Raw genomic sequence first — 72,089 nt, 5'->3', positions numbered from 1 at the left:
CCCCCCACTGATTTCCTCCCATCTTACTGCAGAGTAATGCAGTCTGGGAAAGCAAAACCGTGACAAAACCATCATGTGGTAATATCATACTGTAAAAGTTCTTGTGCTCGAGCCCAGCACAAAGTCTAATTGTCCAACTTTGAAGTAAAACCCCCCTTTTATTCACTTCTCAGGCATTTTCTTTCCCTTCAAAAAGGGATCCAGAGGGTTTAGAAATTCTAAGGAAAGTAATGTCCAAATGCACCCCAGGTACCTTCTATCAGGTACCAGAGATTCAACTCTTCCCTAGTTTGCTACTCTGTTCTTAACTAGGCAAAGAATAAGCCCTGGGTCTAATAATATGAAAGTCTGTCTTGTCTAAAGCATATCCTGTCATTCACCAGTTAATTAACTGAAACTACAAAGTGCTATATAAATTGACTCTGATGAAGCAAGTGTCATAGAGCCTCTAATGACTGAGCAGCAAGGAATTAGTGCTGTGTCTGTTTCAGTGAGAAAAATAGAGCAGGATGTATAGGACAAGTCTAAGATCCTCTTCAGTCTCAGAAAATGTCATTGCACAACAAGCTTCTAAAATCACTCTCAGCTTTCTCATCAAGCAATCCTGACCAGTCTAGAAGTGTATTACTGATTTATCTTGCTGTTGTACCAGTGCTAAGGCTTTAATTCCTCTACTCTTGTAGCCACCTAAGATGTGGAGAACAGGGAAATATTGAAATAGGACTTTCTTCCAGTAGCCTTAAATTTGCTTTAACTATCATCTGCAGACACACATAGGTTGAAAGGTCCAAAATACCAACTATGCAGTGAGTAGGGATCCACAAGGAGTACCTGGTGTATAATGCCTATGTGGAACTTGCAAGGTAGTATGGATTTTATGCACTAAATCTGCTAGTGAGGACAATTATTCCCATCTCTACTGAGAGAACTTGAAGAAAATAGGAGTAAACAGCTTGCAGATGTAAAAAAGCTAAACAAGTAATGTAAAAAAACATTCTTCCTTTTCTGAATATTAAAACTGACCTTAGGAAAGGGACAGCTTTTTATATGCTCATGTTTTATGTGTTGTTTGAGCCATCTGGCTTAGAAGTCAGAGCAACTGAACTGTCATCCTCTTTACCTCCACAAGAGAGGAATATAACCTGATTTTCCTACCATAATGTGGTTTGATGGAACAAGGCATAAAAGCTTTTACCTGGAACAGAGCCTGGGAAGACCCCAGTGACAGCTTCTATGGCATTGCCACTCAGTTCCTGAGCGGGAGCAATTGGCCAGCCCAGGGCTGGCGACAGCTCTTTGCTGCTTGTCAGAGAAGAACCTGACAGAGGAGGGCAGATGAGCAGGCTCAGCTACAATGTCTTTTACTGAACCTAAGCCAAGAATTCTGACCTGCAACATGATGGTTCATCCTGTCAGAACAGTAACTGGCACATTGGCAGCGGGTCAGTTGAAGGTTTAGAACTATACAACATTGCAGAACAAATATCGTGGTCAGCCTGCAACAGGGTTAGGCTCCCACACAGACACCTGGGAAAGGTTATCTTCCCCCTTAGACACTCCTGAAGTAGGCAACAGCTCCTAACATGCTCATTCCTTAAGACTGCACTTGTGTGTGACTAAGGAAAACAGTTACCTGGGGAATACTCAGCAGCATGCACTCTAGATGGTGGGGCCACAGATTTTGCCTCAGTTCTTCTGTGTTGCACAGGTCTCCAACCAAGACAATTAAACTTTTGAGAACATTGCTCAGAATTTTTCCCTGCCTGCAAATCCCAGTTACTGTTTGCAGGTGCTGGGTAGTGAAGTTTCATAGCGCTGAGCACCACAGGGTTTATCTCAACCTTTGGGTTATAATTCAGACAGATGTGTAAGAATGATCTCTCATAGCCTTCAACCACACAGAAGGGGATCTTGTCTCATAGAACTATGGATACAAGAGCTAGCTGTTGTGGAACTGTGTCTGCTAAGCCTCTTGAATGATCTAAATACAGCAATGGTCTTTCATTTTACTATGAAAGGGTTTAGCCTCTACACCTGACCAGCTTCAACACACACCCCTCTAGCACTGTTGTACCAACCATAGCCTGTTTGGCCCTGATGAATGGAGATTCATGATTAGTCAGCAGCCAAAGCTCTCTTCCCCCAATAAGAGCAGCAGATCACAGGTGTCTGCTTACAGCAGCTCCCATCACTGGCCTCCTTTTGTGGTTGTCTTAAGAAGGACAATTCCTTAATATTTCTGCCTTTCCATATATTTTCATCCTTTCAGAGGACTTTTTCAGAGAGAGGAATTGCACAGCTGTCCAAAGCACCTCACCAACAGTAGTGTCTTATTTTGACCATGCAGCAATGTAAAGAACACTTCATAGTAAATGCCTCATGCCACTAAGCAGTGTGTATTTTCAAGTTCATCCTCAAAACTAATCTCCATCCCAGCCCATCACATTGCACATTCTCACAGCAGAGGATCCTCTAGTCATTAGAATAGAATAAACCAGGTTGGAAGAGACCTTCAAGATCATCACATCCAACCTATCATCCAACACCACCTAATCAACTAACCCATGCAACCAAGCAACCCTGTCAAGTCTCCTCCTGAACACCCCCAGTGATGGTGATTCTACCACCCCCCTGGGCAGCACATTCCAATGGGCAATCACTCTCTCTGTGTAAAACTTCCTCTTGACCTCCAGCCTAAACCTCCCCTGGTGCAGCCTGAGACTGTGTCCTCTTGTTCTGGTCCTGGCTGCCTGGGAGAACAGACCAACCTCTGCCTTTCTACAACCTTCCTTCAGGTAGCTGTAGAGAGCAATAAGGTCACCCCTGAGTCTCCTCCTCTCCAGGCTAAGCAACCCCAGTTCCCTCAGTCTTTCCTCATAGGGCTGTGTTCCAAGCCCCTCACCAACTTAGTTGCCCTTCTCTGGACTCGTTCCAGCAAGTCAACCTCCTTCCTTGATTGAGGGGCCCAGAACTGGACACAGGACTCGAGTGTGGCCTAACCAGTACAGTGTACAGGGGCAGAATGACCGCCCTGTTCCTGCTGGCCACACTGTTCTTGATGCAGGCCAGGATGCCATTGGCCCTCCTGGCCACCTGGGCACACTGCAATTAGACCAACACATTAGACCAACATGCCCTGCCCTGGAAGGTTCTTTCTAGCTAAGCACTGTCTCAACATTTCTTTTCAAGTATAAATAAGAGGGTGGAAAATGCATCCTCTTTTATTTGAAGTTCTGTCATCTTACATACTGGTTATGCAAAGCCTGATTTGAAAGGCAGCACTGGGAACAGTTACAGCTTGTAGATGTGCAATCCAATATTTCAGACTGACGATCCAAGCACAGAGAATACCTGCACCACAGTGAATCTTGACTTCCTGCATACAGAAGTCATTTTTCCCCTCAATATAGAGTACTGGGTATTTGCAACCTCATTGCCAAGGGTTTCTGAAGGTCTTAGGGTAGCTTTAACTCAAGTAATCAGTCTAAAAACACAGCCTGCATAAGAAAGGAATCTTCCATCATTCACTCTTCTCTTCTTGTCTATTGTCTCTATCCTGCTAGCCCAGATCTTTACTTCTAAGTCCTCCTGTCCATTTCAGGCTCAGTTGCATCTCTGCACCCCAGTGAAACTAATTTCAAGCATGGTTTTTAATTCCCACATCAGTGGCTAAGCAACACTTATTTTAATTGTATATGAAACACAGTTAATTTGCATCCCAGTCTCCTCATCAATCAACATATGACAACAGAAAAACTGTCAAACCCAAACTCCAAATTACTTTCACCTAGATGCAATCTTATCCTCGAGCTAAATGGATTCATAGGTGAGTTACTTGTAAGTTCCTTGTGCTAAAGAAGTACCAAAGTGTAAGGATATTAGAAATTAAATGCACAAGATAATGAGAAAGCCCAAAGCATATGTAAATATGTGATCAGGACAACACTACAGAGCTTAAGGTAATCCAAAAGCCCATTACAAGAGGGATGTGGAGGTGCTGGAAGGTGTCCAGAGAAGGGCCACGAGGATGATCAGAGGGCTGGAGCACCTCTCCTATGAGGACAGATTGAAGGAGCTGGGGCTGTTCAGTCTGCAGAAGAGAAGGCTCCGAGGTGACCTAATTGTGGCCTTCCAGTATCTGAAGGGGGCCTACAGGAAGGCTGGGGAGGGACTTTTTTAGGGTGTCAGGGAACGATAGGACTAGGGGGAATGGAATGGAGCTGGAGGTGGGGAGACTCAGGCTAGATGTGAGGAGGAAGTTCTTTCCCCATGACAGTGGCGAAGCCCTGGAATGGGTTGTCCAGGGAGGTGGTTGAGGCTCCGTCCCTGGAGGTGTTTAAGCCCAGGCTGGATGAGGCTCTGTCCAGCCTGATCTAGTGTGGGGTGTCCCTGCCCATGGCAGGGGGGTTGGAACTAGATGATCCTTGTGGTCCCTTCCACCCCTGAATGATACTATGAGATTCTCTAATCAGCAAGTAAAAAAGTTGTTATTTCTGTCAGAAAAGAAAACAACCCACAAAAGAGCAAAGTTTGCAAGAAGTAAGGCATCTTTATGTCACATGTTAATATGGAGAAAATTGAATTAGGTAACCCATTAGCATTCTGTTGAACACCCAGATTTGGTTTGCATAGGTGCTTTTCTTGAATATTTGAAATGTAAATTGACAACACAGAGATAGCAAGATAAAAGGGTTACTACACGTTTCTGACTCCTCTTGGCACAGGCACATCCATCATAAAACCTGAGACTGGTCCAAGACTTCGTGCTGCGAGCGATGGGAGCACAACAAGTGTTAGCATCTCCATCCCTCTACTCAACCCTGGTGAGAGCCCACCTGGAGTACTGTGTCCAGTTCTGGAGCCCCTATTACAAGAGGGATGTGGAGGTGCTGGAACATGTCCAGAGAAGGGCCACAAGGATGATCAGAGGGCTGGAGCACCTCTCCTGTGAGGACAGACTGAAGGAGTTGGGGCTGTGCAGTCTGCAGAAGAGAAGGCTCCGAGGTGACCTCATTGTGGCCTTCCAGTATCTGAAGGGGGCCTATAAGAAGGCTGGGGAAGGACTTCTCAGGATCTCAGGTAGTGATAGGACTAGGGGGAATGGAATGAAGCTGGAGGTGGGGAGATTCAGGCTGGAGGTGAGGAGGAGGTTCTTCCCCATGAGAGTGGTGAGACCCTGGAATGGGTTGTCCAGGGAGGTGGTCGAGGCCCCGTCCTTGGAGGTGTTTAAGCCCAGGTTGGATGAGGCTCTGTCCAGCCTGATCTAGTGTGGGGTGTCCCTGCCCATGGCAGGGGGGTTGGAACTAGATGGTCCTTGTGGTCCCTTCCAACCCTGAATGATACTATGATACTATGATCCCAAGCCAGCTGCAGCCTTTGTCATTGTCCATTGACCCTCTCTCATCAGCAAGCTTCCTCCATCAAAGAAGCTCTCCACTCCTTCAGCATACTGAAGAGATCTATCAGGAGTATCTTTCAGTAACAATCAGCAGTAATCACACCTGAAACAGTTCTTACTACCTGAACACACAGGCTCTTTGGGGTCCCTGATGCCCAGAACCCTGATTTCTAGACTGCCACCCTGTTATAGGTGGGAAAACTAACAGCAGCAATTTCTGTCTCCCAAATCACAAGAAATGCAACTGTATCCACAGATTCTGCTTCTCTATTTAATTAAATCTGACAGCTTACAGAGTATTTTCTTAATGATGTTTCTGAGTCAAGAGGATTCATTTATATTAAGGGTGCTGAGTATAATTTCCAAATGCTCTAAACTCTTTATTAACTATTTCCTCTCATAATGTGTACTATGTCTCCCAGGTAATTAATGGAAACTCTGTGTTTCACTACAAAATATATATGCAAGGCTACTGCAAACAGAAAGTTACATGCACAATTGCTGGAAGCAGAAAGAAGAAATTGTGCACAGCCCTCATGTGGCTTCATTACACCTTTTAACCTTCTCTTACTGGTAGGATTAGCTACTTCACTTTCAAAAAGGAAAGAGGCTTCTAACAGGCAGTTCTAAGACACTGGAATATTTCTTACAATCACATCACTTACCACAAAAAGAAAGACTGAGAAATCTTTTAAAGCCTTAGGAAAAAAAAGTTCATATCATCAAAAGTAGGACTGTATTAAATGGGTAAATTTACAGAGGCAATCTTAATCACTGAAAGCAAAGAGTGCTCCTAGGAGGACTTAAAAGACCTTAATTGGATCCTTCCCAGTACTGCCTACTGAAAAGAAAAATCAGAGCCTGTGGGACATGCTCACTGAGGAGAGGGTCTGAACCATTAGAGCTATAAAAAGGAGAAAATATATGTAAAAGAAAAAGGGAAAGAGTAAGTAGAGCAAAGGAAGTGAAAAGTGAACATAATAGCAGCTGCATGTGGCATGAGAAAGACAGTTCTACTCAGTGCTCAAAACACACCAAGATTTGATTCCATTTAAATTCAGGGGGAAAAATTCCCCAAGTTTCAAACTCTGCATGAAAGGAAGCAGAGCCACCAGGTCAGAGCCCCAAAGCCCGCAGCTTGGAGGCAGCTTGCCTATTTAGAAGATGACTCTAGAATTAGGGCCTTAAGCAAGCATTAGCAAGAAGCAGAAGGCATGTTCCTGAGGGAAAAGCAGATGTATCACAGGAAACCTGTCTGGGACTCACTGAACAGCTGAAACTGGAATCAGATCTTTCAATGGAAATGATTCAGATAACTATCATCCACTTTTTCCACTGCTATCTCAAGCCATCTTTTTGATGCTGCACTAATAAGGGAGAAATAGTATTAATTAAGTTTACAAGTTTCCAACAGGAAAAATACTAAGTCTGAGGACTACAATATCCCAAACACACCTGGTGATGCAAGGGAACATGCCCATGAACCTTGGGTTTGTTACCGTTGCACCACAGCCCATCTGGGAACTTACAATTAGCTCTGGCTTTCAGCCTGACTCCATTCATCATCTCATTCTCCTATTCCCTCCCACTCACTGTGTAAGGGTACTTGAGAGGAGTCACTGTGGTGGAGAGCAGCAGAGCATAAAGGCAAGGGAAGTGTTAGAGGGTATTCAGTGAGACACCTTTGTCTTTAGCATGAGTCTCATTGCATTCAAACTATTCTCCTAGACCTTCCTTACTGCTTGAACAAAGAAAAACTCCACATGATGCAGGAGCCACCATGTATACCTGTTAGTAGCTTTTAAGGAAGCAGAGGACAACTTTTACAGAGCTTTTTGATGGTGTGCATTTACTCTCTTGGAGAATTTTCCTACTGGTAACCTCTGATGCACTTCTTTACTCCACTTTTCTCCTTCACCAGGAGGCTGCACTGAGTGGGCAGCCCCACAGAACTGTTTTGGTTAGGAAACACCTTTAAGTCCATCAGGTCCAACCATTCTCCAACTTCACCAAGTTTGATGCTAAGCCACATCCCTCAGCACCATGTTTATCCATGTGCTTAATACCTTTTCTGAAGAAAAATGAAAGGCTTGGCTCACAGTGTGTAATTTCCTACAGCAGCTTTTCAGAATGTTACAGTTTACCTGATCAGCCTGAAGAGTATTCTCTAAAGAACTTGTGTGCTTCTTAATTTCAGTATTCAGTATTCCTAAGGTTGGAAGAGACCTCAAAGATCATCGAGTCCAACCTGTCACCACAGACCTCATGACTAGAGTAGGGAGGACACTACTGCCCACTGTAGGCTTGAACTCACAACCTTCCCATTAAGGGTCCAATGCGCTACCAAACCATTCCTGAAACCACAAACCTGTGGTTTATGTTTTACCCACCCTTTGAGGACAAGAACAGAACTTGCAATCAGATATCCAAACCAAATGCCTGCTTCATTCACAGTAAGCACAGGACTACAACACTCTCTGTACAGAAAGGGTTTCCATTCAGATACAATATTCAAGGTTCAGCCCATTACTCTGTTTTTACCCATTAGCTGCCCAAGTGAACTTCCCTCTTCTGCCCATAGTTGGCAATTAGCCCCCCCATTTCCCCTCATGGTACCTCAAAAGAACAGTGGTAGGTAGGATCAGAGGAAGAAATAAAGCAGACCGCTCAGTAAGGACAGATGGCCTCCAAGACAAAAACAATCTCCATGCCAGATTGTGACAATTGAGGGTTTTGCTGCAGTTTCCATGGCAGCTGCAGCAACCACTGGCCAGGGCAGGCAAGGAGGCCAAAGTGAGTGTAAACACAGCTCAGCAACAGCAACTGATGTGCCACAAGACTGCTTCCCAGCAGCAGTCTGGAGTGGGGATGAGCAATTGGCATAGCTTGGCAGCAGCTTGCAGAGAAGCACCCAGGGGTGCAGTTTCCTTTCTCATAGGGGAAATGAAAATGAGGCACCAGCCACGATCCATCATGATGCAGTTATCCTCCTTAATGTCAGAGGGAACTTATTCAAACCCCATATTTTTATCTCCTTCAACTGCCTTGTACCCACAAGCCATCTCTGTAACCCAAGTGGCTGAGTGCACCGTGGGGCAGTGGCCTGGCCACCAGCCAAGAGCAACCTCCTGCCCTGAGCTCAGTCAGCAGAGGGTGTCACTCAGGAAGAGCTGGCACCATGACTAGCAACCTTTCATTTTAGCCTTCTGTAGGAGTCATTTTGTTGCTCTTTTATCTGCATGTGGAGAGCAAAGAGACAAAGGGTAGGCATGAGGTGCCTTTTTTTGTTTTGGTTTTTTTTTTGGGGTAGGTGAAATAGTGTTTAAAAACAAAAAGGAGCTTGTGGCTTATCAGACACTAATTTCTATGCCTGTGGTAGATCCCACAGCATGCCAGTATTCCTCTCAGGATGAGGAATATAGCAGCTGAACTAAGCAAATAAAAACCATTCATTCAATAAAGCGTTTGGAAGCCAAATTACAAGAGTTACAGCACGGTTAAGAATAAAATGTCACCTTAAGTTGTCCTGAACAAAAGCTAAACAAACAAAGTCTGTCATTGCCAAGGTAAGACTTTGGTGCCTTGATTTATTTGCAAGCAGACTAGGCTGAAGCAGGAGCTGAGATGACAAACCCAAGTGAATAGCCAAGTGTACAGAAAGGCACAAGGACACAACCCTAAGACAAATGAGAAGCAAGATTCAGGACACTCTGTTTCATGCTTGAATTAGAATGGGGATGAAATCATGACACCTATGCACACAAAAACCCACAACTGAAAAACAGGCATTTGAGGATTTCTTACCCCTGACCCACTTACAGCTCCTGAGGCATTTACTTGTCAGCCTGAGATTTGCCTAGGCAGCCAACTTCAGTGCCTGAGCAGAAGCAAACATCTAGTTGTAAGGCATCAGCTGAAGCATGCCTGATGCACAAGATGAGACTTGTACCAAGTGCAGGCAGCTGGAGTCATTCAAGGTCTTCAAAAGATGCAGGAAGGCTGGGGAAGGACTTCTCAGGATCTCAGGTAGTGATAGGACTAGGGGGAATGGAATGAAGCTGGAGGTGGGGAGATTCAGGCTGGATGTGAGTAGGAGGTTCTTCACCATGAGAGTGGTGAGACCCTGGAATGGGTTGTCCAGGGAGGTGGTCAAGGCCCCGTCCCTGGAGGTGTTTAAGAGCAGGCTGGATGAGGCTCTGGCCAGCCTGATCTAGTGTAGGGTGTCCCTGCCCATGGCAGGGGGGTGGGAACTAGATGATCCTTGTGGTCCCTTCCAACCCTGAAAGAAACTATGAAACTATGGGGTGCTAAGGAACATGGTTTAGCACTAGAGTTAGAGAATGGTTGGACTTGATACTAATAAAGGTCTTTTGCAACCCAAATTAGTCTATGAAATGGTGCTGCTGCTTTCATTAAACCAGTCAGACACAGGATAGGACTGCTCTGGTCAGCTCTTGTCTTACCTTCAGGACATACAAAACACTTTTCCACTTCCAACCACCCCATGGTCTCTTTTCACCCTGGGTGCTGAATCTCAGCTGTTCTGCATAAGGAGAGGAGGAAAGGAGGGGTCCTGCACCTCTGCCAGGCAATATTTCGGTGAGAAAACTGGAAATTCAATTCCCTGGCCACCTAATATGAAATGATTCTAAACAAAAAAACCTTAAGTGACAATATTTGAACCTTCTCAGTGACAAGTACCTATTTTTAAGGAGTGCACCACTTGTGTGGGAGTGACCAAGAATTATTTACTCTTGAACATTTCTCTATACCACCTGAAGTATCAAACTAGAGAAGATACAGAAGAGAGCGTGTTTGGTTGTCTGGCCACTATCTATCCATCAGGTATGAAATGTCACCGGGGTAGAACAGCCTCTCAGTCAATCTTAAAGTGGAATCAAAATCTAGGCAGATAGACATCATGCCCACAAACCAAAATTAAACTAGAACTTGACAATCCTGATTGATTACATTTCAGGCATGAAGGAAGAGAAAGTAAGTTTCTCAGTAAACTTTTCAGAGAACATTAGCTGGCTGAGTATCTGCCAGAATAATGCCTTGACAGCTAGTTATGGAACTTTTCCTGAGTAGTACCAGCCAGAAGGTGATGGACTAGAAGTTTGAGTGTACATATTTACTCACTTGCACACAAACATTCTTGCCACTGTACCTGAATATTTATGCTCGAGTCCTCTTTGAAACAAACTCCTGCCTGAAATTCCCTGCCAGAAAGCTGGGTACAAACTTGCTTCCTTCAGATTCTTGCATGTGAGAGGCATCCCTGCCTATGGCAGGGGGGTTGGAACTACAGGACCCTCGAGGTCCCTTCCAACCCTGACAATTCTATGATTCTATGTGTACCATCAGTGATAATTTAACGAGGCTGTTTTACATACCTTACTACATGTATATGTACTGCATATCCAATGTACATTTCTCTGTGTGCAGATACTTATGGAAGTGGGCATCTGTCTCTATGAAGACACATACAGGACAGGGAACTGCTGAAAGAGTCCAGTGCAGAGCCACAAAGATGATTAAGGCAGTGGAACATCTCCCTTACGAGGAAAGGCTGCCGGAGCTGGGGCTCTCTAGCCTGGAAGAGACTGAGGGGTGACCTCATTCATGTTTATAAAGATGTGAAGGGCAAGTGTTGGGAGGATGGAGCCAGGCTCAGCTCAGTGATGGGGAAACAGATGCAAGATGGAGCAGAGGAGGTTCCACATGAACATGACAGGAAACATTTTCACTGTGAGAGTGACAAAGCATTGGAGCAGGCTGCCCAGAGAGGCGGTGGAATCTCCTTCACTGGAGGCTTTCAGATGTGTTTCTATGTGATCTGCTCTAGCAGTGGGGTTGGACTAGATGATATTTGGAGTTCCCTTCCAACCCCTAACATGCTGTGGTACTGCTATGACCATGCAGACAAACTGTGACTTCTCACTTATAAACAGAGCTATGAACAGGCCTATCAATTGCTGGGATTCTTTGACTGTTAATTGATTTAGTCACATAATGAAAATTAATAGCTGCAGCCTAGAGATTTTGCCATTTTATTATTACTTGTATTTTTAAACTTTATTTTACCTCATTTTGCCTGATTGAATTTCATTTCATTATTTTACTTTGCTTTATTTTACTTAATTCCACTTAATTTCATTATTTCATTGCATTGTATCTTATTTCCCATTAAGAGAATTAGCAAACTCCACTATACAGCAGGCAGTAAACCACTGTTATGATTTCCTATTTGCTTCTAAAGCACACACATGTGTGCATAAATCTGAACATAGTGAAGTGCAGCAATTGTTTAAGTTGAGGAGTTAAATGCAAGGAAGGCTCAAGTAGGATTATAGTTGTTTATACAGAGTAAATTCTAACTTGAAATGCAATCTTTAATAGCATGGCCACTCATTAGGACTTTTCCTTAAGGGATTCAGGAGATATTTAGTCTGAGGATGGACAGGGTTTGTTGATGAACAGATTTCACTGTGTGTTTTTCCCTCATTCGGTGTTGACTGTTCTGAGATTAAATAACATAGCTGGGAAGAATGCAGTGTTTGGAGACAGGGTGTGCAGGAGGGTAATTGGCAAGAGTACCAAACTAGATTACATCCATGTCCATCAAAATGGAAAGCAAAACAAAACAGGAAGAAAACCCAATTGTCCTGACAAAACATTGGCCAGGGATTGCTGCACTTATTATTAAGCATGCCAGCATAAAGTACAGAATGCCCTAATGCCATGCAGAGAATACATGGCCAGACTGATTAAACAGTTTAAGGGAAGTTATGGGGGGAAAATTGTTTAAAAGCAGCAGGCAGTTTGAGGATGTTTTTAAATGAAATTTTATCACAAAAAAAAAAAAACCAAACCAAACAAAAAACAACACAAACAAAACAAATTTAGGCAACAAAGCTGGTGAGGGGTTTGGAGCACAGCCCTGTGAAAAGAGGCTGAGAGAGTTGGGGTTGCTTAGCCTGGAGAGGAGGAGGCTCAGAGGAGACCTTATTGCTGTCTACAGCTACCTGAAGGGAGGTTGTAGCCAGGAGGGTTTTGGTCTCTTCCCCCAAGCAAGCAGCACCAGAACAAGAGGACACAGTCTCAAGCTGTGACAGGGGGAGGTACCTAATCAACTAACCCATGCCACCAAGCACCCCATCAAGTCTCCTCCTGAACACCTCCAATGATGGTGAGTCCACCACCTCCCCGGGCAACCCATTCCAATGGGCAATCACTCTCTCTGTATAGAACTTCTTCCTAACATCCAGCCTAAACCTTCCCTGGTGCAGCTTGAGACTGTGTCCTCTTGTTCTGGTGCTGGTTGTCTGGGAGAAGACACCAATATCCACCTGCCTACAACCCCCCTTCAGGTAGTTGTAGAGAGCAATAAGGTCACCCCTGAGTCTCCTCTTCTCCAGGCTAAGCAACCCCAGCTCCCTCAGCCTCTCCTCATAGAGCTTGTATTCCAAACCCCTCCCCAGCTTTGTTGTCCTTCTCTGGACACGTTCCAGCAGCTCAACATCCTTCCTAAACTGAGGGGCCCAGAACTGGACACATGACTCAAGGTATGGCCTAACCAGTGCAGCGTACAGGGGCAGAATGACCTCCCTGCTCCTGCTGGCCACACTGTTCCTGATGCCATTAACAGATCTAAATGAGAAATATGCTTAGTATTATGTTCATAATTATCAATACTGTGCTATTACTGTTGCACTGACACGGAATATGTCCCTGTTAAAGCCATCTCAGAAATTTGTGTAAAATACTCCTAGTCAGTGACGAAATTTGAGAGCAGTTCAGGATCAAAGTATGCTTAAGGACTAAATCTCGGCAAATGCTAATATAAAGGAGAAATTTATAAACCAGATTTGTCTTGTGAAGAACAAGCTTTCTCAAGCTCACAGAGATTTCAGGGTTCTTACTGGGAGATTAATGAAGATAGAGTAGCTGTCTTTCCTCATCGCTGGTTGTGGTAAAGAGCTTCTAAGTCATAAATTTAGGAAAGACTCTTTTAAGGATATTGAAGGAAGCTAAAAAGAAGAATCACAAGAGAGGAATCTAACTGTGCAAGACACTTCGTATTTTGTGGTTCATTCTGCTACCAGTGTTTGCACAGGCATGGTAATTCTTACTTTAGAATCACAGAGCCATAGAATGCACTGTGTTGGAAGGGCCCTCTAGAGGTCATTGAGTCCGACCTCCTGCAGTCAGCAGAGACGACCCAGATTAGAACAAACCTTTATTAGAATAAACCAAACCAGGTTGGAAGAGACCTTCAAGATCATCGTGTCCAACCCATCAACCAATCCAACCCACCCAAACAGCTAACCCATGGCACCAAGCACCCCATCAAGTCTCCTCCTGAACACCTTCAATGACGGCGACTCCACCACCTCCCTGGGCAGCCCATTCCCATGGGCAATCACTCTTTCTGTATAGAACTTCTTCCTAACATCCAACCTGAACCTCCCCTGGTGCAGCTGAGACTGTGTCCTCTTGTTCTGGTACTGGCTGCCTGGGAGAAGAGACCATCATCCGCCTGTCTACAACCTCCCTTCAGGTAGTTGTAGAGAGTGATAAGGTCACCCCTGAGCCTCCTCTTCTCCAGGCTGAGCAGCCCCAGCTCCCTCAGCCTCTCCTCATAGGGCTTGTGTTCCAAACCCCTCACCAACTTTGTTGCTCTTCTCTGGACTCATTCCAGCAAGTCAACCTCCTTCCTAAACTGAGGGGCCCAGAACTGGACACAGGACTCGAGGTGTGGCCTAACCAGTGCAGTGTACAGGGGCAGAATAACCTCCCTGCTCCTGCTGGCCACACTGTTCCTGATACAGGCCAGGATGCCATTGGCCCTCTTGGCTGCCTGGGCACACTGCAGGCTCATGTTCAGCCTACCATCGACCAGTACCCCCAGGTCCCTCTCCGCCTGGCTGCTCTCCAGCCACTCTGACCCCAGCCTGTAGCACTGCATGGGGTTGTTGTGGCCAATGTGCAGAACCCAGCACTTGGATGTGTTAAATCTCATGCCGTTGGATTCTGCCCATCTGTCCAGATTAGATGAGGTTGCTCAGAGCCCCATCAAGCCTGACCTAGAATGTCTCCAAGGATGAGGCTTCCACAACCTCCCATGGCAACCTGATCCAGTGTTCCACCACCCTCCTGGTAAAGGACTTCTTCCTAATGTCCCATCTAAATCCAGCCTTCTCTAGCTCACACAGGCAGTTTTCTACCTTTACTGGAAGTGCTCAAATACTGCATTAAGAATGCTCTGAGACAGTCTTATGTGCATTAGGTACATTAGATGTGGGTATAAATATTAGGTGCACACCTCAGTATTAGGCACCTTATTCCCCCACAGCATTACATGAATTATGTGTCACAGGAAATACACTTCTGCAGGCAATGTTTCACTGACGTGAATCAAATAAGACATTGCAGAGAAAGAAGCATTAGAGTCAAGTCTTCAGCTTGGAAATTAGATTGTCATGATGCCAGGACAATTTATTACTACATTGCTGGTAATGTTGTTTATGAGTAAGAAGGTTGTTATTCTAACACTATTGTTGACTCCTGTGAATTTTGTTGTGTTTTTTTTTTTTCAAGGAACAAATAAAACAGATTAAAAATGGGATAATAATCCTCATAAACCATGGGGGGTGTGTGTATATAAAAAAACCTAACTTTTGCTTTTGGATTTTCAGAAGGCCTTAAGAGGATGCAACTCCTCTTCTTTTCTAGGGAAAATTGAAACAGAAAGCAAATATCTTGGTGACTACCTGATGCTGTCTTTGGACCTTCATGGCAAATTTTGACAGCCATAAAACTTCAAGCATTAGAATGATCTCATGGAAAGCAGCAACAGAAGATGCTAATAATTCTGCAACAACAAAAATGGTTCTTTTCTATCCCTGATAACAACCATGCAACATGGGACAGTTCTTACTGCAGCTTTGATTGAAAGTTTCTAAGTACTCAATTTTTTTCTCACCAGGGAAATCTCCAATGAATATCAAAGATGGTTCAGAGCTACTATTTGAATTAATTCTAACACATAAAGCCTCACTCATGGCATATAATAAACTATTACTGATGCTGGTACTGTTACACCATACAGAACAAATGGCTAAATGACAGTTCTGGTGAAACACAGCCCTAGAGTGCCCTCTCGTCTCACCTACCCAAAACAATCTTGGAAAACACTTATCTTTATTGTTTCATTGTTTCATTCAGGGTTGGAAGGGACCACAAGGATCATCTAGTTCCAACCCCCCTGCCATGGGCAGGGACACCCTACACTGGATCAGCCTGGCCAGAGCCTCAGCCAGCCTGGGCTTAAACACCCCCAGGGACAGGGCCTTGACCACCTCCCTGGACAACCCATTCCAGGGTTTCACCACTCTCATGGGGAAGAACTTCCTCCTCACCTCCAGCCTGAATCTCCCCACCTCCAGCTTCATTCCATTCCCCCTAGTCCTATCACTACCTGAGATCCTGAGAAGTCCCTCCCCAGCCTTCCTGTAGGCCCCCTTCAGATACTGGAAGGCCACAATTAGGTCACCTGGGAGCCTTCTCTTCTCCAGACTGAACAGCCCCAACTCCTTCAGTCTGTCCTCATAGGAGAGGTGCTCCAGCCCTCTGATCATCCTTGTGGCCCTTCTCTGGACATGTTCCAGCACCTCCACATCCCTCTTGTAATAGGGGCTCCAGAACTGGACACAGTACTTCAGGTGGGGTCTCACCAGGGCTGAGTAGAGGGGGAGGATCACCTCCCTCGACCTGCTGGCCACACTTCTCCTGATGCAGCCCAGGATCTGATTGGCTTTGCGGGCTGCAAGTGCACACTGAGAGCTCATGTTGAGCTTTTTGTCCACCAGCACCCCCAAGTCTCTCTCCTCAGGGCTACTTTCCAGCCAGTCACTGCCCAGCCTGGATTTGTGCCTGGGATTGCCTCGACCCAGATGCAGGACCCTGCACTTGCTCTTATTGAACTTCATGAGGTTGGCTTGTGCCCACCTCTCCAGCCTGTCAAGATCCCACTGGATGGCCTCGCTTCCCTCCAGCGTGTCTGCTGCACCACACAGCTTGGTGTCATCAGAAAACTTGCTGAGGGTGCACTCAATGCCACTGTCCATGTCATCACCCACAAAAATGTTGAAGGCTTATTCAGCCCTTTAGTTGTCTTCCTGCTCTGATTCGTCAGTGCAGGGTGGTAGGTTCATCCAGAAGAAAACTCAAAAGAAGATTCCTGAGGTGACCCTGTAGAAGTGACCCTCCTTCCATTGATTTTGAAGGGAGTGAGGGAAAACTTGCCAGTGAACCTACGTGGCTAAGTTCAGTGCTTAGGATAGAATTAACCAGGGTGGAAAAGACCTTTGAGATCATCAAGTCCAACCTATCACCCAGCACCAGGGATATGGAAATAATCAAGTTTTAGCAGCAGTCATTCATTCTTGGAGCATGAATAGTTTTGCAGGTGGGGATATGTTGGGGATGACTTCCTACAGTCTCATGCACACATCTGTTAATCTGCTTGGTGCTGAAAGGATGAGTACCTCTTAAAAATCTCGGCCATATAAGGACCCTTACTGTTCTCATCAGAGGTAGCACTGTCAAATAATCTTAGTAAAATAAAGCTTTATATCTCATAAGATAAAACAACCTCTTTAAGAGAGGTGAAGTGGCTGGCAGCCTTCATAGGCCTTTGTACACACTACGGCACAACTCACATTTCTATCTTAGAACCATAAATCAGTATCTGAGCAGGCTTATTAACTCATCTAATATAATTACTGCACTCCTTCAATTTCAGCTTATTTTATAAAAATATTAAGAGCTCTTCTAGTCTGCTTCATCAAACAGCCAGACTGGGTACTGTAGCTGGGTTCATAGATCTGCCAGAAGAGAGAGATGATCATATTTTATGTCAAGCTGGATTCAGCTGTGGTCAGTGATGTTACATTGTTCCTGTTCATAGCTGACTACTGGGGGAGGGGAATAATAAAATGATACAAATTAAGGGCAATTTAAATCTAGGGAGAAACAGTAATTTGCCCTTTTTAGTTTTGTTTGGTTTTTTTAATAGATCTTTTTATAGGTCTACCAAGATCTGACATATTCTGCTGTGGTGAAGGAATAGAGTGTCTTTGACGCTCTCTGCACCTCACATTATCATTTCTAAACTGCCCAACACATCTTGGAATTGCTGAGCAATATTATCCTGAGCCATGCTGCCTTTTCATCACTGTTTGGACTCTGTTTGGTTGCTGTGTTCGCTGTCTGAGCATGACTCACTTTGCAAGCAGCGGTTTACCATTGCTGCCCTCTCACACAGCAACACGCACAGCGGTCACTGGAGCCAGGATTCAGATGTTCAAAGAAACACTTTCAGTCTGAAGAGATTAAGAAATGGATGCAAAATCTCTGCTGTAGTGTATAAGTAGGGTTTGGTCTGTTTTGAATTACATTAGATCTGGGAAAAGTTGGAAAAGGAAGATATCTAACCTAGTTGTGTCCTATTTCCACTGGGATTTTAAGCATTTCATAGTACATGCTGATGAGTATCTTTCAACCTGTGCTCATGTATTGATTCTATGTAGGTACAATTTAAGTGAGCATAAACCAGCACTAAAAGATCAAAAGACAAAATAGCCAAACTAGTCTCTCATGGTAAATACAGGTTAAAAAAAAGATAATTCTGAAGACCTGTACCTGATATGGAATTAAATTGTGTGAAGTTCCTGCTTAGAACAGGATTTTCACGTGTGTGGGAATGGTCATTTATGGACTGTTATTGTAAAACTGTGTTGTGTTCATGCATGCTGAAACTGCACTGGATTTGTAACGACCTGTAACATTTATCCTTCACAAAAGCTTTCAAAACCTACCTGGATGCATTCCTGTGCAGACCTAGATGATCCTTGTGGTCCCTTCCAACCCTGACTGATACTATGATACTGTCCTGCTCGGGCAGGGGGCTTGGACCTGAAGATCTCTGGAGGTCCCTTCCAACCTCTAATGCACTGTGACACTAAAAAATGATTATGTTTTAGATTAGAGCACTTAAGCACATCTTCATCTGAGTTTACATACGATACAGACAGATTTCTTAAGCTCCTCTGGCTAGGTATTTGTTTACCTTCTTTAGAAACAGTATGAACAAGTACACAGCCTGCTGAAATAAGTGAAATATCTTCCTAAAGTAAGTTATGCTGAGAGTTGCAGCGTGACTCCAAATTGCTCTGGTAAGAAGACAATCAAAACCATTCACTCATGCATATCTGAACAAGTGTATGTTTGTATAAACATACATCACATATCCATTACATTACATAAGGTCAAGACATAAGACATTTCACAGGATGTTAGGGGTTGGAAGGGACCTCCAAAGATCATCAAGTCCAACCCCTGCTAGAGCAGGACCATAGAATCTAGCACAGGAACATATACAGATGGGTCTAGAGAGTCTCCAGAGAAGGAGACTCCACAACCTCTCTGGGGAGCCTGTTCCAGTGTTCTGTGACCCTCACCTTACAGTACAGATGTTCCTCCTCATGTTGAGGTGGAATGTTCTGCGCTGTAGTTCATATCCATTGCCCCTTGTCCTATCACAGGGTGCAACTGAGCAGAGCCTGTCCCCTCCCTCCTGACCCCCAGCCCTCAGATACTTATAAACACTTATTAAATCCCCTCTCAGTTTTGTCCAGACTACAAAGCCCCAAGTCTCTCAGCCTCTCCTCACAGAGCCTTTGTCATGTCCATTGCTTCACAAGTGTGGTCTCAATGCAGACTAAAAAGAAACTCATTTAGGTTAACTATAATTTGACTGGGGTATGAACTTTTCTGTGATATTCCTAGAAAACGTTATTTCACGTTACAAAAACAGGGGAAAACAAACCCAGCATGTTTATTTTTGTTAGTTTAAAAGACAGTTTGGACTCTGACATTATTAGTACACTGAGTTTTTAACAGAACAGAATTGGTTTAGTTGGGAGACACATTTAAGATCATCACCAGCCCAACCTTTAACCCCACACTGCCAGGGCACCACTAAACCATGGCCCTCAGCACCACATCTGTGAAACCCCTCCAGGGATGGGGATTCCACCACTGCCCTAGGCAGCCTGTTCCAGAGCCTGGCAACTGTTCCTCATGTCCAGCTTAAACCTCCTCTGGCACAGCTTGAGGCCATTTCCTCTTATCCTATCTCTTGCTCCTTGAGAGAAGAGACCAACACCCACCTGGGAATTGTACAGACAGAAGATCATAGAATCAATAAGGTTGGAAGAGACCTCAAAGATCTGCCCTAGGTCTCCCCAGAGACAGCTTTAGCTGAAGATAACCAAGATGCTTCACATGTCTTAGAAGCTAATTGCAACTTCCTGTTCCTCAGTGCTACTCCCCATCCCTGGGCCTGTGAAGGATAACACTTGTGGAACCCACCCCCAGTGCACAGCCATACTAAAGCTGAGCTGATCACAAGCAAGCAAGCAAGTTGTCCTCACATATACACATATGTATTTTTGTTGTCTGTCAAGTGAGTAATCTGAGTTAGTACCAGGGTAAATTTACATGGAGATATAAACTGAGATTTACATGGGAGGGTTGCATTAAGTTGATTTTTAAGTCATTGATGTTCTGCTATAAAGACCTAATGTGAAACATTCAGTCAGTTCTATGGATGGAAGCACTCACACTTGGCACTTGATTCCTGCTATGAAATATTTACACTCATTTGCTACCTCAACATGTTTTAAGCTGCATCTTCTACGCATTTCCAATAATTATCTGTTTGATGGTACAGACTACACTCATCATCACGGGGTGTGAATGCTTAATGACTTTCTAATCTCCACAAATGAACTTCATAAAGGGCTAGAGAAGATCATTTTGTTAACTCAAAATGTAGTGATTGTATTGGACAAAATGCAAAGAGAGAAAATATGGAGCTTTATACACACTGCTTCAGCAACAGCAAAATATAAAGGGACACAGACAAATGACAACTCAAGCACAAATAAATATTCCATATATTGCTTGCAAGACCTCTCTTGAAGACTAAAGCTCCAGAGGGGGCAAATGTCCTTTAGCGCAACCATTTTGCCTCAGTCTTAGCTTATTGGCACTGATGTGTCAGACAACACAGCTAGCAATAAGGAGGCAGTGATGGCTAGCTCTGCACATAACTTCTGGCACCAGGAATGGAAAGTTTTAACTATAGGCATCAGGAATTGATTGATACCTCACCATGAACTAGCTGGCTTTTTTGTCAACACCATGGGAAGAATATTGTTACAGTGTCTGACGCTGTAGTGTCTAGAGCCTGAGACTGCAATGGCACCCTTGCAGAATTAGTTTTTTGTATGTAACATACACAGTTTCACAACTGGGTTAGTCAGGAAGGAGACAATTAAATCATATATAAGCTAGCTCATCACTGTCTCATCAAATAATCATATCTTTAATTTCTCAGAAGCACAGATCTTGAAGATCTGACAGACATCATTAACTCTTTTAAAATTGGTCAGGAAAGGTGGTCAGATGGGTAAGCAATAAAGGCCATTTGAAGAACTGATAAATGCTAGCAGTCACATAGAGAGAAAGACAGTTAAAAGAGGGCTGCAAGGCGGTGATCAGAAAGTCTCTTTGCTCTTCTGATCGATGGCTAAGTTAACAATGCCAGCTGACTACAGTGTGTGCACTCAGCAGGATTAATACCTCCATAAACCCAGCTTAAAGAAATGCTCTCAGAAGCAGCACTAATATGTAGTTAGTTTGCCTTTATGAGGTCATAAATACAAATCATGATGTTACTGAATATCAACACTGTCGCTTTCACAACAGTGCAAGGAAGCATCTTGCTAGACTCAGGGATCTACAAACAAAGCTTACAGGAAGGATTCCATTTAAGAAATAGCTTATGCTTAACTTATATTGGTTTATGTCTTATGGTTTTTTCTCTCTCTTAAATCAGATGACTTCAAGCAATGCAATTTATGCTCATGCTTGTCTCTCACTTGCAGAAGTCTATCTCCTTCCTCTCTTTCAGCTTAGGAAGCAAATGTTCCATGTGAACAACTACAGCTTTGACTTTGTCACAATTAAAACTTTTTATTTATACCCCCCCCCCCCCTAATTATTTAAGGGCTGAAAGCAACAACCTATTCCAACCCACAATATAATTTGCACTACAACTCTGAATCTAAACATTGTGGGTAACTTGCAATAGGGCTGAGAACGCAGATTTACATTTTATTAAGTGACCTTTTTGTTAAACCAGGCAGAATTAAAACCCCACATCAGCCTGCCAAGCTCTAGTCTTTGAGTTTCTGAAGCTTTCATCTAAATGTCATGGTTTGAGGCCATGTCTTATTTTCCTTTTTGTGATCTGATAGAGGGTAAATTTGATAACTCTAAATCATAACCCTTAGAGATAACCTTCAGACTGGCAATGCCTGTTTAAAACATATTAAAATCAAACTTCCACAGTGACCACACCAGTCAGATTAAATGGCAGCATAAACAGACATCTGAAAGAAAAGACTCAGTTACACTGACAGAAATGAATTCCAAACCCCAAAGATTTGTGTCCTCAGCTGTGTGCATTATGTAAAGTTATTTCAGAAAGCATTAATCACATTCATATCTGGTGCTCAAATAACTCAGCTCTGCCCTTGAAATAGTTTTATTGCTTTTTGTGGTGTTTGTTTAAACACAGTGTTTTCTGTGGCATTCAGGCATTGCTTTCCAAGATAGGTGATGATTTCTACAGTATTTAGGTTGCCAAAACATAGGTATGAGGAAAAAACCAGCAAATTCTCTGTGGAATTAGGCTCCCTCCACACCTCCTCCCCCCCCCCCCTTTTTTTAATGGGTCTAATTTGATACAGACTTTATTAATATAACACAAACCCCCCACATTGTTTCTCACTGACATGAAACCACAACTGTATTAATCTTTGGACTCAGAGGCCCTGACTCCTATAATGCTGAGCACAGAGCAGTAGTTTAACAAATGCATAATAAATGTTGCTTCCCACCAAGCATAAACAAGGTCACTTTGAAATTAGATGTCTGAGGTACATTTAACCACCTACATAAACTCCTTCTGAAAAATATTTGCCTTTCTGTGACAGAGGGAGAGTGCTGCATTAAAGAAATTAAATTTATGATTCAATTTTAATACTTGAGAAACCATATACTCAGGAGAATTAAGAGCACAAGGTAATTCAGGCTGCCCTTGAGGAGCATACACCAAGCACAACTGAATGCCTCAGTCTAATTGGGGCTGCAGTCAATCATTGTGAAGCTCAGAAATGGAGTGTCTCATCTTTAGGGATAGATTTGTATCTGTCATCAGCATACAGCTGATCAGGGTACAAAATTCACAGTCTGACTAAAACTACTGGAAAATCCTGTCCCTTACCATTGAAGTGGACGTGAAACGGCAGTTCTCAGTAGTCTGACACTGGGTTTAGGAAGGTGAATTCAGATGAGCAAAGTGAAGCGGATAAAGACATAGCCTGGAGAAGAGAAGGCTCCAGGGAGATCTTACAGATACATTTCAATATTTGAAGGGGACCTACAGGAAGGCTGGGGAAGGCCTGTCTAGAAGGACTTGGAGTGATAGGATGTGAGGCAATGGTTTGAAACTGGAGAAGGGGAGATTTGGGTTGAAACATGAGGAGCAATTTCATAGTATCATAGTATCAGTCAGGGTTGGAAGGGACCACAAGGATCAGCTAGTTCCAACCCCCCTGCCATCGGCAGGGACACCTTACAGTACATCAGCCTGGCCACAGCCTCATCCAGCCTGGGCTTAAACACCTCCAGGGAAGGGGCCTCAACCACCTCCCCGGACAACCCATTCCAGGGTTTCACCACTCTCATGGGGAAGAACTTCCTCCTCACCTCCAGCCTGAATCTCCCCCCCTCCAGCTTCAATCCATTCCCCCTAGTCCTATCACTACCTGATAGGACTATAGGAATTTTTTTATAGTAAGAGTGGTAAAATACAGGAACAGGATGCCCAGGGATGTGGTTGAGGCCCCATCCCTAGAGACATTCAAGGTTACACTTGAAGTGGCCCTGGGCAGCCTCATATAGTTGAAGGTGTCCCTGCTCACTGCAGGGCATTTGTACAAGATGAGCTTTCAGGGTCCAATCCAGCCCAACACAAACTGAACGCACACAGAAGAATGAATTTGGGTGTTAGGACCTCTGTGTTATTTGTATGTCCTGAGGACTATCCCAGCACGGTATCCCAACCTAACAACTTTACATCCACAGCACAGGCCACCCAGGTTCCCAGTACACATGCCCTGCCTACTACCAGCCTTGAACTTCTACTCTGATGTCACTGCACCAGTGGAAGTTGTGAACTCTGAGGTACAAGTAGGAGGATGAGCTTCTACGCATGCCTCAGGGAGCCTCCAGTAAAAACTTCATTGCCAGTGACAAGAGCAGGATGATATCGCCACAGGAAACTCAGCTCTGAAGAGGTGGCTCAGACAAATGCTGAAGAAGCAAACAGATCTCTTTCAGTCATCACTAGAATAAAAATCACGGCAAAGTGTGTGCTCAGGCTGCTACACTTGGTGAGCTTCCCTGAACAGTAGTAAGATTTATCACTGAAGTTTAAACACAACACTGTTCCAGAATCACAGAGTGTTAGAGGTGAGAAAGGACCTCAAAAGATCATCTAATCCAAGCCCCCTGCCAGTGCAGGATCACCTTGAGTAGATCACACAGGAACACATCCAGGTGAGTTTTGAGTATCTCCACAGAAGGAGACTCCACAACCTCTCTGGGCAGCCTGTTCCAGTGTTCTGCCACCCTGTTATAAGCTTCGTTCTCCCCCTGCCACCTTAGATGAAAGAAGAACTGGAACAATTCCTCCATTCCCCCCCCCCCCCCCCCCCCGTATATTAGCACAGCTGTACCTAAAGTTTTCTTCCTATACTTAGTCATTTCCACTGGTGTTAATATAACTGTTTCAGCATTTAATGCATCATATTGTATTTAGACACACAAAAACACATGAAAGAGAAGACAGAAGCTACTGAAAGGAGAATAAATTAACATTTATGATGATAGCAGTCCTCAAAATACTGGACACAGTGTTCACAGCCTTTGAAAGCTTTACTAAATAGTAAGATCAGTGGAAAAGTCTAATCTACTTCTTTCTCCAACTATGTTCTTCAAAGCCTTATTTACACAAGCAGACCCATCTGTTTTCTTAAGATGTTTATAATTTCTTAGCATCAGCTTTGATATTTAGATTCAACTGAAGAAAAAAAGAAGTAGTTTAATTTAATTACTTGTTTTTAACAAGGTCATTTCTTTGCAGACAGCAAGCAACTATAAATCATTGACTACATCAGTATTATTCCTACCTACCCATATGTGGGCTTTAGATGCAGACTTCTGAATAGATGAAAGAGTTTCCTGTGTCTCTAACATGCACTGACAAATGCCAGTACCACCACTGAACTTCTAAGATCACTGGATCTACTTGGCCTCTGTATTCTCTCAGAACATCATTAACTTCCATATTATGCTTTATTAAATACCTATAAATGGATAAATAAATTCATCAGCAGATTTAGTAACTTAAAGTAATTTTCCACCTTGGGTGTTTATTATTTCAATGGGAGGATGTTGTGATTTAATTTCTCCTGAATGCATGCAGACAAAACTATAGGATAGAACAGAACAGTTCAGTTGGAAGGGGACTTGTGATCATCTATTCCAAATGCCTGACCACTTCAGGGCTGTCCAAAAGTTAAAAGCATAGTATTAAAGGCATTGTCCAAATGCCTCTTTAACACTAACAGACTTGAAGCATTGACTGCTTCTCTATTCCAGTGTTTGACCATCCTCTTGGTAAACAAATGCTTCCTAATGTCCAATTTGAACCTTCCCTGCTGCAACTTCAAACTGCTCCCATACATCCTGTCACTGGATACCAGGGAGAAATGAACAGCACTGCCCTCCTCAGGAAGCTGTAGAGAGAAACAAGGTTGCCTCCCAAGATCATTCAAGCTGGAAAAGACCCTTGAGATATCAAAGATATTGTGGTGGTTTTGAAGCACTCTGTCATTTTCTCATCTCCAGTCACATTTACCTGTTTGCCTTCTCACATCAGTGACAGCCAGAATTTTAGTCTCAATACTGTTTGGTTTTGGGTGGGTTTTTTGTTTGTTTGTATTTTGCTTGAGAAGTTACTCAGTAACTTTCCACAACTGTGGAAAACAATTTTTTTCTTGCTTTGCTTTTGCTTCAAAAGTGACAGAATTGGGATAGCTCACTTAGCAGCCAGTGTTATACACTATAGCACCATGAGGACTGGGGCCCCCAAATTGTAGGCAGTTAAGATGCTTTGAAAGGTCACAGTAACTCTGACTTTCTTCAGTGATTGATTTCCTAGTTCACCACCTCAAAAATATTAAAGTGAAGCCAAGTCTCTCCCCAGGGCACATGTATGTACTTGAGCATCTGTGAGTTGAAAGCCTCAATTCAAGGAAGCAAGGATTCTTCATTTGAGTATTTGGTTAGCCTGATAATCCACTGGAATAAATCTGCCACATGCTTTAGATGATTTAGATCCCAAGCATTCTCTGATTACCAGCCACTAGGGTCTTAACAGACCACCAGAACTCTTGAGAATGTTTTAACTGACTCTAGTAGGCTATGCTAGGATGGAATGAGACTATAGGAGCTAGTAAAGCAAGGCACAGAAATAGATTATCCATAACATGTTAATTAGTTCAGTATTAACTGTATGCAAGAAATACCAAAGGTCCTTAAGAAATATTAAGTGCCTGAAACAAATTAAATGAAAATGTGAAGTCAGTGAAAAAATTACTCCAGAAGCCTCTTAACTGAGGCCACAGGCAAAACATTTTCTGCAGCTAAAGGTGACAAGCGCTTCATGTTTCACTAACTCAGAAAGGTTCACTTACAAGCACATTCTGCTTCAGGGGACTCCAGGTGGGGTCTCACCAGGGCTGAGCAGAGGGGGAGGATCACCTCCCTCGACCTGCTGGCCACACTTCTCCTGATGCAGCCCAGGATCTGATTGGCCTTGCGGGCTGCAAGTGCACACTGAGAGCTCATGTTGAGCTTTTTGTCCACCAGCACCCCCAAGTCTCTCTCCTCAGGGCTACTTTCCAGCCAGTCACTGCCCAGCCTGTATTTGTGCCTGGGATTGCCTCGACCCAGATGCAGGACCCTGCCCTTGCTCTTATTGAACTTCATGAGGTTGGCTTGAATCGTCATGACAAATGTAAATGAAACCTGAAAATGACCTAAGACCTCTCTAAGATCCTTCAGAGAAAGTCTTTCTTGAGTAAAATAACAAATATTTTTTTTAGCTAGAAAGTTCATTAAGTAAAATAATGCAATGACATGGCCTAGAAGGAAGTATGCATACAAAAATAGTAGAAGAGGAAATTAAAGATGAAAACTGCCTCAAATATCAATGATTAAATGCTTGAAACTGTAGAAAATTATAAGGGAAGCAAAAGGAGAAGGAGAAATAACTTGGCAGCTGATTACAAACTAATAAGTCTTTTTGATTATGAAGAATAGAAATAACCCTAAAAATAGGACTGGGATTTGGAGGTGAAATTATTAGAATATTAAACAATAACCAAGAGGTTATAAAAATACTTAATTTCCCAACAAGACAATATTGAAAGGAAGTATTTTCATAATACAGTGGCTTCCAAAGCCACTGCTTTCCATCTGAACAGGAAACAGTATGGGATTGAACAGAAATCTCTGAAGTACATCAGTGGATGTAGATCGTAAAAGTCTAGGAAATAAACTATCTGGGGGGGATTCTCCTATCAGTTTTGTTGCATTTCCATAAGTGTTGGGACACATGGAAAATTCATGGTATCATAGTATCAGTCAGGGTTGGAAGGGACCACAAGGATCATCTAGTTCCAACTCCCCTGCCATGGGCAGGGACACCCCACACTAGATCAGGCTGGACAGAGCCTCATCCAGCCTGGTCTTAAACACCTGTGAGATCTGTATTTTGCTAGTAGTTGAGATAAGCAATTTGCAAGAGAGAAGTTGAGAATCACAGAATTATTGCTTTTGTTTGGTTGCAAAAGATCTCCAAGATCTTTGAGCCCAACTCTCAGCCTAACACCACCATGCCCACTACACCATGTCCTAAAGTGCCACATCCACACATATTCTGAACACCTCCGGGGAGGGTGACTTCACTACCTCTTTGAGCAGCCTGTTCCAATGCTTGTCCTCTTTTAGGCATAAAGGAGCTTTTCCTAACATCCAAAATATGAAAAGGACTGTCAGAATGAAGCAAAAGCAACAATTCAGTTGCTGGTACAGAGTGATATTATTAGGGTTGATCCTACTTCTCTCAAAAAATAGATGCTGACAAACCAATTTGGTTTCTTTCTTATGAGCGTATTGATTTCATAACAGGTTTTCAATAACAGTTGTTCTAGAGTAAAATACCCCAAAGTTATATAGAGGCTTTTTCTGCACTTGAAAAACTGTTAAGAGAGAAAGGTTAAAAGAATTGGGAAGTGCTGAAGTAATTTCCAAGATATTCTGCAGGTCTGGGTTATTAAAGAGGAGGCAGAGCCAACAGCAAATGAGCACTGAAGGCTTTAATTAGATTAAAGCTGACAGACTGATAGGTTTCAAGACACAGCTATAAGTGGGAATCTTCTTAGGGAGGGATTATTCTACTGGGTTCTGCAAGGCTGAGTTCTTGGCTGTATTCTATGCAACATTTTTATCTGTGCTCTGGAAGGACACACACACACAAAATCATTATTAATGTTGTTTGTAGATGCCACAAAGACTGCAGAGATGGAAAAAAAAAAACCCTGAAAAGGATTAGAAGTGCATAATGGATAATCAGCTCCTATTTCAAAAGCAGCAATACATTCCTCTGCTGCATAAATACAATAAAATCTGACACTGGCTCAGAAATATCCTATTCCCTTTGTTCTTGGAAGTAATGCAAATGAATTGCATAGTGATGCAATTTATTCTGGTGTCCCCAATTCCCAAATAATGTTGATAAACTGAAGGATACGAAGATGATGCATGGATTGACTCAAGTGTTGTGAAATAACCCTAGTAGTAATTCTCTCCAGGAACTGGAGGCTGTTTAGCTTGATAAAAAGAAGACCAAGGGATATATCAGCAGCTGCATAAACCTCAGGAGAATGATACAAAGAAGGCTGTTTAGCCAGATTGACAGATGTCTAAGATCCAGAAAATAGCTACAGGTGGAAAAAAAATAAGCTAGACCTATTGCATAAAAAATTAGGATACTGCTAACAGGGAGGGTAATCAGGCCAGGTACTCATAGTTTCATAGTTTCATTCAGGGTTGGAAGGGACCACACGGATCATCTAGTTCCAACTCCCCTGCCATGAGCAGGGACACCCCACACTAGATCAGCCTGGCCAGAGCCTCAGCCAGCCTGGGCTTAAACACCTCCAGGGACGGGGCCTCGACCACCTCCCTGGACAACCCATTCCAGGGTCTCACCACTCTCATGGGGAAGAACTTCCTCCTCACATCTAGCCAGAATCTCCCCACCTCCAGCTTCATTCCATTCCCCCTAGTCCTATCACTACCTGAGATCCTGAGAAGTCCTTCCCCAGCCTTCCTGTAGGCCCCCTTCAGATACTGGAAGGCCACAATGAGGTCACCTCAGAGCCTTCTCTTCTGCAGACTGAACAGCCCCAACTCCTTCAGTCTGTCCTCATAGGAGAGGTGCTCCAGCCCTCTGATCATCCCTGTGGCCCTTCTCTGGACACGTTCCAGCACCTCCACATCCCTCTTGTAATAGGGATCACTGGAGACATCAAAAAAATTGTGACTGACTTTCTCTAACATGTCAAAAAACCCCAACCAACCACCCAAAGCAAACCCAAAGGCACTAATATTCTTGAAATCAGCTTGAAACTATTCAAAGAAATGAATAGAGTGACCCAGCTCACGGTTCAATTAGCAGAAGACTTCTGTGCAATGAAATGCCAGCTCTCTTGAAAATGTTTGCCCTTTGTTCTAAGCAATTTGTTGTTTTCTTTCTTATGAAGGTTACAGATAAAGTTGCCAACAATATAACTCAATTCAGTGAAGATGGTCTACATCACCCCTCTTTTTAAACCAGCTCCATCAGCATGACAACAGTGTGGACACACAAATCACCACACACCTATTCAAGGAGCTAATCGCTGATCTAGGAGAGGCTGATCCTAAAATCTAACCTCTGTCCTAAGGTCACCCAGGGGAGGTGATCGGGCCCTCATCCCTAGAGGTATTCAAGGCAAGGATCTGGGCAATTTCATCTGGTTGAGGATGCCCCTGCTTACTGCAGAGGGGGTAGCACCCTTGGAGTTCCCTTCAAACCCAGACCATTCTTTTCCATAGGGAAATACTCTTTTCACCACCCTCAGAATCCTACTGGAGTAAGATTTCTACTAAACCAAAATTTTGAGTCTGAAACCAAAATATTAAAAGGCAAAGGACTACTAAATATTTTTGAAGAAAGGTTTATGGTTTTGCCTGGAAAAATTGTTCTAGGATCAATAAAGAAATGTGCACCAGCTCAGGATTCATAATCACAACTTCTGGTTTTAATTCTGAAAATAAAAAGCCATGGCACCTCTCTACATTTCGTGCTGAGATAAATAGCGGGGAGCAGGGAGGGAATTCATTCACTACAGCTCCAGAAGTACCTAATATCCTAGTAATTCAACTTCCTGTTCAGCCCCAGGGTATTGTTTAGACCTTCAGTTGATAGTGAGGGTCAGTGTATAACTGGTAAGTGGTCATGCTTGCAGAGCTGAAAATTAGACCTTCAAAAAGATATTGTTCTTTGTTTTGTTTAATCTAAAAGACAATATGAGATTCAATACATCTCTAGAAAATGTGATAATAGCCATTAAAAAACTTACTGTCAGGCTAAACAGCTTTCTTGAAGTTCCTACTCAGAAAGGTCAAGCACATGTGTGCCTTAATGTGGCAAAGAAGTTTGAACATACCCCTCTGGGACCATTCTATTCCTTCAAAACTGTGTGTTTAGTACAGCTATAACTCCAGACTAGCCAAAGGGAAGTTTTCCCAACTGGGCCTTCACAGAATGCATATCATCATTAGTCAATATAATAAATCATTGAAACCAAGGCTTTTGTTTGGGGAATTTCAGTAATACTGTTTTGTGCAAAAAAACCAACCCCACCCAAACACATGAAGACTTAAGATATCTAAATACAAACAGTAAATATCTGTGCATGTGTCTAAGCTAATTATAACACCAACTCAAAAGGCCCATTTCAGCAAAACACTTAATCACCTACTTAACAACTGAAATCACAAGTATATCACCACCTTCCTTTACTATTTCTATTGCTGTCAAGTGTGTTTTATTACTTCCTTATCTGCCACAGAATCATTTTGATTGGAACAAACTTTTACGGTCATCAAGCCCACCACCAAACCGTGATCCCAAACACCACAACTACATACCTTTAAAGCACTTTCAGGGATGATGACTCCACCACTTCTCTGTGTAGCCTCTTCCAAGCTTAACAACAATTCCAGTGAAGAAATTTTTCCTCATATTCAATCTAAACCTCCCTGGTCAACATGCAACTGTTTCCTTTCATCCTGTTACTTGGAGGAAAAGTAGTTTTAGAGAGACAGAAAGTCTCCCCTCAGCCTCCTTTTCTGCTGACTAAACGACCCCACTTCTCTCAGCCTCTCCTCAGCTCACCTGTGAGCCTAGAACCTTCTCCAGCTTTGTTGCCCTTGGTAGATAATCATCCCATCATTTCCTACACCTGTGCCTTGGGCCCTGCAGCAGTGTGCTCGTTAGGCTAACAAGGAACACCGGAGAGCAATTTGCAGCATTTCAAGAGGCTCTGTAAAACCTTTATGAATGTGTGGCCCAAAAAAGTGATGTTTACCTTGTTGCTGCCGTGGGATCTCTTTTGTTATCTACCTAAATGAATGCTTTTTCTAGGAGGCACAATCCATCTGTATTTGCTATTTTGTCCCACTGTTAATTCCTCATACTCTGGGGTGCTTTACTTATACTTTATGAGGGAGTGATCTAAGTACACTTTGCCTGACACTCATGTTATTTGAAGTGTTACTTTTTTGTACCTTAGAACACAAAGAAACTTAGTTTAATGACAGTTTGACAGCTTTTCTTCCTAGTGACAAAGTGAAATGGATCAAACATGCAGTAGAGCTTTTAACTCTGAACCATGTGGTAGCCTGTAGGGAATGTAGCTGGAATAAGCCGTGATGCATGAAAAACACTGCATTCACCAAACTTCCAGTTGTCTGCTTAGCTGACTTCCCAAAGGTGCCCAGGACAAGCAGAACCACTGTAGATCAACATTCTTTAAGGTATTTGTCACAGTCCTACTGTGTAGCCAGAATCCAGGCACTGTGGGTCACATGTTGAAGTAGTGCTGCGTGGTCAGTACCACAAGACGTCAGGGAGAAGTTCAAACCCCAAATGGTATAGCACCCATTAAAATAATAACACCACCACCAACCAACCAAACCCAGAAAAGGACAGAGTGAGATTTATTATTTGCTTGTTTAACAATGTTGAACATCATACTAGTGTAGTGTCAGCCATGACATTTTAAAGTGGAAAGAAAAAGGTCCTTTACTCTTTACAGTTCAAACACCTGATTGATTCCTTGCTTAGGATGACATTGATTGTAACTCCACATATATTAAGCTGTGTTGAGCTATGTGGAAAGGGCATGAAAAAGTATTCAGCTGCAATTCTTTTCTGATGGCTTGTTGCAAGGATCTTTTCATGTCACAGCTGTTGGGATTTTCTGATGTACAGCAAATGTTTGCAGGCATCCTGAGCGTAGAGCAGTTTCTAACCACAACAGAGTATTAACAGCCACACATAGTTTTTCCTATGTAGACTCTTCCCCTGTAGTCTATCCAATTAAATTGTAAGATATTATATATCTATTCACTCTGGATGAATGCTTCTGTTCAGGAAATATTCTTGTTGAGTAAATCCAACACATGATCCCATCAAATATATTCTTCATAATGACTTTTATGGTATCTTGATTTACCATGGAACGGTAGAGTGGCTTAGGTTGGAAGGGACCTCAGAGACCACCTACTCCAAACTCCATGCCATGGGCAAGGATACCTCTCAATTAGATTTGGCTGCTCAAGGCCTCATCCAACCTGGCCTTAAACATTGCCCATGGATGAGGCATCCACAACCTCCTTGGGCAACATACTCCGAAGTCTCACCACCCTCATACTGAAGAGCTTCTTATCAAGATCCAGTGTAAACCTACTTTCCCTCAGCTTCAAACCATTCCCCCTTGTCCTATTGCTAGACACCTTATGAAAAGTCCCTCTGCAGCCTTCTCATAGGACCCCTTCAGGTACTGGGAGGCCATTTTCAAAGAGAGTACCTGTCTAGAAATTCAACACAGACGATCCTTATGCATCTCTTCATTCCTGTAGAACAATGTGCAGGTTGAGCTCAGGCTAATATTTTGCAGGTCAGTGTAGCTGAATTTTACTTTTCAGGCATTAGTATTGCAAGATCACATGACAAGATGCAGGCTAACAGGGGTTTAACCTGCCTTTGGATTTATCCTAGCTACTCAAATTCTTCATGTTACATTTAGAGCAATATGGTCCAGCTGCCTGGAAAAAAAATTATAAGGACAGTCAAAAGATTAATTAAAGAAGGTATTTCTGTGGTTTTTTAAATCTGCATATTCTCTTGCTGTGGTATACATTAAGAACTACAGGATGATCAATTCTGACTGCATATCAGGATTAAAAAACCTCGTGATATATGGCTTCTTCCTTGCAAAATAATAGACTGGCAGAGTTTTCCCAGCAGACAAAATTAAATGATGATGGGTGGTCTGTCAAGAAATGACATTACATTAGCAGAATGAGAAATGATTGCAAACACAGAAATGTAATAACCAGAGAGAGAAATTATCAGCCATTGGAACAAGCTTGACTCCCTGCCAAGTTTTGCATAACTTCAAACAAATTATCTTATGAGGGAGGTTGAATTTACAGTGACATCTGAATACCAGGAGGCAAGACATTTTTACCCTTATTTTAGCCTTACTGTTGGGGTTTTTTCCCTTCTCCCCTGGCACCTTCCTCCACATGTAGCTCTGGGAACACCTGGAGATAACCTGGTGGAATCAGCATGAGAAATTATGTTACAAAGAGACTATGACACTGAATTACTGAATACTGAATTACTGAACTAGCACTACTAGCAAGGTTTCCATTGTGTATCACCTGTGAATAGACTGCAGAGTGACTCCAACATGACCTCAAACAGCAACTGTAGAACATCCACGGTGCAAATATCTTTTACTTCATTTGGTTTAGGTGTGAAACTGAAAGACCTGATTATTATGTGAGTCACTTTTAGTAAAACACAGAGGAGAATCTTGGGGTTTTTTTTTCTGTTAAAATTGCAGGAAAAGGTGTAAGGTGTTCCAGCCAGAGCCCAGGTGACCTTCTGATTCCCTTCTGATCTGCAGAGCAGTCTTACACAGGGAAACAAATTCTGCCTTCACATCTAGGAACATTCTGACAAAACTCCTAATAAAGACAAAAATCACAATATAATCTGATACCAAAAGAGTAAAAGCTGTATTTTAAAGTTAAGAGCTTTAAAAGTTTGCAAAGCACAGAACCTGCATATGTAATTTAGGTCATTGTTCTATGCACTGTTCCACTCCCCCTCCCCCCCTTTAAGTCTCATGGTTAGAGTGACTGGGTTCATGTTCTGCATATACATTTCTATATATTTCACCAATCATCCACTAGAGTGCAAAAGAAGGGAAGAATTCTGAGTAGGTGGAACAGATATGGAACATCCCTGCATATAGTGATGCCTTATAAAGGGTAGTAGTAACCTCATTGGCATTATAGCATGTTGCTACTATACAGGTGGGCATTTTTGGAGACAGAAAAAAAACATCAGGAGTTGGTTGAAAGCAATTAGAATCAGAAATTACCATGAGAGAAGTTACCAGAAAGAAATGATGAAGTGTGGTGTGAAGTGTTTTGCCTGCGTCAAGAATAGTGTGGCCAGCAGGAGCAGGGAAGTCATTGTGCCCCTGTACTCTGCACTGGTTAGGCCACACCTCGAGTCCTGTGTCCAGTTCTGGGCTCCTCAGTTTAAGGAGGACATTGAGACACTTGAAGGTGTCCAGAGAAGGGCAATGACGCTGTGGAGAGGCCTTGAGCACAGCCCTGTGAGGAGAGGCTGAGGGAGCTGGGGTTGTTTAGCCTGGAGAAGAGGAGGCTCAGGGGAGAACTTCTTGCCCTCTACAACTACCTGAATGGTGGTTGTAGCCAGGAAGGGGTTGGTCTCTTCTCCCAGGCAACCAGCACCAGAACAAGAGGACACAGTATCAAGCTGTGCCAGGGGAAGTTTGGGCTGGAGGTGAGGAGAAAGTTCTTCACAAAGAGAGCTGTTAGCCATTGATATGTGCTGCCCAGGAAGGTGGTGGAGTCACCATCTCTGGAGGTGTTTGAGAGGTGCCATGGTCTAGTAGTCATGAAGTCTTGAATGACAGGTTGGACTTGATGATCTTTGAGGTCTTTTCCAACCCTACTGATTCTATGATTCCAAAAATAAAGCAAACTCAAGTGGTTCATAAAAGGAGCAAAGATATTTTAGTTTTTTGGTCATGTAGAGCAGATCAACAACAATCAGAAACTGTGCTGTTTGTTTCACAGGTTTGGTCAAACAGATATGGTGCCTGAGTCAACTTTAAAGCCTAAGCATGAAGAGCAAAAGACGACCACATCAAATAGTAATGATGTTTTTCAGCTGTTTCAGTAGAAAGATTTGAAACTAATATAGAAACACATATTTCCCTCTAAGTGAAGATTTAAATGTGATAGCATGGCCAGACAAAGTTAATTTGCACAGCTGATTTGTCTTGTACTGCACTGCACCCATCTTCTGAAGTTTTTCTTCTATATCCTGGTCCACAAACCCGCATGCTTACACAGAAAAGAAACAGAATTTATACCTTAATTGCTGGGAGTATGAGAATAAATTCTGCCCAGAAAGGACAATACCACAGCTGCATACAAATCCAGTGCAAACTGATCAGCAAGGCTAGAAAACAAAGTGGAACAATTATTAACAGGCTTGATTAACTTTCTAAGAAACCTATCCCACTACCTAAGAGCGGCTTTGGATTTACAAGATTTGCCTCCCTTTCCTAAAACCCCTGTAGCTCTCTACAGGGCAGTATCAGAGATAAATGCATGCATAAGAGATAATGTTGCTCTGCTTCCTTTGGGTCTAGAATTGAATGATTCATTTTCAGTGTAGGTTTAATGATCCAAACACTTGACTTGCTATCCATTATGAGCTACTTATAGCAACGTTTTCCCTAAGCCAGTAAGCTTTCAAGTCAAGCTAAGACCATTTTCCTTCCTCATTATATTATTATTTTTTGGAGGCCAAGTTCTGATTTGTGCTTTCAGCTTCAATGGCAGTTTGTCAGGGAATAAAAGACATCAGGCCTATGAAAGTCAGTGGTAAAGAGATCATCAAGTCATTTTGTTTTCACTGGAAATAATAAGGGCAGACAATATGATAAATGGCCAGCTGTTATTTCTAGGAAACACATGGCACAATGTAATTGCACATGACCCTCTATTTCCACTCAGGTCTCATTTCAAAGATTTGGTAACACTTCACAGTTGGAAAAAAATTCAAGGTACATGCTCTGGAATTCTTCTTATTGCTTTCTGTCAGAAGAGCCCAACTTCAATTCTGAGGACACAGAAGAATGAATTAATATACCAACCATTCACAGTATATTTCTGACTCAGTCTCATTTAGGCAGCAAAGATTCAGGAGTAAATAAACGCAGCTAATCTGTATTTAGAGAGTGGACTATATTTTCTAGCTCCTGTTGAGTAGATTAAAGTGTACTCATTTGGATATGTTCTACAAACACCTTCAAATGCCCCTTTAACCCCATGCTGTTGCGGACTCTAGAAAAGCTGCACCGCAGCAGAATGTTGATAAGGCTTTTACTGACCCCTTCAAAGTCCATCAGTTTCACATCGTTTGACACATGCATCCTGGACTGTGTGAAATGGTAGTGGCTGGGCAGATCTGCATCTCCTCCCTTCTCTCTAATCCTTATTGCTGTCACATTCAACCCTTGTAAATTGTTGGGTGGCGCTTCTGCATTGTGTGACCCCGCGGCATGAGACCTGCAGTAAAGGCAGACTGTTCTCCAAACTGGCATCAGAGGACCTCCTGAATCAGAAAGGAAATTGTCTCATGACTCTGAATTGTTTAGTCTTTCCTTTTATTTGTATTTTTTTTAGCTAGACAGAAGAGAATTTGGCATCATGACAGTAATCATAGCTCTGCTGCGGCCCAGTTGCCATGTGGCAGAAGATGAAGACCTCCAGTTGTTACTATTTATTATGGCTGGGTAAAGCAGTTAAATAAATATTAGTATCAATTCACTGCAATACCAAACTGCAATCAGCTGAACCAAAACAACAGGAAAAAAGTTAGTTTCCATGAAAAAGTGGGTAAAAAAAAGTCTTACACAGGGATTTAGTTGGTTTGGGATGAGGAAACATATTTAGCTGAAGGCTCCTGGATGACTGAACTAGTCTAAAAGTTCAAGCTGTTATCTTTTCTTAATTAGCATTTAACAACACATTTTAGCATCTTGCAAAGTAACCTCCAGTCAAAAGGAGGGTTAGACCATAACATAAATCCTTCCATGACCATTTCACCACTTCACAGTATCAGAGTATCACCAAGGTTGGAAGAGACCTCAAAGATCATCAAGTCCAACTTGTCACCACAGACCTCATGATTAAACCATAGCACTAAGCGCCACATCCAATCCCCTCTTCAACACCTCCAGGGATGGTGACTCCACCACCTCCCTGGGCAAATGTGTGCTTGCTGCTTGATACACTCTGGCTAAGAACTGAGCTGAATGTCCAAGATGAACACGAGGAGTTATGGACTCTCAATCCTCATATCACATCATCAGCATGGAAAATTGTCTTCCACTTTATGGGCAGGAGCAGCGCTGATCATTTCTCAGCATCACACACCGCTCTATTGTGTAATATTACCATGATTTAAACCCCATAGGCTTTTAAGGGGCATCATATTTAATATTATCTATCTGAGCTGCACCATACTTCATACACTTTCTGTGCTGCTTTACCAAACGGGGATGAGGTTTCATTGTTTGCTTTTAAATGATGACCCTGAAGTGTGAGTATTCCCAGACAGAATTAGATCTTGAGTGGCTGACTAACTCAGTGTGGCAAAGCAGCACTAAGTAAATGTAGAGATATCCCTACTCTCATTCTGAAAGGCCAGGAATGAACCACATGACACCACAGATGGTCAAATAACCCAAAGCAAGAAAAGTTCTAAGTGTCACTTGACTCCCTTGCCTTTTTTTTCCTTTTAAGAATTAATTATTATTATTACTACTCCAGTAGATTATTTCAACATTAGCATTCTAAAAGAGAACTTCACCCTCCCTTTTCTGGAAGACAGAGTTTCCCCTATTTTCTATGAATTCTTGATGATGAATGAATTCAAACCTCCTGTTCCTGTGTGCTTCACTCTGCCTACATGTTCTCCTTAATACCTTTTTAACCTGTTAGCTGATTTCACTTCTAATTAATGAAGAAACATAGTTTCAAAGATAATTATGTTTTTTTAATGCTTCACAGAAACTTGTCTCCAAGAAGATGAGTCTATAAGCATCACTGCTGAGCTATTCTATTCATTTAAACACTTCTAGACTTTGTGGAATCTGTTTGGGAGATGAAAACCTTACAACTCTCCAGACAAGAAAAAATAATAATCATGGAACATGAAGGAGGCGAGATGCTGAAACTATAATACCTGACTGTATTAAACACAAGCTAATGAAGAAGTGCCTGGAAAGAAAAGTGAGACAGTTGGGCAAAATAATTAGTTCATCTGGAAACAGAGGGCCTGTAGAGAATTCACCTGCCTTTCCAGGATGTCTAAAGATATAGCACAGATTCAAATAAATCCTCATTGCCTTCTCACTCTGTGGGGAGCAAGGGAGGGAATGCAGAACTGAGGAGTTTCCCAAATCTTTTATTGAAGCAGCTGTTCTTTCATAGCTTAAGCTGAGAACTCCTCCATCTTGCCACAGTGCTGCACTTTGGCTACGGCAATCCCATGCAGAGCTACAGGCTGGGGTCAGAGTGGCTGGAGAGCTCCCAAACAGAGAGGGACCTGGGGGTGCTGATCGACAGCCGCCTGAATATGAGCCACCAGTGTGCCCAGGTGGCCAGGAGGGCCAATAGCATCCTGGCCTGCATTAGGAATAGTGTGGCCAGCAGGAGCAGGGAGGTCATAGTGCCCCTGGACTCTGCTTTGGTTAGGCTGCACCTTGAGTACTGTGTCCAGTTCTGGGCCCCTCAGTTTAGGAAGGACATCGAAACACTTGAGCCTGTCCAGAGAAGGGCAACAAGGCTGGGGAGAGGCCTTGAACACAAGCCCTACGAGGAGAGGCTGAGGGAGCTGGGATTGTTTAGCCTGGAGAAGAGGAGGCTCAGGAGTGACCTCATTGCCCTCTACAACTACCTGAAAGGTGGTTGTAGCCGGGAAGGGGTTAGTCTCTTCTCCCAGGCAACCAGCACCAGAACAAGGGGACACAGTCTCAAGCTGCGCCAGGGGAGGTTTAGACTCGAGGTGAGGAGGAAGTTCTTCACCGAGCGAGTCATTCGTCATTGGAACGGGTTGCCCAGGGAGGTGGTGGAGTCATCGACCCTGGAGGCGTTCAAGGGGAGATTGGACGTGGCACTTGGTGCCATGGTCTAGTCATGGGGTCTGTGTTGATAGGTTGGACTCGATGATCCTCGAGGTCCTTTCCAACCTAAGTGATACTGTGATACTGTGTGATACAGAAGGCAAGAATACTGCAGGAGTTGAGCAACACATGGTTGTTTTAAGAAAGCTGCTGCAGATCTCTTACCTCTAAAACATTTGGTTTATCCACGCTGGTTCCGAGAGTCCTGTGGCACTCTGCGGCTCAACAGGAGTCACTGCTCCAATCCATTCTGCGCCTTCAGAACAAAAATGCTTCTTCCCACTTCTCCCCACTGTTCCTTTTGACAGTAGAATCTTTGGGAGGAAAATTAAAAGCATAATGTATTGCACTGTAGGCAGAAAAGAACAAAAAAAAAAAAAGAGGAGAAGGCTGAGTGTACCAACAGGCTTTTAATGTTTGCAATTTTCTGTTCCTGCTGGGAGGAAACCAGTAGAGATGGCACTCTTCAAGCAGGTGAGACAGCTGCTGGGCTCTGCAGACAGGCTGCACTAGCTCAAGGCATTCTAAATAACTTTTTTTTTTTCCTGCCATGTGTTTTAAGACACTCAAACAGAGACACATTATAAAGCACCACGGCAACAACTGCAGGAAGTCCCTCATCCAGACTTAGAAGAGCAGCGACAAGGGAAGCTGATGGCTGATCCACATGTAGGGAGCTGCGTTTGGCTGTGCCGGAGACACCTGCCCACACTGCATGCGCCTCAGAGCTTCTGTTAGCATCAAATCTCACAGGATTAAAGATAAAACATGGATAAACAGGAACGCTCTCAGAGCCTCAGTACAAATGTAACTAACTTGTTAAACACTTTTAGTGGGGATCAAGAACAATTTGCATTGGAAATGAATTTTAATTTATTTGTGCAGTTAAGCAGGGGATAAAGTTCTAAATTGTTCTAAGACAGCTGTTTCCATTTGAGCTGCTGTAAATGGATGATCATGAGATCTTGTACACACAACCAGGTGGGGCCATTAAATGCCTCCTTTCTCTGGATGCTTTCACTCCTCCCCATGAATGTAGCCAGTAAAAGCTGTACAAAGCTTTCCTAATGGAACCACAGGGAAACTCCCAGTCCCTTTGGGATTTAAAAACCAATTACAATATCTTGTTTCAATTACATGAGGAAGTTTTCAGCCACAATTGAGCCCAGCTCCTTTCCACAAGTCACCACTGAGGCTGAGGGCAAAAGTAAATGTTCCACCAGAGGGAGAAGGGGCAAGTCCCAAGAGGGGATGAGATTAGCTGATGGCTTTGCAAACATATTATGAGATTATTTTCTTTGTCTGTCCAGTGCTTCCATTTTCCCAAGGTGACAGTGGTAGGAAGGACCTGGATCCTTTCAGTGGAGTCCTTGGAGAAGCAATACACTACATCACATTTTGGGTTCAGGTCTAGTATTCTTCTAAGTAACAAAACCAAATTTAATGGGTTTGCAGCAGGTCATGGCTAAAGGCAGGGATCTCACATAGCACGGACCCAGTGTAGGGTGTCCCTGCCCATGGCAGGGGGGTTGGAACTAGATGATCCTTGTGGTCCCTCCCAACCCTGACTGATACTATGATACTTCTAAGTTCATGCTTCTCATAAAGACAGCTGAGTCAAGCAACTTCCATTAACCAAGGATATTATGCTTCAATGCAGTTGAGGCTGGAGAACCAACTGCATGGCTAAGCTAGCTTGCTTTTCAGTGGGAACATTTTCTTACTGCAGCACTGAGGTCTAAGTAAAAGTACATAATCAAACTGAGGTACCCAAAATAGCCACAGTATGTCGAAACTCACCTGCTCTATTCACTCACCTACCACAGAAAATAAGAGCTAGCACTGATGGTTGTGAAGTGCCTTTACATTCACCATGCCATTCTCTCCTGTCATGCAACATAACATAATATGCTCCATGGGTTGCACACTTTGTACCAGCAGGGAAAATCTGGGCAGCTGTTTGCCTCTTGAATGACACACACACAAACATAAAAGCAAAGCCTCCAAAATCCAAGACAGATCACCAAATGCAACAATATTTCATCAGGTGCATCCCCCAAACTCATGTTTTCTTTACAAGGGAATTAAATTAGAAAGATGAGAATGACTTGCATGCTAGCACAATGCTGACTCAGCAGAAAGCTGAGAGATTCAGGAATAAAAGCACCAAGCTTCACCTGCTGTGGTTTGCAGCAGGTTTTGCTACTTGTAATACATTTTCTTATTAAAGTTTGTATGCATCCCAGTGTTTAACACAAATGGTAGGGTTTTTTCCATCTTTAATATTTACTGCTGTGCTGGTTTAAAATGCTGCCATGCAATGAGAGGTTAAATCCCAAATTTAGATAGCTCTCTGTATAGCCAGATTAAAAGTAAATGCCTAATTTTTGAATGAACAGTGTTAGAATAAAACCTTTATTAGAATAAACCAAACCAGGTTGGAAGAGACCTTCAAGATCATCGCGTCCAACCCATCAACCAATCCAACCCACCCAAACAGCTAACCCATGGCACCAAGCACCCCATCAAGTCTCCTCCTGAACACCTCCAATGACGGCGACTCCACCACCTCCCCGGGCAACCCATTCCAATGGGCAATCACTCTTTCTGTATAGAACTTCTTCCTAACATCCAACCTGAACCTCCTCTGGCGCAGCCTGAGACTGTGTCCTCTTGTTCTGGTGCTGGCTGCCTGGGAGAAGAGATCAACATCCGCCTGTCTACAACCTCCCTTCAGGTAGTTGTAGAGAGTGATAAGGTCACCCCTGAGTCTCCTCTTCTCCAGGCTAAGCAGCCCCAGCTCCCTCAGTCTCTCCTCATATGGCTTGTGTTCCAAACCCCTCACCAACTTTGTTGCTCTTCTCTGGACTCATTCCAGCAAGTCAACCTCCTTCCTAAACTGAGGGGCCCAGAACTGGACACAGTACTCGAGGTGTGGCCTAACCAGTGCAGTATACAGGGGCAGAATGACCTCCCTGCTCCTGCTGGCCACACTGTTCCTGATGCAGGCCAGGATGCCATTGGCCCTCTTGGCTGCCTGGGCACATTGCAGGCTCATGTTCAGCCTACCATCGACCAGTACCCCCAGGTCCCTCTCTGCCTGGCTGCTCTCCAGCCACTCTGACCCCAGCCTGTAGCACTGCATGGGGTTGTTGTGGCCAATGTGCAGAACCCAGCACTTGGATGTGTTAAATCTCATGCTGTTGGATTCTGCCCATCTGTCCAGCCTGTTGAGCCTGTTACAGTGAGGTAAGGTGATGAAGCAGGACAACAGAGCAAAACTAGGCTGGAATCAGGGAATCTCTTATTATCTTCAGCCATTAAGCTTACAGCCCCCAGAGCTCAGAGGAAGAAGTTGGCAGTAAAGAAGAAAGAGTAATATCCTCAAAATTACTGATGCAGTGATACAATGATAAATTTTACATCATGATACAGTGCTAAAGTTTACCAGCAATTCTGACTGCATCCCAGCTGGAAGACATTCCCTTCATCACAGCATGCCACATAAAAACTCATTTAAATGTCTATGCATAATTTGCCATCTGAATCTTTTACCCAGCTGCTCATAGATACGCTCACATTATCTTACTTCAGTGATGCAAAGAGATTTTCTTCAGCTTTTTTGGACAAAGTTAGTTGGGGAAATTCTGTCCATTTCCCACCTCCTCTCCCCCTCTGATGGTGTAATTATACTAGTGTGAAAATGGCCATTGTGAAAAGCACAGCTCTTTAAGGATGGTTTATCTCTAGCAGATGTGTTACTATACACCTCTGGCCCTCCAATCCACAAGCAATTAGGCTGTGCTACACTACAGAACCAGTCATTCACTCTGCAGTCCCATTCATTGTCTGGGAGCCTTGCATGGCTATGTTTGGGCTTTTCCCCCCTGTATTATTGAAAGAAGTGTCTTTTTGAAAGAGCATTCATAAAATTGAAAGTGTAATGCCAACGGGTGGGTGCCTGGCTAATGTTGGCAGCTCTCAGCTGCAATTTGCCTTGAGCTCTCACCTGAATCACTCTCTGTGCCCTAGAGTTTTTATTTAGAGACCCTGATGGTTTTACGTCCCCAACATTGAACATGGGGATGAGTTTGCTTCTCCCAAAGGTAACTAAACATCAAGGCACACAGATTTTGCTATTTTTTATTTCTTCTTGATATAGACTAAAGTTATAGCCAGTCTGTATTTCCTTCACAGACTTTAATTTTCATTCTAAAGATCCAGCTCATTGTGTTGTGGGTTGGTTTTCCTTTCAGAGTTATCACATTACATAAGAGCACACTTTAAATTATTTAACATCTCAACCTGTTGCTGAACTACTCCTTTTCCACTGCTGCTTGTCAGCACTGAAATGCCTTCAGATTGAGGAATGCTAAACCCTTCCTCTTCCCACTGATATTAAAACTTCAGAAAGTTCAGAGGTGGTTGTTCTCTGCCTCTTTGCCCTGTGGGCCACCTCAGCCCAAAGCATTAATGTGATCTGTCTCTTATTACATCTCCAATTCTTACCTGAAGCAATTCTTTTGTAGATAAGTGAAAAGCCCTGGTAAAATGGAAATATTCCTTGAAATGTCATCACTGAATCTGAGCAAAATGTGTGATCACAGCTCCCAGTGCAGTGTGGGGTTCTTGGCTGTGGAGAATGCCAGTGCTGTCCCTCATTCCTCTTCTCCTTTGGGAGAAATGGAAACAGGGTTGATTTCTTTTTGCTGTAGGCTAGTCATGTGCCTCAAATATTTATATATGACTCTTCTTTCCCCCCCCTCTGTCACATGGGCTGCTTCTTCAACCATTTGGTTCAAATTATTTTGAAAAGGTTTTGTAAGTTTTGTCAGAGTGCATCTTAAATATGAAATTAATATGTCAAACTAATAAATACAAGACATAAATCCATTGCAGAGTGATGCTGTATTGCTTATTAAAATGGCAATAAATACCCTTGAGCTCACATTTCAGTCTCTACTATGGCTACATGCTACAACTTTAAGTTTCCTCAGCACAAAAGCTCAAGAAGAAAGCCATTATGCTTATCAGATCAGTTTCTTTACCAAGAAGGCCACTCATTTATCATAACCTGGAGTACTGCGTCCAGTTCTGGAGCCCCTATTACAAGAGGGATGTGGAGGTGCTGAAACGTGTCCAGAGAAGGGCCATGAGGATGAGCAGAGGGCTGGAGCACCTCTCCTATGAGGACAGACTGAAGGAGTTGGGGTTGTTCAGTCTGCAGAAGAGAAGGCTCCGAGGTGACCTCATTGTGGCCTTCCAGTATCTGAAGGGGGCTACAGGAAAGCTGGGGAAGGACTTCTCAGGATGTCTGGTAGTGATAGGACTAGGGGGAATGGGATGAAGCTGGAGGTGGGGAGATTCAGGCTGGAGGTGAGGAGGAGGTTCTTCCCCATGAGAGTGGTGAAGCCCTGGAATGGGTTGTCCAGGGAGGTGGTCGAGGCCCCGTCCGTGGGGGTGTTTAAGAGCAGGCTGGATGAGGCTCTGGGCAGCCTGATGTAGTGTGAGGTGTCCCTGCCCATGGCAGGGGGCGTGGAACTAGATGATCCTTGTGGTCCCTTCCAACCCTGACTGATACTATGATTCTATGAACCTAAAAAGAGAGGGGAGGGAAAGCAGAGGAGGGAAAGCAGCAAGGAAACTCACGGTCTGATTGTCAGGAACTCTTGAAGCCTGCTGTTCCCATTGAGTTCAGCAGCCCCTGCACATGCTTTTCACCTCTGAACAAATCAGGCCATCCAGCCACTGAAAGCCACACGACATCAGGCATTGAAAATGCATTCACTGTCCAATTCTGCCTATACTAATCAAATTGACCTTTCAAAGCAGAGCTGGAGGGTCAGGCTCATCGCTTTGACAGGATTGCGTAAAATTTTCCTATCTAACAGGACAGATTGCTGAAAAATGCTGTTCTAAGAATTATGTCAATTCACCTGCCTATGTAGAGTACACAGGGCTCGATTTGAGGCAGTATCTGAGGACAGCAGCTCACCACTCATTACATTTATTGAAGCAAACATCCTAGAACCTGTTCATTCACTGCTTTCTTATCTATTTGGAATAAAACTACCAACCAACCACAACAAGAACAGCACCCACATCATATACATGTTTTAATAAACACAAAGATTCTACTGACTAAATACCTGAGGGTAAAGCAAAGTGTGGTGACATTTCTACTGCTTTGCCTTAGGAGGGGGCATTTTCTCTTTTAGGCCCTCTGCCTCTTTAAAATTTCCATGAAGAAAGTTAAGTTGAAATTAATGGTACATGAAGCTCAAGAATCTGTGCAGCATTGTTGATTCTATGATTCTAAAGTCCACACCACTCTGAGGAAATGATGTAAGGAGAAGCAATGCCATCACATTCTTTTTTTGCATTAGAAACCACACTATTTGCACACAGCTCCAGAAACTCATGGTGCTGACCAGCAGGTTACCATTCAAACAGTGAAAAAAAGGATCCTGACATAAAAGACAGATATGGGAAATGGGAAGCCAACTGATATATGAAATACAGGAACACCATCATCTAAATGTAAATATTAATTGCTTATCTTTCTCAGCATAACCCTGCCTCACTAAAATACTTCTACATGTTTCCTGAAGTTGAGGTAAGACTTTCCAAGGGGCCAATATTAAAACAACCCAGGGTTAGGTAGAGAAGAGAGAAGTCAATCTTTTCTGATTCCTAACATGAATATTAGGACATGCTGAAATGAAAGGGACCTAGGAAATGTGAATGAAATTCATGTGCTTCCTGGCCATAGATATTATTTAAATTTATACAATAACATTCATAACTTAGACTCTTGTAGGTGAAGGACTGCAGGCAACAAATCAAGTATTTTTTCCATGCACAAAAGACAGAGTTACAATTTTGTGCATGATAGATTTAGTACAGCTCTCTTGGAGTGATTAAGAGAAACCTCCATGAGGAGTAATAGTGAAAGATTTTGGTACAATTTACCATCTGGCTGTGGGGTCAAGGAGAGATGATGACCCAAACCGACTTTTCTGCATGGAAAAAGAGGTCACAGTATCACAGTATCACAAAGGTTGGAAGAGACCTCAAAGATTATTGAGTCTAACCTGTCACCACAGACCTCATTACTAGACGATGGCACCAAGTGCCACGTCCAGTCTCCTCTTGAACACCTCCAGGGACGGTGACTCCACCACCTTCCTGGGCAGCACATTCCAATGACGAATGACTCTCTCAGTAAAGAACTTTCTCCTCACCTTGAGACTAAACCTCCCCTGGTGCAGCTAGAGACTGTGTCCCCTTGTTCTGGTGCTGGTTGCTAGAGAGAAAAGACCAACCCGTTCCTGGCTACAACCACCTTTCAGGTAGTTGTAGAGAGAGTTGTAGGTCCTGCAGAGAATGGTTGGAAGAGACCATCAAGATCACCATGTCCAACTCATCAACCAATCCAACCCACCTAAACAACTAACCTATGGCACCAAGCACCCCATCAAGTCTCCTCCTGAACACCTCCAATGATGGTGACTCCACCACCTCCCTGGGCAGCCCATTCCAATGGGCAATCACTCTCTCTGTATAGAACTTCTTCCCAACATCCAACCTAAACCTCCCCTGGTGCAGCCTGAGACTGTGTCCTCTTGTTCTGGTACTGGCTACCTAGGAGAAGAGACCAACATCCGCCTGTCTACAACCTCCCTTAAGGTAGTTGTAGAGAGCAATAAGGTCACCCCTTAGTCTCCTCCTCTCCAGGCTAAGCAACCCCAGCTCCCTCAGTCTCTCCTCACAGGGCTGTGTTCCAAACCCCTCACCAACTTTGTTGCTCTTCTCCGGACACGTTCCAGCAAGTCAACCTCCTTCCTAAACTGAGGGGCCCAGAACTGGACACAGGACTTGAGGTGTGGCCTAACCAGTGCAGTGTACAGGGGCAGAATGACCTCCCTGCTCCTGCTGGCCATACTGTTCTTGATGCAGGCTCTTGTATGTTGGTTCACCAGAGCAGGTTAGCAAAACATCTGCCCTAGACAGGTTAATTTTAGTCATTTCTGCTCTGTGTAGGACACAGGAAGTGAAGTCAATTAGGTAACCTCTTCGCTCTACGTCTCTTGTTATTCTCTGCTACTGTTTTGCAAAGAAGAAAACACAGCAAACAATTTTGCAGTCAAAATAAAGCCAATACTCAGAAGACACGTGCAAGGTAAATGATTAATGTAGCCATTTAATTAAGCCACATCTCTACTGCAACAAGCTTTCAATCCTGCTGAATTACAGGTTAAAGCAGCCCCAGAGGAAGAGAGTAGAAGATTTTTTGTAATTTCCATACACTTTTCATTATCATTATGGCACAATATGTCTGCAGTGAAGAAAGCCCAGACTGATAGGATTTTGTCTTTCAAGCACAAATCGAAGCAATGTGTCAGAAGAATAATGATTCAAGGGAAAGAAAAACAAAAATATCACTCAAGAGATAATTATTTGAATATGATCTTAAATGTTTGGGGGATTCTGAGAGGTTTTTATCTCATTTATCACAGTATCACCAAGGTTGGAAGAGACCTCAAAGATCATCGAGTCCAACCTGTCACCACACACCTCATGACTAGAGCATGGCACCAAGTGCTCTCAAGAAATAAACACTGTTGCTTAATCAGTGAACTTCAAGCTAAATTAAATAATACCCCATAAAATTAGTTGGGGGATTTTAAAGAGGTGGGGGGGGAAGTGTTGTTTGTTTGTGGGGGTTTTTGTTGGTTTGTTTGTGGGGTTTTTTGTAACATATCTTCCTTGGCAATGAAGTTCTACCTCCTGGGTGTCTGGCAAAATCAGATATATATTTAATACAGCATCTTCTCAGGACAACTACTTGAATGCAGCTCAACAAAAATCACTGCATTCGGTAGAAACAAAAAGTAGTGACATAAAAGTATTTACACAACAATATCAAACTTTATATGAAGGGAAAGCATACAGTAACTATTTTATTTGCAGTGATGCCTGTGACTCCCAAGTGGTACAGAAAGCTATTGCACCAAAAAAAAAGAGAGAGAGATTTGTCTTTATGTTCTTGGGATTTTGCCTCTTCATTTATCTTGCTGCTTTTGGAAATCCAATTTGCAACACTTTGAAAACTGTTCATATTTTCTCAGAGGATCATAGTTTCCTACAGCAATTCTAAACAGAACACAGAGGTGTTGGTTGGGGTTTTGTGTGTGCGTGTGTCAGACTTGATGGATGTAAGTTGAATTTTGCAGCAAGCAGTTTCATAAAGCCAACTTCATAAACAATACTGTAGCAATGCAGATTACATGCCAAAGTGATAACCAGATAATCTGAGTTGAAGAGAACAGCCCACCACTCAACAAATCAGAGTTTAATATATTCTACATCAGCTTGCCACAGAATTTCTAGGAACTTTGATTTGGAAGAAAAGAGAAGTGAAGGCGGTCCACTCAGCTACGTTTTAAAAGGCCCAGTAAGGAGGAAATAAATCTTGTGAGAGTGATAATGTCATTCTCTCATCTAACTTTAGCTATTTATTATCACTAGCCACTTCCCTGCAAGGAGTACTGTACCTCTCATGGGCACTTCACCCTATAGAAGGATCCCTCAGGTAGGCAAACTGCAGCCCAGGAGAGAGAGCAAGCTCTCTCGTCTTGGAAGTCATAGTATCACAGTACCATAGTATCATAGTATCAGTCAGGGTTGGAAGGGACCACAAGGATCATCTAGTTCCAACCCCCCTGCCATGGGCAGGGACACCTCACACTACATCAGGCTGCCCAGAGCCTCATCCAGCCTGGGCTTAAACACCTCCAGGGACGGGGCCTCGACCACCTCCCTGGACAGCCTATTCCAGGGTCTCACCACTCTCATGGGGAAGAACCTCCTCCTCACATCTAGCCTGAATCTCCCCACCTCCAGCTTCATTCCATTCCCCCTAGTCCTATCACTACCTGAGATCCTGAGAAGTCCTTCCCCAGCCTTCCTGTAGGCCCCCTTCAGATACTGGAAGGCCATAATGAGGTCACCTCGGAGCCTTCTCTTCTGCAGATTGACAAGCCTCAACTCCTTCAGTCTGTCCTCATAGGAGAAGTGCTCCAGCCCTCTGATCATCCTTGTGGCCCTTCTCTGGACACCTTCCAGCACCTCCACATCCCTCTTGTAATAGGGGCTCCAGAACTGGACACAGTACTCCAGGTGGGGTCTCACCAGGGCTGAGTAGAGGGGGAGGATCACCTCCCTCGACCTGCTGGCCACACTTCTCCTGATGCAGCCCAGGATCTGATTGGCTTTGCGGGCTGCAAGTGCACACTGAGAGCTCATGTTGATCTTCTTGTCCAGCAGTTGAAGTAAAATGATAGGAATTCACTTCTCAGTGACCTTAGTCCACCACTAAGTAACTTGTGATCACACTCCTGCAAAGCTTTCTTCTGACAGAAAATATTTAATAAAGAGTGCAATGAATAATAGTAATGGACAGGCAGCACAAGTCCCTAGTGTCTTGAAGAGCTGCAACCTGCTGTAACCTGGTTTTGCAAACTTCTTGAACACAGTGTGACAGCATTTATGTTTGTAAAGCAACAAAGGAAAAAACCTTGCTTATCAAAGGTCCTGGCAAACTGGCTTTAAGAGAGTTTTCTTTTACGTTATCTATACATGATTAATGTTCAAAACCAAGCAGAAGCACTTTAAATTATATCTGTGTATTCAATGTCAGAAGACTTTATTTAGTCTGACGGTTCTGGTCAGGAATTGTGGCTTTTTGCAAGCACTTTTGGCTTCACATTCAAAAATTTTATTATCTAAGTGCAGGAGGAAATGGGAATTAAGGTCTGGATGTGAGGTGAAGAGTTTTCACAGGCAGAAAATTGTGCAGTATAAGGGAATGGAGCTGGAGTGAACGAAAGAGGAAGGCTCAAATGTATAGGGAATTTGAAGGGTTAAATAAGAAAGGGCAGAGGGACAGGATAGCAAAGCTGAGGGAGAGAAGAACTAAGAAGAGCTTCAGGTGAAGGAAAAGTCAGGGAGAAGATAACATGCAAAGAAGGGGAGAAAAGGTGAGAACAATGACAGAAATCTTTATAAGGGATGTCATGTACTTGAGGAAAGCAGGTGCCAGAAAATAAGAGAACAGGAGCAGCAAAACCATGAAAGGCAGAAGAAATGACTTATTTTGGTTTTCTGCAACAGCAGTGGACTTGGTGGCCCTTTTGCTTCTCTTTGGCTGTGTCTGCTCAAGTCAAAACAAGAAAATGATAAATGCCTTTTCAGCAAGGTGCCATGGGCCAAAGCAGCAAAGCTCAGCTCCCTTGGCATTTCTGGAGTAAGCACCAAAACTCCTGCCTCCAGGAAACTGAGTCTTCCATCCTTTCACTTCTGCCTGTCTACAGTTTATTTCTTTTTATGGACTGTCTTTTCATCCTCGTGTCAGGAACACCCTGATGATCTATAACCAGTGGTTGGCTGGGTTAGAGCTCAGGAGGCCCGTTTTCCAACACAGCTCCTTCTTTAGGAGGCCATAACTTTTCCATCACCTGAAGCCTAATTTTCAAAACTGCTTTGCCATAAATTAGAACACAAAATAAATAATCCTGAACCCACATTTTACTGTTATTGCTAGCTTTTATTGTTTTGGGCAAGGCAGACCTAATAATTAGAGTGACAGAAGGTGGACTCTGAAAGGTGGCTTTTGTTTACAAGCGTAGGAGAAATGCTTCTCTGAAGACAAATTGGACACAGAGCATAAGCAAAGTAATTAATTTTAAATTAGAATAAATAACTCTTTTACCTAAGAAAGAGGAATACAAAGCATAAACATTTCATATTTTTTTCTATTAGTAAATCTTCCTTGAGGGATTCTCAGTACAGATTGTGTACAATCAAGAATGGTTTATGCGGTGTAATGAAAGCTCAGAAGACGACTGATGAGGATGTTGTTTTGGTCGTTGCTTTGACTCAGAGATGTTGTAATATTTTTTAATATAAGCAATTATGCAGCAAGTAATTATGCACAGTTGTTTTGCTTTTGTTCTGTGCAAAAACATTCAGAGCATTTCCCCCTGAAGTCTGAGCAAGGTGTTAAATTCGGTGTAACAGACGCGTCTTCCTCCTGACTTGGTTATTTTTGCTGTTTAAAACTTCACAAAAAAGGATCCAATACAACATTCTGACATATTTTCCTCTTCATTGCCTATTCTTGGTATTACAAAAAGAAGAAAAGGGAAATTAAAAAGACCAACCCACAACAAAAACCCCCAGAAGTAAGTGAGAATGAGAACTGAAAACCAGATATTCTTCAGTTTGCACATACAGCACTGGATCTATTTACCATGCTGTGAGGCGTGCAACACTGAGATACCCAACCTGCTTCAGCTCTCTGCCTGCCCTTCTGGAATCACAGAATCATGTTGGCTGGAAAAGACTTTTCAGATCAGATCAGAAAAGCATCACTGTCAGCAGTGAGGACTCTGACAAACTCAGCAATGAAAGATTACTGGAGAGCATACTGGATTAACAGTCATCTCCCATCCCCTTTACCATCCTGGCAAGTTCATCTCTGTGATAGTCACTTGCACCAAAGCAATTTTAGAGCCTGGACTTCCACAGTATTAAATGATTGCTTTCCCCTTAGGATTCAGATATGATGAGTAGAACAGTTTCTTCATTGTGGCAAAAAAGTTCCTATCAACATTAAGAGGACAGGCTTTTAAAGTTCTAAGGTTTTGCAGTGTGTTTTATAGTCAGGGCAGGTATCACAGTAGCTCACAAGAATGCAGCAAAGGATCTAATTTCAAAGCCATCTCTTATGGGGTCCCCTATTTAGGATTACAGTGCAAGAGCAACTACTGATATTATGCAGCTTGTCTGTCTCTGAGGGATGGAAGCAGATTTTTTTGCATCAAGTAGTGATGAGCCTGCATCAGAATTTCCTCATTCTTATTGCTCGTTAGCTTGTACAGTGCTACTCTCAGAAGGAAAAGATCAGCATCCTTATGATTTCAGGAAGGTACTGTCAAAATTAGGCACTACTGCTTGCTCATGGTTGTTAGCTGGTTGCCACCTCTTCTTCATAGGCACAAAGTGCTAGTTCTGAAAGACCAAATGCACAGTCCATGGTTGAGTTTTGATGCTGCTTATGCATGTACAACAATGAACAAGCAAGCCTCGAGCCATGATTCTTCATAGCTTGATGAACGCCTGGCTAGCACAGACAGGAAACACATTTTAAAGTATTGCTGAGAAGTTCCCTGGTAACTCATGCTTAAGACAAATGAACACTCAAGACTGAAGAGATCTAGGAAAGAAATATTAGATGTGCAAGGGAACAGAGAAATTATTTTACCCAAGGACATGGGAAGACAATGGTTTACTCAGCCTAGTAAAGGAAAACTAAGTGAAGAACTAGACATGAAGTGAAGATGTTTATGTAGAAATACTAGTGAGGGAAAAGACTCATTTAAGACCTCATATTAACCTGAAAACAAACTCATATTGGCTTTGTGTGACAATGTTTTGGTACTGGGGGAGCTACTAGGGGGACTTCTGTAAGAAGATGCCAGAAGCTTCCCCTGTGTCTGACAGAGCTTGGAGCCAGCTGGCTCCAAGATGGACCTGTCCCTGGCCAATGCAGGAGAGACAACACAGTATCACAGTATCACTAAGGTTGGAAGAGACCTCAAAGATCATCAAGTCCAACCTGTCACCACAGACCTCATGACTACTAGACCATGGCACTAAGTGCCACGTCAATCCCCTCTTGAACACCTCCAGGGATGGGGACTCCACCACCTCCCTGGGCAGCACATTCCAATGATGAATGACTCTCTCGGTGAAGAACTTTCTCCAACGTGGCATTAACAGATTGCAACCTCCATTCCCCATCCTCCTGCACAGCTGAGAGAATTGGGAGTAAATTCAAGTCTGGGAAGAAGGCAGGGCTGGGGGGGGAAGGTGGTTTAGGATTTGGTTTGATTTCTCATTAGTCTACCGTGATTTGATTGGTAATGAATTCAATTAATTTCTTAAAGTCAAGTCTGTTTTGCCCATGATGGTAACTGGTGAGTGATTTCCCCCTGTCCTTATTTTGACCCATAGGTCTTTCATTATATTTTCACTCCCCTGCCCAGCTGAGGAAGGAAATGACAGAGTGGCTTGGTGGGTACCTCATGTCCAAACAGGGTCAACCCACAACATAATGAAAATAAACTGAAATCAAACTGGAAAAAGCTTTCTCCAGTTAGAATAAACTTGGAAAAGAAGAAGGGAATTGAATGAGAAAAGAGCAGAGGAGGATAGAGATTGAGCCAGGGCAAACAACTGCACACGTATTTTTTTTCTTGCCTCAAAACATCATGTCAGTTTTGAAATAGCTTTGACCTGGAAAAAAAATATGAACAGATCCAGAGATAAAGGGCAGAAGACATGAAGCCAAGGAAGAAATCATTACTTGGTGACAGAAAAAGAACTTAGTAAAGTTATGTTAATTTCTGGCCTCAAGAAGTATCTATTCAAAGAATAAGAGAAGTTCACATCATAGTATCATAGTATCAGTCAGGGTTGGAAGGGACCACAAGGATCAGCTAGTTCCAACCCCCCTGCCATGGGCAGGGACACCCCACACTAGATCAGCCTGGCCAGAGCCTCAGCCAGCCTGGGCTTAAACACCTCCAGGGATGGGGCCTCGACCACCTCCCTGGACAACCCATTCCAGGGTTTCACCACTCTCATGGGGAAGAACTTCCTGCTTACATCCAGCCTGAATCTCCCCACCTCCAGCTTCATCCCTAGTCCTATCACTACCTGAGATCCGGAGATGTCCTTCCCCAGCCTTCCTTTAGGCCCCCTTCAGATACTGGAAGGCCACAATGAGGTCACCTGGGAGCCTTCTCTTCTCCAGACTGAACAGCCCCATCATTAAGGAGAACAATTTATGCATGTGTCACTGAAAGAGCCTTACTGCATTGTTTTATTTAATTGTTGTATATGGCTTCCTACTGATGCTTTGCCCATCTGGGAGACATGGAAGATAGGGAGACATCTTAATCATCAGCCAGGAATTCACGGATCAAAACATGGTGGCAGCAGAAGCACAGAATCGTTCGTTCCTCTAAAATAACAATAATTAAATGCATTTTCCTGGAGGTGCTATAAAAAGGACACTTGGCAAATCACAGCACAGAAGACACCAAGTGCTCACTGTTCCATGAGGAGTAAGCTGGCACGAATACTGAAACGCTTTCCTGTGACACGAGCAAGGCGTGTCCCCCATCGCCGTTCACCTTTCCACCTCTGCTCTTTTCCCATGCTAATCAGCCCATTGAGCAAATTGCATCCTGAGAGTAATACCTGAGAGTAATGCCTGAAAGGCTCAGTATTTTCCTCCAAATTAAATAAACAGCCTAAAGGCTAAGCCCAGCTCACTCGTTTTTCTTTTTAATTCCATGTTAGTTAAGTGTATTATGCAATCTAAGGCAAGGTGACTCTAGCAGGATTTCCCACATGGCTCTTTGTTTTTATAGTAGAGCCATTAAAAACCCAAAACACATAGCACACTGCTGCTAAACAGGAAAGGAGATGTTGTGGTTTGTTTCTAAAAAGAACTACTCAAAACCACAGTGCAAAGGGTCTGCGTTTGTCAGATCAGAAGGGTAGTGTTGCACTGATGCAGATTCCTCTAGGACCTTATTAATTATAAGGATATTCATGTACATTAACTAAAATACAGAGGAGAATTTGGAGAACAGCCAACAAATAACATTTAATGACTGTTTTAAAGCTTCTCTCCCACACATCCATGCTAATTAAACCCCATGAATATAAGAACAGAACAGTGGAAACATTGGTTTAGGACTCTGCTGGTGAGATTAAAGGGTCTGTCATGTGTTGTCTAACCTTCAGATATTAACCTATAAACAGACTTTCAAAGCAAGGCTGATGATAGGCTTTCAAGTGAGTGTGACAGTGCTGGAATAAAGATCAGTGTGCCCCAAAAGACCACGGCAGCATACAATGTCTAAAGGCCTAAAAGCCAGTGAAAGATAAACTCTCAACACCAGGGCTGGCATAGAAAGCAAAAGGTACAAGGAAAAGGTCAAGGCAGGAACAGAGCACAGTCTGCAGTGACAGTGAGGGAAAGACTGGAAGAATGAAGCTGTGCAATCCAGCCTGATCTTCTGACTTGTACAAATCATTATCCTAGCAGATATTAGTTTCTGGTTTCCAGTGAATTATGGAAAGTCACTACAAGCAACTTTAACGTGGAGAAATGCAAAGAATATTTATTTAGTAACAAGGAGTTTAAAAGCTTTTTATTGTGTTTTATCTATTCCTGAAAAGTCACACAACCAAGTACAGCTACCTAAAGTTTTAGAACAGATTTATCACTTTCCCATAAGATAGTGGACAAGATCATTCAAGTATTGTTCATTTTACCTCTGAAAATTAAGAGGTTAAACTTTCTCTCCTTTGTGTAGAGTAGTGTCCCATGAATAATCCTGAATGTTGTGCAGTGCGTTACTGGTGGCTTATGACAGCACTCAACATGAATCTAGGAGCAGATGTTAGTCAGTTAGAGGGTAGAAAGGCTCTGCAGATGGACCTTGACCGACTGGACAGACGGGCAGAGTCCAATGGGATGGCATTCAACAAGTCCAAGTGCCGTGTGCTGCGCTTTGGCTATGGCAATCCCATGCAAAGCTACAGGCTGGGGTCAGAGTGGCTGGAGAGCTCCCAAAAAGAGAGGGACCTGGGAGTGCTGATTGACAGCCACCTGAATATGAGCCAGCAGTGTGCCCAGGTGGCCAAGAAGGCCAATGGCATCCTGGCCTGCATTAGGAATAGTGTGGCCAGCAGGAGCAGGGAAGTCATTGTGCCCCTGTACTCTGCTCTGGTTAGGCCACACCTTGAGTCCTGTGTCCAGTTCTGGGCCCCTCAGTTTAAGAAGGACATCGAAACACTTGAACATGTCCGGAGAAGGGCAACAAAGCTGGGGAGAGGCCTTGAGCACAGCCCTGTGGGGAGAGGCTGAGGGAGCTGGGATTGTTTAGCCTGCAGAAGAGGAGGCTCAGGGGAGACTTCATTGCCCTCTACAACTACCTGAAAGGTAGTTGTAGCCAGGAAGGGGTTGATCTCTTCTCCCAGGCAACCAGCACCAGAACAAGAGGACACAGTCTCAAGCTGTGCCAGGGGAGGTTTAGACTCAAGGTGAGGGGGAAGTTCTTCACCGAGCGAGTCATTCGTCATTGGAATGTGCTGCCCAGGGAGGTGGTGGAGTCACCGTCCCTGGAGGCTTTCAAGAGGGGACTGGACGTGGCACTTGGTGCCATTGTCTAGTCATGGGGTCTGTGTTGATAGGTTGGACTCGACGATCCTCGAGGTCTCTTCCAACCTTGGTTCTACTGTGATACTGTTATACTGTAATGAGTAAGGCAGGTCCTAGGTCAAAGATTCATTTCCCAAAACAAAGCAAGTAATTCCTAACATTGTTCTCCTCTCCACCAGAACTTGTTGCATCCCAGGGACACCTGCAGAAAACACGAGCTGTCGTGCAAATACTACAGCAGCTCCCATCTGTGTTCTGCCGTGGATATGATGAAATTCATCAGGACACAAGTGATTAACTATCTGAGAAATTCATTAGGAGAAAGAAATGAATTCAAATAAAGAAATTATTATTTCTTTATATCCTAGTGTTTTTTTAAATTACAGTTTAATTACAGTTTGTCTGAGCAGGGCTAGGTTGACAAATGAAAGCACATTTGATAGGCTGTAATGATCTCTGTTTGTATTAAAGCAGCCTTAAAAGTTTTAGGGAGAACTGGCTCAAAAGCATGTCCAACTGGAATTTTATATCCTAATCACAGGTTTTGCAGAGGGTACAGATTTACCTTGGAAGTTCTAAAGTGCATTCTAAGTGCTTAGTTTTCACGATGCCTGTGTAAGAATTATGAGGCAAAGAATGAGAAAATAAATCTGTTTAGTAGGAAGAGAAATCTTCATCACTGCAAACAAAGGTCATCACGTTGCTACATGACACAAGCCGGTTTCATGTCAACTGGCTTGTATCTGTGACTCACAAAAATGCTATAGGGAGCCCTGAAGATATAAAAAGTAGATTCCTGTTAAACTTTCACCTGTATATTTCTGTTGAATTGAGTCACAAACTGCTTTGGATGGTTGGAGAAAGGAAGGGCTGTGGGTAGCTTTCACACGGGGCAGATGGGCGGCTTGGAAAGAGGGAGCAACTTTTGCTTTGAATTTCTCTTGCTTTTACAGCAACTGATCTTTTCTTTTCCCACCTCGGTCTGTAAGGTCTCTCTTGGCCACCAAATACTGTGCAAGTGGGTAGGAATGGAAAATTCTCACCAGAGCATACTGAGCACTCATTAGAAAAACCCACATTGTGCTGGAAGAGAAGCTGCTGCGGTGTAACCTTTATTTAACCGACTCCCCCTCCCCCACGCTGAGGATACATAAGATTCAATTACATTTTTGCCTCCAGTTATGTCAAGTTTGAAAAAGAAAATGAGATCTTAACAAGGCTGGTTTTAAAATAGCTGTGAGTCATAACTTTCAAATGTTGGAACTCACTGTGCAGAGTTCCGGGCATCTTAAGTGAATAGTCCAAATGACTCAACACTACTAACGCTTCCAATATACACCTCCAATGCATTCCAGGTGAGACAATTTGCAATTAAACCCCAGAGGATGCTAGTGAAATTTTAAAAGGGCCTCCTGCTTTCTCTTGGAATAAGATTGACATGCTTGCTTAATAGTTTCCCAGGCTTCAGTAACTGGATTGCCTTCTTTGCATTTTTCAAGTCACAATCCATTATTTCAGTGTTTTAATTTGTGACAATCCACTGTGTTTTCTTGTTTAGAATGTTTGGTGAAACAGCAGTCTTGGGACTTCTGCTCTGCCTTCATTCACCATAACCACCTAGCATGTATTTGCCCTCCCTTTTTTCTTGTGTCCTTTGGCCCATTTGTTTAGTAGTAGCTGTTTGGATCCTTAAAATACAAGCAATACCCAAGGCTGAGAGTCATGCTACACTGTCTTCTCACCATACAGCAGGTCATAGTGGCTCTCCATCAGCAGCAAGAATGTTGCTTCTGCACTGAATCTTAATTCCCTTTCTTTCCTGAATTTAGGGCAAGCATCCCATGGGGGCAAAGACTTTTAGACAAGATCCCATAGTTTAAAACACCTCTCTGACCTGGTTCAATACTTCAAACATTTATTCTATTAGCATCTATTTATATGATATTACTTAAATGTCATAGCTGTGGGAACCTTGAGTGCTTAGATAGTCCACCTGCAGGAGCTCTTGACACAAGAAAAGAAGGCTACAGAACATTCTCAAAAGCAGCCTCTTGCCCTAAGGTAGAAAAAGAGGATATCCTTAAACTCCTGAAAATGGGAAATGCAGAAGTGATGAATGTGATACCCTTGCAGTTTGACTTCTGTCTGACCTCTTGCAAGTAGCAAAGAGTACTTGCCCGATGAGGAATCACGTGAGCTACAGCCACAATCCTTAGCACATACTTTAGGGACCCTATACAGCTACTAACTCAATCTGACACACTCACAAGCCCCAGTACAATGCCATATAGAGATATCAGCAACAGTAAAATCCTCTTTCAGGCTAGAAAGCCTTGCCTCATATGTTTAGGAGTGCACAGTACCAACATACTATTTCTGGGTTTAGGACCAAGCCAACAACTGAACGACATAAACACACCAGTTTCAAATGATTTCAGTGTGTCCCAAATCGGAGTGCTTGATCCAGCATGCAAAAACTGACAGACAGACAGTTTTATTGGAGTTCTGCACAGAAAAGCCTGCTAGGTGGCAATTATACCAAGCTAGCATACTGGTTGAAATTCACAGCAGATATTTATTCAATAGAATAGATTAACTACACCTAATGCTAACACCTACCAAGTAACCACTGGTTAGTTTCCTTCTTGCTTCACCTTAAAGATGCAGCTCATTTTAAATTCACTTCACATGCTCAGAGGGTAAGGGGCATATATAGTTAGGGGGGGCTCCTCTAGTTAGTTACAATCAGCTAAAGGCAACTAAGGGTTGCATGTGGTTTTACCATCCATTAGGGTGTCCATGATCACTCTTGTGTTCTGTTACAATTCCTGCACAAACCTTATAAAAACAATGCCCACAGTTGATGCCAACAATAGTTAACTTGGAGAGTAATTACAGCTCTGTTCTCAGGGACTCTGCATCCTGGGTGTCTTGGATTCAAAACAGACTCTTCACGGTTGCCTGACTTTGTGTTCTACTTGATTTTGATAACTACAGCTTTGTCTTGACATCACTACCTTCAGAGCATGTCTCCCTAGCATCAACCTAAGCTATAAATAATCTAGTTAATCTGGTTAATGTGCTCCACTGACCTTAACTCAGAACCTCTGACATGTAGCACTGCTGCTTAACTATGGCTCATACTCCACCAGCTATTTGAAATCTACTTTGAGTTAAGCAGGTGGGTGTGCAAATGCCAGAGCAGACAAGGAAAAAAGGCTGTACATGTATAATTTCTAGACATAAACTGTTGAACAAGTCTGGGACTAGGACTAGATCTAGCTGCACCTAGGTTCTTCTTCTAGAAGGGGTTTAGAATGTAAAGAGGTCCTTTCAGAACCCCATGACTCAGTGGGAGAGGGTGTCCAGACAGTTTTATCTGACTCTATCCTCTATGCAGCAAATAGCAAGCGAATCTTGCAATCAAATCTTGCTAAGCCACTGCCAACATCTACTGCCAAGCTTTGTTAATCTCTGTTTTACATCAAGATACATGTGGCTACTCTCTTATGAGTGAAGTGAGTCACTCTGTGCTATGACCCAACAAGATAAAACTAATAGATGCAATCATTTATTCCTATCATATACACAGCAAAGGCATAAAAACCTAAAGCCAAATTCAGCCTCCCAGTCAATTCCCATTCATCAGATTTCCTGCCAAGTGTGGTTGTCAAAACTGGCTTTCTTGTACATTGTGCATGAACTTTTTTTCTCAAGTCCATTGGAAGTATTCACACTTCAGCTCCATGAACTTGCTATGTTTTCTAATTGCTGTAAGTTTCAACTTGTTCTTCTCTGTTGATGCTTCACCACAAACACAGCCGTGGTGCAAATTAATACTTACTGCGCTATCACTGAATAATGCAGTGGCTCATGCACTCAGCAGTGGCTCAAAACATAACTGGGCTCCTCAGCTAGAAGTGGGCATTTTATTTGGAGGTGTTTAAGACCAGGCTGGATGAGGCTCTGGCCAGGCTGATCTAGTGTGGGGTGTCCCTGCCCATGGCAGGGGGGTTGGAACTAGATGACCCTTGTGGTCCCTTCCAATCCTGACTGATGCTATGATACTATTTTAAAGACACAACTTGAGACAAACCTCAGGCAACATCCAGGTCCCTGTTTGACTAAAACATTCTTTACTTCAGTTCCCACTCACCTTTCTGCAGAAAGGAAATGTCTCTTGCTGTTAATTCTGCCCAGTGTGCCTTTGGATTCCTTGAAGGATTTTTTGCTCCTTGTATCTGCACTAGACTGAAAAAAATTGCTGCCTTTTTATACAGATTATTGAAGTACTGTGCAGAAGCTTCTGTGTGACGCTCATAAATAGAAACACTATCAGAGAATGAGTGCCTGAAATCTTGAAAATGACCTTCATAGCATGAATGTCTATGTTACACAGAGTCATTAAGAAATAGCATTTTATGAGAAATCATTGGGTAATATGCATCAAAGAACTGCTGTGAATGTTTGTCTAACAAAGACAACAGCTTAAGCATTAGCCCCATCCCACTGGTTTGGGAAGAATTCTGATCACTGTGATGTCAGCAGATGAAAAATAGGCTATATACTAACCTAAGCATTTATATAGCTGCTTTAAAAAATGCATCCAAAGCAAGCAACTGAATTCATTAATTCCAAGAAATATACTTTGTTCCTTACTACCATCATTAGGCTGGAAAACAGAAGTGAATAAAAAGCCATCCTTAACCCATGACAGCTCATAAATACAAGGGTGCAGCCTTCCAAACTGACTATGAAACCCCATGGTTAGATGAGAAAGTAGCAGGCTCAAAGGATAAGAAGGGAGCTGGTTGTTAAGGAGAAGTGTTATCACTTTATTATTGCTTCTGGAAAGAGCAGAAGTCATTTGTCTTTCCAAACACAATCTCTATAAATAATGAAGGATGATCTGTAATGGGGATAATATACTGTCAGTTGTGTTTTTATGGCACTAAGACACATATCAGGATTGGCCTTGTGGAAATACAGCTATGTAGAACAGCAATAAATATTGTCCCACATGTTTCCATGATCTATTATTCTTATTTTTAATTGCTACAAACAGCCACAACACAGGAGGAGAGCTTTGGTATTCACCAGGGGTTTGGGAGTTCTCTGTGCTTTCCCAGCTTTTGGTTGCAGGATTTTTACAACCTCAGACCTTCTGCAGGAATAGAATAGAATAGAATAGAATAGAATAGAATAGAATAGAATAGAATAGAATAGAATAGAATAGAATAGAATAGAATAGAATAGAATAGAATAGAATAGAATAGAATAGAATAGAATAGAATAGAATAGGTTGGAAGAGACCTTCAAGATCATCACATCCAACCTATCATCCAACACCATCTAATCAACTAAACCATGGCACCAAGCACCCTATCAAGTCTCCTCTGAACACCTCCAGTGATGGTGACTCCACCACCTCCAGTTCATGCTCAGGCAATGGTCCTTTCATTTCCCTGGGAAGCTGATTTTTGTCTCCCTGCCCATACAAGTGCTACCCTCTAGAATTTGCCAAGTACTGGTTTATTTTTTACAGTGCTGCCCCATGAAGGCATTCATTTCCTGACAAATAGTTTTACAATGAGAGGATGTGCTTTCTCTACACAGGCACAAAACTGTCCAAAAAGATTTCTAAGGAGACTCTGAGACACAGTGTAAACTTTCTGAGCCAGCTGGTCTCTTATCTTGTCATAGCTTAATTCTCCATAATCCAAACAAAGCAGCCATCAATTCTGTAGACTTCAGAAAGATCAGTCCCTAAAACAGCATTACTGAGTGGGATTTAGGCTTTCTCCATGTGGCTTTATATAACAAGTGAAAAGCATAAATCTTACAATACTCTTCAAATACACCTTCAGCAAGCTCATAAGGCACACATGAACCACAGACTGCAAGTAGGCATCTGAATCACACACAAAGCACTACAAGGTGAAAAAGAGAAGCATGAAGCACGTATCAGATGTTTTTATCCAATGGGAGGAAACAGTAACAAGTAGGCTGGGAATGTTTGAGAACACCACCTTCAGTGGGAATGCCACAGTACCAGTCAGCAGCAGCCCTGCAGTCAGCAAGGATATCTTTAACTAGGTCAGGCTAATCAGAGCTCCATCCAACCTGACTTGGAATGTTTCCAGGGATGGGGCATCTACTGCCTCTCTGGGCAACCTGTTCTGGTGTTTCACCATCCTCATTGTATAAAGTGTTTTCCTTATTCCTAGTCTAAATCTACCCTCTTTTGGTTTAAAACCATCACCCCTTGTCCTGTCCCCCCCCCCTTTAAATTAAGAAGCTCAGAAATGTAGCTTGTAGGGCTGTGTTTGCTCTCTGTATGACTTATCTTCAGGGATCTTTAGATGCCTAGCACAACCCTCTAATAATTTGAGAGCCAACTGATTAAAAACTGGAGAAGGATTCAATTGCTGACAGCGTTTTTCTTTTGAACTGTTTGTAAGCAACGTGGACCTGTCACTAAAGCGTGTGGAGACACTTGCTGCATCAGAATGGTAGCCATTCACACACAAAAAAATAGCTGAGACTCAGAGTCACTCTGCAAAGTCTGTAAAGAAGCACAGCTTGACATTTCTGATTAGATCTGCTAGATGATTTTGCTCCTCTCCCCACCCCCCAAGAATGGTTTCCTCTGTGTGTACAAAACAAATGGTGGCTTTCCACAAAAGGGAACTTGCAAAGAGACCTTTTGAAAGTGGGAGAAGCCTGTGGGGCTGGGATCCAGAGTTAAGTGGCTCTGTGGCAGTGGAGAAAGTGCAGTGCCAAAGTGACCCAAGAGCCAACAGGATCTTGAGGAACTTAGAACCACAGAACCATATCACTGCTGAGTTTGGAAGAGACCTTTAATATCATCAGGTACAACTGCTCACTTGGAGCTCACAGTTCCACCACTACTGCTAAGCCACTACCACTAAACCATGTCCCTAAGCACCACTTCTGGTTACTGCCTCAAGAAAGGGATGAAGAATTTTACCCAGTTTTAAAGAAAGCAACCAACTATATCAGCATAAGATTCCAAGGCCATTACTGGAAGCAGGGAGAGAGATGATCTTTAGTTTCACTTGACACATCCTTATGTTCTAATGAAATTGCAGCTTACATATTTTAAGCATGCCAAAACAGATCCAGGCACTTGAGATCTCAAAATGCACTGTGAAGCATCAGCCCCTGGGAATACATTGAAATACTGAGCTTTCCTAGCAGAGTCAAATAATCCCTTCACTCCAGCATTTCTCTCTCTGGTATCCCCCAACCCCCCTGACTTCATCTTGCCATTACAAACAAATACTTTTCCACTTCTAAAAAACCCTTAATACTATCCTAAAGCGATAAATACCTCAGTAGTAGAGGATGGCAAATGGTCTGAAGCCTTCCCAGCCATGGCATCACTGAAATGTCTCCCTCTGTCTGAACTTAGCAGCATATTTCATCAGAGAAAGCCAAGGAGCAGGCATCAATGGTTAAAGTCCAAGTGCAATGCTTAGAGAAGTGTGTAAATCCCACTGGAGTTCTGCAAGGTGGATAGCACTCAAGCTTGAAGGTTATAAGATGTCAGGAGTCCTCTCAGGGCTTGGACCCTGAAAAGACTTGTGTATGTATTTAACTTGGTGCCCTCTGAGCAGTCCCAGCTGCTTGAAAGAAAACCCTCAGCAGAATACAGAGCTCAGACCTGTCAGTCTGCAAAGAGTACAGAAAGCCCATGGATGTTATATACTTGATGCCCTTTATTAGAAAGCATATTTAAACTCCAGACAGAGTTCCTCAATGTGTTTTTGCCCTGCTTTTTCCATTGATTTGATCCATCTAGCTGTTAAAAATGTTGGGTTTTTTTTCCTCTCTTTTGAACTTGTCTGGCTCCAAGTTTCTAGACTCTGTTTCTATTTTTTGCTCCCCTAAAGAACACTTCCCTGATGAGAAAATGGGAGAACAATCTAGCAGAGCTGAACACCAAAAACCACTTTATTATATTCACAGCATACAAAGAACATAGTCTGGAGATTTTCCACATCAATGGGGCAATGCCTTGGTGGAGACACTGCTTACAAACAGCACCTTTCTCCAGCAGCTGTGTCCTTCTTATGATGGGGACACCCTGAGGGTGCTCAAAGCCAGGCTGGATGAGGCCCTGAGCAGCCAAGTCTAGTTGAGAGGTGTCCTTTCCCACAGTGGGGAGATTGGAGTAGATGATCTCTAAAGTCCTTTCCAATCTAAGCCATTCTATGAAACCTACATGGGAAAAAAAGGAGAGGGAAAAGGAGAGGGAAAAGGAGAGGGAAAAGGAGAGGGAAAAGGAGAGGGAAAAGGAGAGGGAAAAGGAGAGGGAAAAGGAGAGGGAAAAGGAGAGGGAAAAGGAGAGGGAAAAGGAGAGGGAAAAGGAGAGGGAAAAGGAGAGGGAAAAGGAGAGGGAAAAGGAGAGGGAAAAGGAGAGGGAAAAGGAGAGGGAAAAGGAGAGGGAAAAGGAGAGGGAAAAGGAGAGGGAAAAGGAGAGGGAAAAGGAGAGGGAAAAGGAGAGGGAAAAGGAGAGGGAAAAGGAGAGGGAAAAGGAGAGGGAAAAGGAGAGGGAAAAGGAGAGGGAAAAGGAGAGGGAAAAGGAGAGGGAAAAGGAGAGGGAAAAGGAGAGGGAAAAGGAGAGGGAAAAGGAGAGGGAAAAGGAGAGGGAAAAGGAGAGGGAAAAGGAGAGGGAAAAGGAGAGGGAAAAGGAGAGGGAAAAGGAGAGGGAAAAGGAGAGGGAAAAGGAGAGGGAAAAGGAGAGGGAAAAGGAGAGGGAAAAGGAGAGGGAAAAGGAGAGGGAAAAGGAGAGGGAAAAGGAGAGGGAAAAGGAGAGGGAAAAGGAGAGGGAAAAGGGAAGTTGTAAGGCTTCCACCAAGCTATTCAGCTGAGCAGTGGCAGCTGTCCAAGAGAAGACTAAGATGCACATGTTTGCAATGGATTGATGTACTGTCACTTAAGTGGAGCAGTAACTCAGGGAATATAACAGTGACAATATGCAGCTCTGAATTACATCATCTTTAACTTACAACAAAAGTGATTACAGTGAGCAGAGACCGGTGCCACTCCTCATTCCTGCAGAAGAAGTCACCATGGCCCTCTCCTGTCACCTCAAAGGCTTGAACTCCTCTGCTTTGTCTGGAGGGAATTATAGCTACAGCCCAGCTGCCTGTACCAGCATCATAAATCCTGACAAGGTCATGGGCATCAGTAAATACCAATTCTCACAGGGCAGGTAGACAGAGAGGGCCTGAACTCACTTACTCCAAAAGCCGCTCTGCACATTAAAGATTCCAAGATAAAACATTCTCATGCAACAGAATGAAACAGTAAAAGAAACCTAACAGGGTAATGACTAATGGCCATTTGATAATTTAATTGTAACCTCCTGACTTTTGCTAACCTGAGCAGAGAGTATTCTGCTGTGTACATCCCACCCTTTCCTCAGCAACACTGGCACTACTTCTGACCAGGAAATATGCTTTCAATGATATTACTATTTTAAATCTAACCTTTGCCACATTTCCTGCAGAGATTTTAATATGAGAATATCACAGAAAGATCATCAGCAACCTTTGCTCTCAGGCTGGAAACAGACATCTATCAACTGGTGCTAGCAGATGGACAAATCCATTGCAAGGTCTACATGGTTTCATGGTTGATAAAAGTTCATGGGGCCAGATAGCTAACAAATGTTTTACTACCACTGGCTGGCAGTAAACCAGATGAAAACATTTACTTTTTGTTAATTCCTGCAGAACTAGCTGAGAGCCATGACCACAGTGACAGCAAAGCCACCTCCTACTCCTACTCCACATACTTTGCTGTCCCTTTCTACAGTGAGGCCAATGGCATCATGGGGTGCATTAAGAATGTGGCGAGAAAACCAAGGGAGGTTCTGCTACCTCTCTCTGTCTGCCCTGGTAAAGCCTCATCTGGAATACAGCATCAGATTCTGGGCTTCCCAGTTCAAGAAGGGCAAGGAACTACTGGAGTCCAGCAGAAAGCCACTAAGATGATGAAGGGACTGGAACATTACAAGCAAATGCTGAGAGACCTGAGGCTCTTCAGCCTGGAAACAAGGAGACTGAGGGAGCATCTCATTAGTGCTTATAAATATCTAAAGGGCAAGTGTCAGCAGAATGGAGTCAGAATCTCCTCAGTGGTGACCAGTGACAGGAAAAGAGCAATGGACACAAACTAGAACATAGGAGGTTCCATGTAAACACAAAGAAAAAAATCTTCACTTTGAGGGTGGCAGAGCACTGGACCAGGCTGCCCAGAGTGGTGTACTGTCCATCTCTGGAGGCATTCCAAACCCACCTGGATGTGTTCCTGTGTGGTTTACTCTGGGTGATCCTGCTCTAGCAGGATGGGTTGGACTACATGATCTTCAGAGGCCCCTTCCAACCCCTGCTGTGTTGTGATTCTGTGAAGCTAGCTAGGCACCTGCCCACCCTCTGGCCAAAGGACACAGCCACAGCTGGGCAGTGAGGCAGGAGAGCTGCCAACCTATCAGTCACTGCAGAAGTGTACACGTGAGGACTGACAGATGGAGATCAGGCAGTCGAGGCAAAGCACCACAGTCAGGGCTCTGGGGCAGGGTGGAAGAGTAACAGCACATTAAGTCCAGTGAAAGGGGTGCAATAAAGCCCTGAACCCAGTGTAGCTTCTAGACATGAGTTTCACTTGAATTCAATGCCCTGACTTCAAATCAGACCAGGTGGGAGCCAGTTCTGTGTGGCAGCTGCCTCTGCCCTACCTGTGCTCCCAGATTTCCCTAGCAACTGTGCAAATACAGAGTACATGCATGAGTGTTTGCCTTCTTTCCTGTGAGCCCAGTACCTGCTGGAAGTGCAGAGATGGAAGTGGTTCAGTGGTCTGACAGCGCCATTGCATGCTTCGCAAGCCAGAGCACAAGGAAACACAACTCAGAACAAATGACCTGCATGCTAATAGTTACCCAGCTGGAAGTCTCTTATGGGTTCAGATGCATTTCACAGGATTGCTTTGGTTGGATAAGCCCTTTAAGATCATCGAGTCCAACCACTCTCCAACTGCCGGGTCTGGTGCTAAACCATGTCCCTCAGCACCGCATCTCTGCCTCTTTGAAAGGCTCCCTGGGGAACCTGTTCCATGCCTTTCATCTTCTAATGTTCAACCTAAACCTACCCTGCTGCAACCTGCATCAGTTTCCACTTGTCCTGTCACTTGTTACTAGGGAAAAGAAACCAACCCCCACCCGGCTATAACCTCCTCATAGGGAGTTGTAGACAGCAACGAAGTTTTCCCTCAGCCTCCTCTTCTCCAGACTACAAGGCCCAGTTCCCTCAGCTTCTCCTCTCCAGACCTGCTCTCCAGAACAGCTTTGCTGCCCTTCCCCGGATTCGCTGCAGCCCCTCAATGTCCTTCTTGGAGTGCGGGGGGCAGACAGAGGCACAGCCATGGGAACTGCAGGGAGGCGCCCAGGGAAGCCCAGGAGCAACGGGGGGGTCACAGCATCACGGCCGCAAAGCCACGGCCGCAAAGCCGCGACCGCTCCCCGCCGCCACCTCCCAGCCCTCCCCTCTCCTGCTTACTTTACGGCAATGTCGTGCAGCGCCGGCTCTTCACGGCAGGGCAAGCGGCTGGCCGTAAGGCAGGTGCGCGGTAGTGCTTGTGCGGGCTGCAGCGGGAGGCTGGGGCTGGCTGGGCTACTGGCGGCGGCGGGAGGCCGGGGCTGGCTGGGCTGCGGGGGCTGCTGGCGGCGGCGGGCGGCCGGGGCTGGCTGGGCTGCTGGCGGCGGCGGGCGGCCGGGGCTGGCTGGGCTGCTGGCGGCGGCGGGCGGCCGGGGCTGGCTGGGCTGCTGGCGGCGGCGGGAGGCCGGGGATGGCTGGGCTGCTGGCGGCGGACGAGCGGTCTCGGTGGCGCGCCGGTGCACGGGGAGAGTGCCGCTCTTTCCTGCGGCTGGTGCGGAGTCGCGGTCCGATCGCCTCGGTGAGGAGTGGGACTGCCCGGTCCCAGCTGGCTGCCGCCGGTGTGTGGGCCTTGGGGAGGGAGCGCGGATGGGCCAGCGCCGGCCTGCCGGCGGAGCTTGGCTGTTTGGGGCTGCTGGCCGGGGCTAGGCACCCCTTTGGCTCTGCCAGGCTCGCCTCAGGACCGCAGTCCGCCGCGTGGGCAGGGTGCCCTGGGCCAGCCAGAGCCCCAGCGCAGACCTCGCTGCCAATCGTGAACAGGGGCTATGAATCGTGAACAGGGGCTACGAATCGTGAATAGGGGCTTGGTTCCGTTCCTCTGTTTGCGGTCTTGGTTGCGAGCGTGGTTATTGGAACGAGGTTAAGAGACGCACTGGCAGGTGGGGAACAGCACAGGTGTTGCAAGTGCCTGAACGCTTGTGCTGCTTACTGTTGGCAATTAACGTAAGGTACTAGGAATGAAGAATGACAAACCAGCGTGAGATCCACAGGACTTCGTTTTCTTTGTACGGACCAGAAGAAATGTTTCTCAACAGAAAGTAAAAAAGCAGAAACTCATCTTAGTCGTACTCCAAGCTCCTGAGCCAACACAGTTTATCTTGTCTTGTGAAAGCGAGTGATCCTGGTAACTTTACTGGCTTTTGAGCCTTGGATAGCCCAACAGTAAATTTCTGTTATGTCCATTGGCATTTCAATAATTAAAGTTACTTTAATTTATCCACAAGTGACTTTCTGAAGCCATTGGAATCATCTCCCAGGTGAAGCAGTGGAGTCCCCATCATGGGACACTCTTCAGATTGAGCTGAACACGTGCTAGGCCAGCTTGTCTAGACCATGCTTTTGGCAAGAAAGGTTGGAGCAGGTGATCCTTGAGGTCCCTTCCAACCTGACATTCTGTGACTGATTGTATGAAGCACAGGCTGGATGATATTTAAAGGTTTGGCTTGATGTGTGTAGAAGGTTATTTTTCAAGCAGACTACACACAGCAGAGAAATAAAGGTTGCTTTCTGTTCCTGCCTTCCCAATAGAGCTCAGAAGAAAGATTAAAGCTTACTAGTTTCCTACTGCAGTAACTGTGATGCTTGCTGGTTAGCTTACACATTTTCATTCACAGGTGGTTGCTGGGTTGCTTCTCTGTGTAGTAACTTCCATTATGATGAGGCTCCAGTATGATCCTTGATAACAGCCAGGAAGTTTTGCTTTTTGGGTTTGGAGTGTTTGGTGGGGTTTGGGTTTGTTGGTTTTATGTTTGTTTCCATCCTCCCTCTCCCCCCCACCTTTAAGTATCCTGACCTAAAGTTTTACAGTCAGGCAACCATTTCAGCAGTACAAGACCATTAGAAAACATCTCTAGGGCAAGATACAGAGTTCTCTGAAATGAATGGAAATATTCACATTAACTTCAGTGCACTTCAGTTACAAAATAAAATGTAAAGGTCATTTTAATACATATTTTTTGCCTATAATTAGGTGGTTTTGATGGAAATTTAAGAGAGCAAAAGCAGAGAGGGATAAAGATGTTTAAGTAGCTGTAATGCAGGCATCCTGATAATCTATCTGTGCAGCAAGTTACTGAGCCAGGTACATCACGCACTGCTAGTCCAAAAGATTACTCAGTCTCTGGGTAAAATTCATTAACCTTTAAGTACTACTTAAATAAATCCTGCTTTACAAGTGCCTACCTCACTAAAACAGCTTTAAGCTGTTTACAGTCCTGAGAGAGGGAGAGAGCAAGGTATCTGAAAGCCTGGTATGCCTCTCTCCACTGATAAAAGGTATGCTGTGCAGTTATTGACTTGCAAATTTTGACAACAAAATAAACATGCAAGTGGAGGTCATTACAAGGTTTTGTTGTAATTTACTACTCTGCTGCGCTGGTGTTGCAAACAGAACACTGGTTGCCATTGCTGTCAATTAATATACCTCTGTTTTACAGAGAAAATGCTCATTGTATTTCTCAGAGTTGATTCTAGAATAGGGACAACCCAAGCAGCTCAGTTAAAAAAAAAATCAGATGTAAAAAATCATGTTGGGGGGAGGAAGCTTGAGTTGGCTTTCAGGGAGGAAGACCTGGCTTAGAGTGAAATCTCCTTTGAAAGGAAGAAATAAAGATCCTGAAAGAAGAGTGAAGTGCTGTTAATCATCCTTCTCAGGGACATGGACAGTGGGATTGAGGCACCCTCAGCAAGTTGTCTGACACCACCGAGCTGTGTGGCACGGTTGACATGCTAGAGGGAAGGGATGTCATCCAGAGGGACCTTGAGAGGTGAGCTGATGCTAACCTCACAAAGTTAAACAAGGTCAAGTGCAAGACCTGGATCGGGGCAATCTGACTTGCAAGTGCAGGCTGGGCACAGAATGGATAGAGACTGGTCCTGAAGAGAAGGATTTGGGAGTGCTGGTTTGGGAGAAGCTCCATGTGAGCTGGCAATGTGTGCATGCAGCCCAGAAAACCAGCTGAATCCTGGACTGCATCAATAGAACTGTGGGCAGCAGGTTGAGGGAAAGGATTCCCCCCAGTACTCACTCTTGTAAGAGCCCACTTGGAGTACTGTGTGCAGCTCTGGAACCCCCAATATAGGAATGAAATAGAGCTGGTAGACTGGGTCAAAAGGAGAGTTGCAAAGATGATTGGAGGCAGATGATCAGCACCTCTCTTCTGAAGATGGGCTGTCAGAGTTTGGGTTGTTCAGCCTGGAGAAGAGAAAGCACAGGGGAGACCTTGTTGCAGCCTTCCAGGATTTGGAGGAGGTCTACAGAAGATCTGGAGAGGGACTTCTTACAAAGGCACATAGTGACAGGACAAGAGGTGACAGCTTCAAACTGGAAGAAGCTAAATTTAAATTATCATTCCTTCAGTATTCCTAAGGTTGGAAGAGACCTCAAAGATCATCGAGTCGACATTATGAAGCAATTTCCCCCTCGAGGGTGGTTACCAGAGAAGTTTTGGAGGCTCCAATCCTGGAGCAAGGTTAGATGGAGGCTTGAGCAACCTGATCTAGCAGGAGGTACCCATGGCAGGAGTGTTGGAACTAGAGGCTCTTGAAGGTCCCTTCCAACACAAACAATTCTATGGTTCTAGGAAGCAGAGACAAGCAACATGCAAAGTGTAGGAGATTATCCATACCTTTGCCAGTTGCTGAGTAAATCTCAAATAGATTAAAATAAGTAAAGATTGCATTGAAAAGATGAGTGAATGCACAAATTAGCATAAGCCAAGCTGCTGTACGAGTTCCAGAAGCTAATTGAAGAAGGGATTTTCTTTTTTTTAATAGCAGAAAGCAAGGTCAGAAGTAGAGGTGTGAGATGCCCAAATCATCAGAGCACTGGGTGGTCAAAGCAGGTAACTAAACTATGGAAGGGAAAATTGCTTTGTCAACTTAATCTGTGAACATTTACAGGTGAGTCAGATTTTTCCTGCTGAGATACATGGCCAATGTTAAAACAAACAAATAAATAAATGTAGTGGTTGGGTTTTTGGTTGTTTGGTTGTGGTTTCTTTGTTGTTTGGTTGTTG

General features: G+C 43.7%; 1 long non-coding RNA gene across 2 annotated transcripts; it reads right to left on the bottom strand.

Annotated features, from left to right (window-relative positions):
• Window positions 1-31,989: 31,989 nt before the first annotated feature.
• LOC137453253 (uncharacterized) lies at window positions 31,990-43,972 on the bottom strand. Of its 2 annotated transcripts, XR_010990306.1 has the most exons (4): window positions 43,816-43,972; window positions 39,472-39,620; window positions 33,728-34,036; window positions 31,990-33,618 (listed from the first exon to the last, which is right to left on the bottom strand). It is a non-coding gene; the product is annotated as an uncharacterized lncRNA (long non-coding RNA). The 2 variants fall into 2 exon arrangements; XR_010990307.1 differs by lacking the exons at window positions 39,472-39,620; window positions 43,816-43,972 and adding an exon at window positions 35,482-35,562.
• Between the last annotated feature and the right edge of the window lie 28,117 nt (window positions 43,973-72,089).

The sequence above is a fragment of the Melanerpes formicivorus genome, unplaced genomic scaffold (genome assembly GCF_026170545.1).
Source record: "Melanerpes formicivorus ecotype bairdi unplaced genomic scaffold, bMelFor1.0.p_v2 SCAF_63, whole genome shotgun sequence".
In the NCBI taxonomy this organism is placed as follows: domain Eukaryota; kingdom Metazoa; phylum Chordata; class Aves; order Piciformes; family Picidae; genus Melanerpes; species Melanerpes formicivorus.
Note: the sequence above shows the minus strand (reverse complement) of the source record. Positions and strands in the feature narration are given on the sequence as shown.